The sequence below is a fragment of the Sparus aurata genome, chromosome 6 (genome assembly GCF_900880675.1).
Source record: "Sparus aurata chromosome 6, fSpaAur1.1, whole genome shotgun sequence".
NCBI classification, from domain to species: domain Eukaryota; kingdom Metazoa; phylum Chordata; class Actinopteri; order Spariformes; family Sparidae; genus Sparus; species Sparus aurata.
The window spans coordinates 12989521-13061609 of NC_044192.1; the positions used below are offsets into that span (position 1 = coordinate 12989521).

At 41.9% G+C, this 72089-nt stretch overlaps 2 protein-coding genes across 4 annotated transcripts; one reads left to right on the top strand and one right to left on the bottom strand.

Annotated features, from left to right (window-relative positions):
* Positions 1–1254: 1254 nt before the first annotated feature.
* Positions 1255–7475, top strand: tgm5l (transglutaminase 5, like). 2 transcript variants are annotated; one of them, XM_030421375.1, is made up of 14 exons: positions 1255–1276; positions 1464–1646; positions 1743–1976; positions 2394–2512; positions 3258–3386; positions 3724–3901; positions 4514–4649; positions 4826–4929; positions 5024–5263; positions 5364–5426; positions 5518–5730; positions 5820–5977; positions 6176–6312; positions 7090–7475. In XM_030421375.1, exons 1-14 carry the CDS (start codon positions 1270–1272, stop codon positions 7241–7243), a joined length of 2055 nt encoding a protein of 684 aa, XP_030277235.1. In that variant the 5' UTR covers positions 1255–1269; the 3' UTR covers positions 7244–7475. The 2 variants fall into 2 exon arrangements, with proteins under 2 accessions (XP_030277235.1, XP_030277236.1); XM_030421376.1 differs by having other exon boundaries at positions 5521–5730.
* Positions 7476–7765: 290 nt separating this feature from the next.
* On the bottom strand, positions 7766–38831 carry eya2 (EYA transcriptional coactivator and phosphatase 2). 2 transcript variants are annotated; one of them, XM_030421378.1, is made up of 16 exons: positions 38438–38831; positions 28336–28415; positions 27804–27846; positions 27049–27211; positions 25818–25934; positions 20621–20697; positions 20248–20431; positions 19217–19353; positions 19006–19089; positions 14831–14920; positions 12799–12857; positions 11835–11995; positions 10417–10531; positions 10164–10285; positions 9474–9574; positions 7766–9132 (listed from the first exon to the last, which is right to left on the bottom strand). In XM_030421378.1, the coding sequence occupies exons 4-16, from the start codon at positions 27149–27151 to the stop codon at positions 9052–9054; spliced, it is 1431 nt and encodes a 476-aa protein (XP_030277238.1). In that variant the 5' UTR covers positions 27152–27211; positions 27804–27846; positions 28336–28415; positions 38438–38831; the 3' UTR covers positions 7766–9051. The 2 variants fall into 2 exon arrangements, with proteins under 2 accessions (XP_030277238.1, XP_030277239.1); XM_030421379.1 differs by lacking the exons at positions 25818–25934; positions 27049–27211; positions 27804–27846; positions 28336–28415; positions 38438–38831 and adding an exon at positions 25340–25599 and having other exon boundaries at positions 9052–9132.
* Between the last annotated feature and the right edge of the window lie 33258 nt (positions 38832–72089).

Sequence of the window (72089 nt, forward strand, 5' to 3'; positions counted from 1 at the left end):
TCTAAACTCCAATGGGGTGCAATGTAAAGCTCTTATTTTGAAGACAAATTCGTTGTCATTGTTCACTGCCCAACTTCGAGCTTCACGTCACATGTTTACGACTACCCCCACATATATGGACGTATTTTAAATATAATCCATAAGTATTGGAGAGTGCTGTTGGAGAGAAACCTTTTATCTCCATATTTCAACTTTTTTTCCAACATATTTCAACTGTTTTTTTCATTAATCGATGCGCTACTTTATCATACAAGAGTGTCGCACATAAGTTGTGAAAATAGCAGATCTACAAGTTCAACACATTGCAACACATTGTGAGCATGTAGATCTTATGTACTTATTGACCTAAATTAATGTGTTAAAAGACTATACTTCTTCTTTTGTTTGTTTTTTTTAACTAAAACTGACTAAAACTAGACTAAAACCTGTTTGAGTTTTTCGTCGACTAGAACTGGACTAAAACTATCACATATAGAAATAATTAGAATTTGACAAAAAACTAAAAAGCATTCAAGTCCAAAAGACTAAGACTAAGACTAAATCTAAAATGGCTGCCAAAAACAACACTGGTTCAACAACATATAAGTGAAAGGTTACTGCAGTGGTCGTTCTAAGTACAGCTTTGGTTTGTTGGGGATCTGTTGAACTGCTAAGTTTGCAAAGACCATGAGTGAAATAAACTCATTGATCAGATGCCCTCACTATGCCCTCATCCATACCTTATCGGGCCCAAATGTTAACACAGGGTATGTACGACATCCTACCTTGTGAGGCCGGAGTTGTTCTGGACCTTAGATTTCTCTCCCACAACAAAACCAAAAATCATCCTGGCTAAATAATAGTATAACAGCACACGGTGTGAAATAATACTGCAATAAGAGCTGTCTGAATAGATATTATATCATATTAAAGAGCTTTATTGCTCCTGCTACAGATCTCACATCTGTGTTGCAATATGTCGCAGTGTGCAGGTATTCACACCCACCATCATTCATCCTCTCTGGCTCTGTGAAAGTGGGCGAGTCCGATTACTCACGCAAGGCTTAATTTACGCATGAACCCGTACACCGTGCAGCATCAACAAGGAGGGGCGTACTTTGTGTCCTATGTTTGGCCACATGACTTGAGGGCCTTGGCAACTATTGAGAAAAACCAGTTCACTTTCTCACTAAAATGCTTGCAGAGGGTTGGGCAAAGGCTTTATAAAGTTGCAGCACTTGACTGTAGGGTCATTAGCATCAGAGCGAAAAAAAAGAGCCACACTAGCAAATGGAAGGTGAGACTTCGGATGTGCACGCTTGTTCTCTTTTTCTTTGCTCGTTTTGTTGTTTTATCAAATATCAGTCACCTCAACCTGGCCTTTATGTTCTCGATCATTTTCTTTTCTTGGATTTTTTACTGCCGTGTCGACTACCTTTTTTCCCTGTGGCAATTTCTAATTTTTCTTTTTCACTCATTTGCAGGCTTGAGTTTTAAAAATGTCAACCTGGAAAAATCCGAGAACCTGGAGAAGCACAGGACGGAGGACTTCAGCACCTCCAAATCCCTGGTGGTGCGAAGAGGGGCCCCGTTCAGAGTCAGCCTGCAGCTGGAGGGCCGAGCCTTCAACCCCAAGACCGACTCTCTGAGGATCAAAGTTATGCTAGGTAGTCTAGATCTAGATTAAGTCTAGATTTGTGCTGCATGGGTGTCTTTTAAAAATCCCCTTTGGCTGATTGTCTCTCTCCGTTTTTTCCCCTCAGGCCGCCTGTATGTGGCAATGCCCGTCACTTTCGTTAAGCATGCTTCTTCCACTCACTGGACTGCCTACATTGAACCAAAGGGCCTGAACCTCCAGAGCCCCTCCATATACATCTCCCCCCCTGCCACCGCCTCAGTGGGCAGCTACAGATTTCAGGTGTCTGCGTTCACCCAGAACAACCAGAAGACTCGCGCCTCTGGAAGATTCATCCTGCTTTGCAATCCCTGGTGTCCTGGTGAGCGCAAGAGAATTACTCACAAGCTTTTCTTTTTTAATGAAGTCTAAACAAAACTTTTGCAGACTCAAAGGGTTTTGGCTTGTAAGATAACCCAACCAGATATTTACTTCTAGATGTGATTTGATGAGCTCAAGATGATGCATCTCATTCACTCATCACCTTTAATCCTCATTAGTTCCCTTTTTATGTGAGTCTGATCGCTACAGTACAGTGGTGATATGCTGTGTGACTGGCTTTGTGATCATACAGAGGTAAGGAACGATCCTCCGAGCAAATGTCCGGCAACAGCTTCACAAACTAGATTCAAAATGAATAAATAAAATGAATTATATGCTGCAGTCTTGAACTATTTGCGGTGGGTTTTTTTTTTTTTAAATGTAGGATGTACTAAACACAAGTTTTTATTTCTCACAGAGGACACAGTGCACATTCCCTTCGAGGACCAGAGAGAGGAGTATGTCCAGAAGGACTCTGGGCTGCTGTTCATGGGGACGGCTAAGAACATGGTGTCAAGACCGTGGTCCTTTGATCAGGTATGAAAATGAAAATCTGTTGATCAGGATTTTTTTTCTGCAATTGTTCAGCTAGAGAAGAAATCATGAGGTCACTAACAGAAAAGGTGACGACTCGATTCTGGGAGTCAGTTTTACTTTTAGCCCCGTAAATGCAGATTGTATTGTGGTGCCTTTTCTTTCTTTTTTTTATTGGACTGCTTATGTCAATTTGCAGTGAGTCGGATTAAATCCTTCCGTCCGTAACAAAATCAAGGGAAATGAAGGGGGAATAAAGGAGGGTAAAAGTTTGATGAAAGATGATTTAGTATAGAAGTAAAACAGTCAAATGTGACTGTCATCACAACCTCAATCCCGAAATGGGCTTGAAATATCACATATTGGTCAAAAAAACAAAACATGAGGAAGACTGAAAGGTGAAATGGAGTAATCAGATCCAGGCGCTCAGGGTGGTTTGAAGAACATAAAAGCCGTTTTTTCCATCAGGCTAGAAACATTAAAAACACACCAACGTGTATCAGCTTGCGCCTTCTTCAAGGTTGCACCCTGAAACCTTTAGTGCCTGCACCTGGATCGTTTATGCCATTTTTTTTTTTTTTGGTCGTACGTCTTCCTTTCTTTTTTTGTTATTTCCTTGGTACAGTAGCACTCCCACTACTTTTTTCTATCACATATTAGTCATTTGAAAGAATGTTACTCATGTAATTCATCGAAAATTGCCTCAAAAGTTGTGACGCTTGAATCTAATCCTCTCGTTTCTTTAAAGTATGAGCCTGGTGTTCTGGAGACGTGCCTGAACCTTCTCCAGGTGAGCCCTCAGCACCAGCAGAACAGGAGGATGGACTACCTGAACCGACGAAACCCCGTCTACATCAGCAGGGTCGTGTCTGCCATGGTGAGTGCGAATGGATTCAGAGTTACAAAAAAATAAAAATGCAACTTCAAGTTTGCTCAGGTCTGTTTCAGGTGTTAATTTTTTTGTATTGTTAACTTTATGCGACAACAACAGTGTGACAGCTGCTTATTAAAAACAGGCTGTGGCCTGATCTGTGTCACTGTGTTCTGCACACATTGTACAGATAAACACACCCCTCCTGCAATGTTCTGTTCAATAAAGTGTTGCATGCAGGAACACTATAATTATAGGGGTCGATTGAAAGTTGTTATTAAAACGAGCGTGTGACTGCTTGATTTATGTTCTTTGGGAGCTCACATTTATCTTTTATGTTCAGATAAACAGCGAGGACGACCGGGGAGTCCTGAAAGGGAACTGGTCCGGTGACTACAAACAAGGAGTTCATCCCTCCTTGTGGACTGGGAGCAGTGACATCTTGAGACAGTGGACCCAGTCTGGTTTCAGCCCGGTCAAGTACGGACAGTGTTGGGTGTTCGCAGCGGTCATGTGCACAGGTGATTATATCACAATGACAGAAAAATGAATTACATATCGGTTATTCCCCCTTACCTCACTATGCTTCTTGTTTCCACATGTAGACATTTGAATTCCAAATTTTATTTTACATATCTTACATTGAAATCTTCATTCATATTGGAAAAAAAAGACACCTACCTGGGAAAATGTCCACTTTTATCATTTTCAAATGTTAATAATCAGTAGCAAAGGGGAATTCACATGTGAAGAAGCAAATATCTTGGGATATTGTGTGCCATGTTTTGTCTCCTTCTTGTTCACAGGTGACAAAAACCCATGTTCATATGAATAATATTTTGTTTTTTTAAATGTTCACGTTAATTGTCACTCTCATTTAGAATTATATATTTCAAATGGGTAATTTTAATTCATACGTCGAGCAAAGTCAGTCACTTGTGAAATTGTCCGGTTCACACGACAACTTTCATACATGACATTTTCATAAATGCAGTACTTAACACACCAATGATATCTGATGCCATCGCTGATGTCTTATCAATGATGGCAGCTGATAAATTTTTCCGTGACGCAGCCTTCGTGTGTCATCATCATGTAAACGTCTTCGCCTGTGCTCTGATTACATCTTTCAGTCATGAGAGTTCTTGGCATTCCTTGTCGCGTCGTCACCAACTTCAACTCTGCTCACGACACCAACGGCAACCTGCTGATCGAGGAGTTCTACAGCGAGACAGGGAAGAAGCTCAACCGCAGCAAAGACAGCATTTGGTGAGCGGTTATTTCACTTGTTTTTTTTCAGATATGATCAACAGCTTTGGGCAATTTCCAATGCAACCCTGGTTTATAAAGTCACTTTTGGAATAGATTTAAAGCAACTTATAAAATTTATAGAGTTTTGTGAACAAGCCTCCTCATGCTTTGTGATTTCTTCTTCTTCTAAACAGGAATTTCCACGTCTGGGTGGAGTGCTGGATGACCCGCCGGGATCTGGGAAAGGAAATGGATGGCTGGCAGGTTCTGGACCCGACCCCTCAGGAGAGGAGCGGAGGTGTGTGAGACATTCCTTGTTGTGAGAAAATCCTCACGTCTTTACTCAACTCTGAACGTTTTCCTGAATAAACGCGACTTTCTTCCCCTCCTAGGAGTGTTCTGCTGTGGCCCTGCCCCAGTCAAAGCCATCAAGGATCGGCGTATCGACCTGTTTTACGATGTCCCCTTTGTCTACGCCGAGGTGAATGCCGACGTCCACTCGATCGTGCTGAGCGAGGGTAGGGTGCTCAGCTACAGCAAAGACACAGAGCGAGTGGGTTCCCTCATCTGCACCAAAGCTGTCGGCTACCCCAGACACCAGAGCCTCACAGGAGACTACAAACACGTGAAAAGTACGAGCCCAAAACAGGAAATACACATAATAAGTGCCATGATGTTATCTTCAAGACGTGAAAAGTCACTCAAAACTTTCTTTCAATCTTTGCATTACAGGCCCCACTTCAACAATTTCATCAAGAAGCTCCACAATGTCAGACGGCTCAACTTTAAGAAGAGGTAACTGTGCATTTTCAATTCAGTAATCGGGCTCTTTCTCTGCCGAAAACAAACGTCAGCTCATGCACCGGCTGTCTTCATGTTTATTCAGCAGGCTCGTCCAAGGGGGTCGCCGTCCTCCTGAGCCTGGACAAAGCTCCCGTCGCCGGGGAGCCCGTCCGCTTCACGGTGAAGGTCATCAACAAGCAGAACGTTGCCAAGATGATGAAGGTGCATGTCAACGCCCAGGCTAAAGAGTACAACCACAGCCCCTCAGACACCTTCTGGGAAACGCACGGCGTCATACAGCTTGCCCCCATGGAAGGTAAAACTCACTTTTCTCTCATCTTCACACTCAAATGTCCCCATTTCTGAAGTGTCGTGTGGTTAAAAATCTGCCTCTTCCTCCCTCAGCCAAAGTTATTCCACAGCAGATCCTCCCGGCTCAGTATGAGGATGTGGTGGGAGACGACCTGATCAACCTCGCCGTAGTCCTGCAGGACATGGCCAGTCAGGAGCGGGTCCTGGCCACAGAGGAGTTCAATATCGCCAGCCCAGAGCTCGTCATAGAGGTACGAGAGACAGTCTGAATGTTACCCAGCAGTAGTTTAGATGGCAGAGTCACTTCTATTGAGGGATCAGAAGCCTTAAAATGTGTGGTAATAAATTGTAATTCATCACCTTATCTGATGTGATTGAAAAAAATAACATTCTGGTTTCACAATGAGTCGGTTTCGAGGGTTCACTAATGTAAATGTTGTATTCTTCAGGTTGCAAAGGAAAGCTCCATCATGCCTGGAAAAGAGCACACAGCCACAGTGAGCTTCACCAACCCATTCTCACACCAGGTGAGCGGAGTACTGACTGTAGCCGGCGCCGGGCTGCTCCAGGGCAAGGTTCACTTCAGGTGAGAAGTCTTTGCTGTTTATCTATGTATGTGTTGATAGTCTGATGTCGCCAAAGTGACTGATGCACATGTCTGAATGTTCAGACGAAGGAGTGTCACTGTACGGTACACAATGGAACAGTGTGTGATTTTGGAAGGAATGCAGGCTTGTTACACTTCTTTTGTTCTGCCAAGTGTGTTCAGTGTTTATTCAGGTGTGGTTACTGATCAATCAAATGTTCCATCGCTGTCAAGAATTTTCGAGCACTGAAGGGTCATCTAATAGTTTGACTACGCTGCACATATCTAAATCTCACCAAATGTATTTATCATATTTTAAGTCGAGGCACACTCACCCAGATGAGTCAGAAACCCCTTCTATTCATTTTAAACTTATTTTAAAGGTGGCATTTTTTTCCCAGCGTACAAGAGGCACGTACAGCCTCACACTTTGTGTTAACACCACAAAAAAGGAAAGCTAAAACTCAAGAAATTTACTCTGAATCTGAAGAGAAGATCACTAACTTCGAGTGAAGATAATCCATCGATGGAGATAATATATCTATAATAGAGTGAATTAAGGCATGGAAGTTATACAGAGAGAGCATCCATGATCAATGTGAGAACTTACCGTGTTTTTTTTCGACCTCATATTCTAAATCTTGGCAAGCACAGCATTTAAAAAAAATTTTTTTTACAGTAAAGTTTTATATCCAGTCCCAGAGTGTCAGCCATGTGTGATCTCTGCAGCGCTTGTACTACTTTAATAACTCTTTAATATCTTGTGTCTTCCTGCAGGATGTCTCAGCTGCGTCCAGGAGGAACAGTGCAGCAGGGAATCACCTTCACCCCGAGCATGGTGGGAACCAAGATGCTGCAGGCCAGCCTGCTGCTCACGAACATGAACTCCACCATCAGAGGCTTCAAAATGGTCTTTGTCAACAGGGCTTAGGTCCTCTTTATCGTGTTTATTTTGCCTTTTCATTCGTAGACTTAACATTTGATTGCAGCATTTTGTTGTTTTCTTTGCCTCAGTATGGCAATTTTCATTTATGTTGTAAAATAACAAACCGAAGCCAGAACGTGGCGGGGATGGGGCAGCATCAGTCGCGGGGGAAAACATTTACATTGTTGCTGTATGTTTTTTCTATCGCTGCGTGTGATATAAATGTGAATGTACATGATATTTATTTATTAATCGCTATTTATTTTGCTATTTATGTGATCGAGCCATGAGAGTTAACACTGCTATGTGAAAATCCTGCCTTTTACTTGAATTTTTTAAAACAGCCGAATCAAATGATTTCCATTGATTACTGCGCTTTTTGCTATGTGTGCAAAAATGAAATAAACAAATGGGTTTGAAGCTAAAAGAAATGGAGGTGTCGTTCTTTTTCTCTCCTGTAGAGGGAGACATGTCCTCAAAAAAGCTCTAATTTAGCTCAGTCAGCATGACATGACAGAGGATCATCAATCATTTTTTAATTTTTTATTTGTCATTTAATCCAACTGTCAGATTGCTTTTCATTTGCCTCCGGGCTGAGAAAAATCTGGAAAAATGATACGAAACCCGACTCGTCTTTCCCCACAATGCAATTAATTTATCTTTATTCATCTATTTTTAACTGTCTGTCAAAACAAAATCGACAATAAAGCATTATATACAAATCATAGCTAAGCTGACAGGCAGTGTAATCGGCACATGCACAACCATACCAGATCATCTATATTACAAACAGGTTATTTTTGGGAAAGGACAGAATAAGGAGGAGAGTTAAAACATGACGACACATACAACCCAGAATCAAAAGTAAAGGATTCGAGCAGTAGCCTGTAATACAGCCTCTGCAAGACAACTTCCTGTCAAAACATCTTTTTACAAGAGCACATTTTTGATCCTTGAAGGGGAAGATTTATTTATTTTTTTTAACGCCGAGCTCCCAAACTGTTTATACCTCACCGTGTTGTGAATTTAACTAATAATAAATAGCTCACATTTTAATGGTACAATACAGTCAGACTATTTTCAATAGCCCCTACCTACGAGGAGAGAGTCGTCTGATCGAGCCGACACGTGGATCAAACGTTTCAAAAAATAACAGTGAAGACGAATCTATCCCACGTAAGATAACAACTTTAAGTGGCAGTGTGTAATTTTGTGTAAAGTCAAGTGTAATTTTATCTTTAGAAGAGACTTGATCATTTGAAAATGGGTTAAGTTTCACAACAAATAAAAAAAAAAAGAAAGAAAAAAAAGACACAGCAGAACAAAACAATCCCACAGCAATCTGACCTTCTCATCCATGCATTCAGTGCATCGCTTTTTTTATGTACGAAAGTGGGACACCTGTCATAAAGTTGAGATGAGCTGAATAAAAGAAAAAGGGAAAAAGGCTTTTAAAAAAGTATTTGCAGTATTAACCACAGTTCTCCCTGGGGTAAGTTCTGAGGCTTTGGTTCCCATTTTGTACTTTGGTCTTTTGTTTTTTTTGTTTTTTTTGGTCCGGCACTTTTGGCTTCATGTGTCATCAATATACTGCAGCCTCGTTTCGAAATCCTCACTGCTCCTTTGGCTTTGGTGTGAAATTGTCCGCCTGGGTGCTCTTTAGGGATCAAGTGTCTTGTCGCCAATCCTTGAAACAGCAATACTGACTCTGAATCAGTCTCTAGGGTGCACCTTCACCGACGAGCTGCACTCAGGAGTTCAGGAGCTTCTCATGATTTGGGATGGAAGAGCAGAAGCGTGTCAGCTGGCGCCCTCTAGAGGTAGTCCAGCTCCAGTGCATGGCTCAGGGCCTCCAGATCGGCCCGACAGGAAACCCTCCAGAACGGCATGTTCTTCTGAGAACAACAACGAGAATAACAGTGTTAATGAAGATTCAAAATTAGGGTTAATGTGTCGTGCAAACCTACGCAGTGCAGAAAGACAGAGTTTGTTTACAGTATGTGGCATAACATGTTAGTCTATAATGTACAAAAGCATGAGGCAAAGAGGGATTTGCCGGAATGTCAAATCCAGGAGAAAAAAAAATCTGACATATCAATTGAAAGATTATGAAAAAAAACAAGGTATATGGACACGGAAGCTGAAGAGACCATGAATGTCTGAAGGTTAACTGATTAGTTGAGGTCCATTTTTCAGCAGTCAGAAACATAAAAAAACATAACAGATTGAGTTATACCTTCTTGGCCACGGCCTCTTCTTCCGCTCCGTCTCCGATCACCACGTACACTGCTCTCCGACCGAACCTCTGAGAGACACGCTCGAAGCAGCTCTCTTTGCCTGTGAAAAGAAGTAAAATCAGAATTTATATCCAAGACAATGTAAGATATATTTTATTAGGTAATAAATTAAAGGTTCCCCACACAGGTTCATTGATGTTATTTTTGCAGAAAGAGAGGATTATAACACAGAAACACTTCTTAAAAAGGCACCTACTCATCATAAAATATTTATCATTGCACAGGTTTAAATGTTTGACACAAGATGTCTCCTTTGTCACCGTTAAGTCGATTGTCAGTGTCATGTTTCTGCATCAGACTAGTGTCTGCTGAATATTAAACCGGGACTGGCTTCAACACTACTTGTGGTGTCACAAGTAACGGTTGTAGGTTCGCCTCTTAAAATCAGATCTTCAATAGGTGCAAAAAAAGTTTGACCCTCTCCAGATTAATGTGCACATAGATCACTCTCTGCAGTGAAGCTCAAACATTTAACTATAGGAACAAGAAGAAAAACAAAGTTTTGTCTCGACTTTAAATTAGTAAATTTGAAGAAAGGGGAAAGGAGGAGGAGATTGATGCTTGATTGTATTTTTTTAATCATGATCGTCATTTTCTCCCCGAACCCTTCTTCCCTACATTTCCCTCACCTGTTTTGGTGGCACTGTATATGTTCTCTATGGGGAACGCCGAGCCCAGACCGTACAGTAACACCTTGGAGAGGGCGGGGATGAGCTGGGTGGTGGTCACCAACACATTCACACAGTTCGGCCTGAGGGAGGAAAGGACAGAAACATTCATACTGTGGTTAGGTCATGGCACCTTAACACACACAACACATAAATACAGCTAATGTTATTTGACCCGCTGCTGTAAATCAAGCCACAGGACCACGAAACCAACCTGGAGTTAATGAGGGCCAAGGCTTTGAGTGCCTGAGTCAGCCACAGGTCAGTCAGGACCTCCATCTCTCTCCTCAGCTGTAACCACTCCTCTCGCTTGGGGCTGCCCAGCAGACCTGCCCAACAGAGAGACGCTTGACGGTCAGTTATTGTGCCAAAACGCGGAGCGCGTGAAACCCCACTTGTTCCCATGCATAGAGGATCTCATTAACTGATACACGCTGCAAAACCATATTTTTACAGCAGCATTTGGTTGGTTGGACAGTTCTTCCACGACAACCTCGAGCCAAAACCTCACACACACGGTTTCCAGCAGACTTAAAGCAGCCAGCTGTAATTGACAGAGCGCACGGGTCCATACAGAACAACAGGTTGTAAGTCATTATCCCCGTAGACAAACAAAGCGGCCTCCTTCCTGTCAGCTTTCCTTACCACGTCAGGGTTCAGTAAATTTAATGGGTAATACGTCTATAATGAGGCATACTTTCTGCCAACGATTCTTCCTCAAAAGAGCAGGTGTTTATCGTTTAGGTCACAACGTTTTCATCCGTAATAGAAGTTTGGTGATTTCTAAACTGGAGCTTGTATGACTTGACATGGCCTCTCTCGATGACAAAACAATGAACAGAAAAGACTGGGACATCTTTCCTGTGACGCAGCGCGGGATCACGGCCGTCTTCAACCGCCATTTACCAGGAAAATCTATCTGACATGAATCCTCGAGTGAAATTACAGCACATTTGGGATAACGTAAGTAAACAACTCAACCAAAACTAAGGTCTCATCATTTTCAGACATTTTAATGCGGGAATGTTACATCTTAAACCTTTGACTACATCTACAAGCTTGTTGTCCACACTGTCAATTATGAAAGTTGATTTTACTTTTAAAAAATCCTGGAAACCGATTACCTCAGATAACCACGTGGCGTAGACTATAAAATGTACGAGCTAAAATGTTTTACAATCTAAAATTATTAGTCCACTTGGTAATTTTGAGGTAATTGGTTTCCTTGATTTTTAGTAAGTAAGATCACAATGTTTTTACAGTGTAGTGTCAGGTAAACATGTGTGTGTCCATCATGCTATTAATCACATAATATAATTAATCACATTAATTAATCACAATTATTATATTTTCTGCCATTATTAGCTCTAATTTCATTGTGTGTGAACCACTTACAACCCTTATTAAGCCTCAGAGAAAAGAGGCTTATTTTAATATCCACACTGTAAAACAACAAAGTGATCTGACCTAAAAAAGTCAAGGAAACCAATAACCTCAAAATTACTGGAGGAACTAACAAGTTTTGAGCTCATACAACTTAAATTTTTCAGTCTACTTAATATTGAGGTAATCTGTTTCCTTTTCATATTTGCAGTACACAGCAGAGTTTAATAAAAAGAGAGTGAAGCGTACCCCCGACATTATTCTTGTAGGTATTGTAGATCTCCTTGACTCTGCGGTATCGGAAAGCCAGCTTCCTCATCCAGTCCACCCCTCCGTGGACCCCTGACCCGAGGCACAGCGAGCTGGCCCCTGCTGGGCTCTGGAAGCCGTCCGTCCCGAAGTTGTAAGTGCTGCGGGATCACGATACAGGAAACAGTCAGGGTATAGATCATAAAGACGCGAGCTGCATTTTTCCAGAGCATCGTATAGTAGCGCTATCATGTGTGTGTCAGCGGGGATGCTCTAAGAATAAGGACGACTATATTCATGGATACATTTTCTAGTTCTTGGAGTCGATTCAGACTTTTAAGAACGAGAAGGCAGCGCTTGCACCATTCGTCAAAATTTCGGGGATGTGTGCCAGGGCAACCACAAAAAATTTCAGGGACAAGAAACGACCTCCGAAAGACACTGAGCTTTTAGCCGTGAATGACGCTTTGTCAGGAAGAAATCATGAAGCGTATACATTCAGCACGACCGGGATGAATATAAAAACATCTTTGAGGATGAGAAGGGCCAAGTTCAATAAAATAAATACTTAAAAAAAAAAAAAAAAAAGTAGTTTGGTACAGTCTGGCTCTTCCTCAAATCACTCCTAAAAGTATCCTAAAGTGCTTCAACAAGTTTATCCAATAAAACGTCTGGACCGAGGGAGACGGAGGGAATGATAAAGAGAGATTTTGACGAGGAATGAAAGCGTTGGATAATCCTGTGACATATTATATGCCTGTGGAAGTCGGGAAAATAAAAGACATGCACATGCTTGCATGCATGAACACACACAGACACACACTCGTCGTCTCATCTCCCTGCTTTTTTTCCCCCCTCCCGTGCAAAAAACCCAGAGGGCAAGTCTGGTTCATCAGCCACAGCAGAACTGTTGGATTTTCAAGCGAGTCGGTAAGCGAGTACAGTAACACAGTACAAGCCTCACCTCAGGTCCTGGCCGTTGTCATCTGATGCCACGTCATCAATATGAACCTGGTCACATTCCTGGGAAATGAAAAGGAGAGCGGATGTATCAAGAGATCCATTTCAGAGTGGAGCCCTGCACAGGCAGATCCCCTCTTCAGGGGGAGCCTGCGGGAGCGATAGGAGTTACAGAAATATAAAAAAGAGCTAAAATAAAAGACAAGGGAAGGAGGAAATAAGGTGTCAGGACACGGGACAGCGAGGCGCCGGAGCTACACGACATTCAACATGGCTGTGCGGCTTCTTGTGTAACCACGTAGTAACTTAATGCAAAGCATAGCGGCGCTTTTTACGATGCTCCCAACATTCTGGTTCAAAAAAATCAAAATAAAGAAAAGGCCCATTGTCCGGCAGCAGCACAGTGGTGAGCGTGTTGTTCCTCTCTATTGAACGTTAATGCTACCAACCAAACCACAGGGCTGAAAACTCCGCTGTTGCTCAAACATGTGGCTACAAAACACCGTCAGCAATACGCAGTTAAATGTGAAGCTTGAAAACAGTTATTTCGGATTGAATGAAGAATGTGAAACAAGGGGCATAAATCCGTCATCACAGGCGGGGAGGAAATACACAAGTGCTTCTAGCAATGACCGTCGGCTGACAAAACTAAGATCTGTTTTGTTTCTTGTCTTCATCCAGAGGCCAGCCTCAAACCTCCAAGTCTCACAGCCTTCTTTCTTTTGCACACATAAAAAAACCAGTATAACTTCCAGTTGTCACGCATTGACCCGGGACAGACAGGGGCTCCTATCACCTTTCAGCCATCTTGAGCCAGATGGAGACGCTACCTCATCTTCCCTCCAATCTCTCCACATAACTCAATTCCCCGCGGCTGCAACCGCCTCCCACTCAGGTGCCATCCGCCCCCGCAGCCCCGCTACTGACCGTGCGATATAAAATGACCCATTGGCTCATCGCATGTAGCGGAGAAAGCCTGCAGAGAATTCTCATTTTATTTCACATTTAGAGCTGGAAGTTGATTGGAACACGGCCGTAGCAACCTTATTATTTATACATATCGTTAAAAGGAACATTTCAACTGGAAAGTCTGACTTTGATTAATCAGGCAGCCGGGCACGCCAGTAACAATTATGTAATTTTCTAGCGGTATTAGTTATGACAGCGGCGATAACACTCAAAGCCACTGATGTAGCTACTGACATGGGAAGGACAGGATAATTGTACCTCAAGACCTAACAGCGGTTGTCAGGCCGCTGTGGCGTACTGCTTCAGAGATTTACCGAGCCCTGACAACAAAAGAGGGTATAAGAACCGGGTTTGCAAATGGCTTTGTTGGCTCCCTTCCCTCCCTCTCGACTGTTCCTCCTCCCATTTGACTAATTTTCCTCTCGGATACTCCGACACACACCTATAATTACAGCACAAAGTGTACTTGTTCCCTCTCTCCCCTCCGTCCCCCTCTAATCGTTTCTCTTTGTCGGAACAAGGCAGAGGAATGCGGGGACGACGAACACATGAACTCTTCAGTCACTCGCAGGTAGTAAAACTGCATTTTAATGACCACTTTTTTGTTTGGAGGAGTCATCCTTGTTAAGAGGCTTACATCGATGCCCACGTTCACTGTGCGTTGGATTTCTAGGCAGCAGTTTTGGGCCTAACTCAAGAGAGCGCTCATGCCAGCAGTTAACAACCCCTCCTTTTAATATTCCCGCTCAGCTGAGGAGGGCAGATTGTTTGGAAAATGCTGTACTAAGAATTAAAACTGGGATAGATGTCGTACGAGGGGATTATTTTTTCATTTGATTTTTTTTTACAATGACTGCCACTGTGCTTTACGCCAGGTAAGAAAACAGCACCGCAAATGTCAAACCTCTCACTAGGCTACCAGGGAGGGTAGTTTCCGTTTTTACTGGAAAATAATTCACACTTTCGTTACTGCAAGGTGAATATAAAATAAGTATAAGCATTTCTCTCAACATACTCCCCTTGTTGTCTTCTGTCGTGGCTCAGATGTTAAAAAAAAAGCAACTCACCTCCAGGTCGTTGAAGAAGAGTCTCGAGTCGGCCAGGTTGAAGATCATCTCTTCCATCCACAGACCAAGAGACACGGCCTTCGAGGAGTCCTGGTACACACAAAGAGAGACACACACGAACTCTGGATTAACACTTGTGCTTCGAAACCACACTGCACACTCCTGCTACAGGGTTAAAAGTCCCTGTGAACACTTTCTGCATCTATTATTTGGGACGTATCTCGAATTATTATTATTCTTTTAAATTTCTCTTTGGCTTCTCGAACCGAAACTACAACCAATTAACGCCCCGACAGATTTCCCATCAATCAAATGTGTGTCACAGCGAGGATGTGCTGTGTCTCGAGGCATGTGCAGCGTACATACAGCATAATGTGGCAACTGAATTCCCCCTCGAGCGCAGTGAAAGGCTCTTATCTCAGTATCAACCAGACATCACATGCGTTTCAACACATTTGAATGAAAGAAAACTGGCCTGTAAAGCTTGTGGTCTGACCTAGTTAAAAACAAATGATGCCAGGACGACAGCTCCCCGTAGCTTCAGGAGCTGCATCCCTCTCTAACAAATAACACAATCACGAGCTCGGGCTGAGATTGATGGCCTAAGTGGTTCGGTATTCAGAGAATAATCAGTTAAATCGGATTATTGAACATTACTCTTGTCTTGTCAGCGCAGCCGCCTGCTTGTCTCTCCGAACAACTTCTTCTTCCCTTCCTCTACAAATTCATCAACCGGATTGACATCAACAGGTTTTTTTTTTTTTTTGCAGGGAGAGGCAAGAGTGAATATTCATCTGTCAATCAAACTCTGCAGTATCTTATCTCCCACTATTTCTCTTCTGGTTTGTTTTGGCTCTCGGCCCGCCGGTTTCCCGAATCTCTCCGCTGAATTTTTTGCCTGATTTATTACGGTAAATTATGTGCAGCCTCATTTAATCTAATCATTTAAAATCACAGATGACTCAGTTATTAAACTTTGTGGAAAAAAAAAACAATAGGGAATGATTTGCAAATGCTTCATGATCTTCCTTCAATTGGATACACAACAAAGACAAGATATTAATGTCTAACCTGCTGAACATTATTGTTTTGTGTAAATGCACACTCATAGATTTGATGCCTGCAGCGCACAAAATGAGAAGAACCACAGCGTCACAACCTCTTTGGAACACTGATTGTACAATATTTGCTGACAATGTTTGGTTTATTTGGTTTACCTTGCAAATATACTACTAACTGCTGCTATGGTCATAAGTCAGTTAGCCATGCAGCTAGCACTCCCATTACCCGAGTCTTTCAGGAGCTAGGTAGCTAGCATGTTTACTCCATAAGAAATCTCTGCAACACAGTACATAGAAGTATTCTTCTTATTCTGTTGTTTAATTTCAGATACTTTGTCAATGTTTCACACTAAAACTCTTACATATTTCACCTTCAGACATCTTGGATTAGCTTGTTAGCATGCTAACATTTGTGAACTAGCATTAAACACCAGATGCAGCAGAGGCTGATGGGAATGTAATGAGTTCTGCAGGTATCTGGACAAGAACCACAGTACCGGACAAATTACAATTTTGACCACATGGAAAGTGAAGCGTTTTTCCAAAAATGATTACAGTTCCTCCATGAACGTGCGCGCCAGATTTCATGGCCATCCGTCCAAAAGTTGTTGCACCGCTTCACTTCAAACTGAAAGTGTCAACTCAAGGGTGAGGGAAAAAAGTCAGGCAAGATTCATCCTCTGGGGGGCCATGAATGCCTGTACAAATTTCCATGTCAATCCATCCAATATTTGTTGAGCTATTTCAGTCTGGATCAAAGTTGCTGGACCAGGAGAGCAGCATTTCCATCCGGCACGGCACAAAATGACACCGATGACACAGTTTTAGCAAGTTTTAAGAATCTCCTGTTTGATTTCCATATAGATTGTTGTACAAATGAACGAAAAACCAATGATCTAATGGAAATTATTGTAAAAAAAATACATCCAAAGTTCTACAACACGACAACAAGTCAATGCACTTTGTTGCATGCGATATCTTATAAACAATAAGGCCTCGCAGATTTCACCCAGATTCACTGGCTCAGTTATAGCAGTAAAAAAAGAGGACAGCCATCTTTGATCTGTCTCACTCTTTGTTTGTGTTCGTCTTCCTCTTTCTTTCATTAACATCACTCAGGCTTTTCTTCCCCCCCTTTTCTTTTACATGGGAAAACACCAGACAAACATGCAGGTGTTGTGTTACATACATTTCATTTGTATTTTTCTTCATAATAAGCAAATAAGGACTCATCAGACACAGAACGCAGATATACAAAATCTGCGGGCAGACAGGCTGACAAGCGGTGTGGGCGTGTTGTCGGTGACGACTACAAAAGCAGGTGTGTGTGTACGTCTGTGTGCTGCATTGTTTTGATGGCGTGATGGCCCGTCTTTGGCAGCGAGACAAGAGAAACAGCGGGGTGTCAGCCAAGGGTGAACGTTAGATTTATGCACCTGAAATGGAAGGCCTGAAGAAAAATGGCAAAAAGCGGGCTTGATGACACATGCGCGGTAAATGATGACAATTACAATGCACCAACCCCCCCAACGAAAAAAAAGGGTGTAAAGAGAAAAAAGGTAAGTGAGGACAAAGGGCGGAGAGAGTTCAGCGGGAGGATGGCGAGGAGAAAACGATGAGGGGGAGGATTCAAGAAACACTGGCGTGAAGAGGAAGAGATGAATGGAAAAGATGAAGAGGGTGGTGTTAAAGGCTTAAGAGAGGATTGTGCTTGTCTAAATAATTGAAATAATTATCTCTAATCACAGTCCTCCGAGAGCGAGGGCTGCTCTGCACACTGGCACAAATAAAAGCCTCTTTCTGATAATCCCAGAGAAGGAGAGAAAGACAAAAAAAAGGAGTTGGGAAAAGCCAAAAAAAGTACCCGAAGCATTAAGTTCCCACCTCCTATTTAAGTTCGATATGAAAGACAGAGCTAGGAGGAAAAGAAATTCTCACACTAGAGGACAAAAAGTGGTGCTGTGTGATAGATGAGATAATGGAAGAGCTGTTAGAGGGGAGGGAATCAGCTCCTCATGTGGATGTCCATTCACCTCTGGCTCCCCAAGCTGGTGAAAACAACTGTCTCTCAACACACCCATTAGTCTTTCTCTGCGCGCCGGGGCCCAGACTTGCCTTTACGTATAGGTCCAAACATTTGTTTATGATAAGGGTTTAATCCGCTGACTCTAATGGGAAGAGCCCGGGTTGTTAAAAAGCAGACATGCAGCGGGACGCAGGGCAGCGAAGTGGAGATGATTCATGCCAGAGAAACAAGAAAGCAGCATTACGGCTGTCAGAGGAGGATGAGTTAGCTGCGTTGCGAGGTTCCTAAGCTGTCTTGACGCTTTGCAACGTTAATCTGTTTTTCTGCTGTCACTCATTTGATTCCTCCGCTGCATGTCTGAGTTTTGATGTCAGAGTCTGTCCAACTGAGCTTCCCTGGATCCAGCAGCGGGGCGTTCGGGTTGGTGGGAGGAATCAGGAATTTTTGGCACATGAGTCACATTTCAACACATCCACTCTCTCCACGCTCTATCTCTCGTTGTCTTCTTCCTCCTTGTTTCTTTTCACCCCCCCTCCCCGTGGCAGAAAAGAAAGAAAAAGAAACAACTGCATGCATGGCCTGCCGAGGGGCTGAACCGATCAGAAACACTGCTCTCAAACTCCCATCAGCCTTGTGTCAACCCGCAGGGGGACCGTGAGAATTCAAAACACAGATTCCCGGCCAAAACCAAGAAACGCACCGCTGTCCGCCCCTTGTCAGCTGCCTGTCTGTTATGCAAAGGTCCCACTGGTTGTCAATCACGCCGCAGCATGCCGGGGTAGCTAAACAACCCCGGTGCATTAAGAAAAGAAACAAGAGGGCAGAGAGGCAAAACAGTCAGCGTGTGAAAATGCTCCGGGATGAGACCCAAAAGGTTGTGGACTCGGCTCGGTCTGCCAACCCTTTGACCGCGTCTCTGACTGACAGAGACGAACCCAAGTAAAGAAAGATGACACCGGTTTACTGTCGTGAGGGTCCGGTGCCAAACTGTGCCCAAGTATCTTGTAATCACCTCTTGTCAAAGTGTGGTGATCTACAGCACATACCTCTAGCTGTAAGTGACAGAGGGAGGGGTCATATCGCCGTACCTTGCCAAATCGCGAGGAGAAGGTTCCCGTGAGGAGCGAATGGAAAATGATGATGGTTTCATCCAGGTCCCAGATAAACACCCGCTGCAATGAAATAACAGAGATGTAATGTTAACCTCATGAGGTTATGTGTGTGTGTGTGTTTGTGTGAGGCAGAGGGAGAAAGATAAATACTGTCAATGTTCAACACTGTGTACGTGTGTGTGTTTACCTCTATATCAGAGTCCAGAGGTGGAGCGGGGTCACTGACTCTTTTCCTCCCCCTCAGCTTCCCATCTGACCCCCTTCGTGCCGGGACCCCCTCTTCTTTACCTGGCGTGGGGGGGCTGGGCGGCGGGTGGTACTCTCCTAGATAAACAAACACCCATCGAACAAAGTTATTAACCAGGTTGCTATTAAATATGCTTCATCCATATCCAGACTCTTGACTTTTAAATCAACCCTTACAAAAAATGATGGCAATTTCCACATGTGAAAATCACAATTTCACATATGAGTTGAATATTTTTCACTCAAAAAGTGAGAACAAACACGTGTGAATGAGGCTTCTGGCTTCATTTTCACATATGAATTCAATCTGTACTGTGAAATTATCATTATGAAATGATGTGGAAACAAAACATTGCAAGTGAAAACAAGTGAAATCTGCTTTTTTCACAAGTGAACCAGACTTTCTCTCAAGCGAGTGGCTTTTTTCATATGAATGAAAATGTCCACATGTGAAATTTCCACATTTACATGGAGATGTGATTTTTCTTAGATGCAAATTTTGAATTTCCACAAGTAGAATGTGTGAATTACATGAAATTTGCTCCACATTTTCAAAAATGAATTAAGAATTTTCACATATGAACGACAAACTTCTGTGATTGGTTGTATCTTTATCTCACATGTGATTGCCTTTTTAACATATGTAAATTACATATGCTCATATGCTTTTTTCACACATGTATCACAATTCCCACATCTGGGAAGGGCATATTGAAGGGTAACTCCCAGACAGATTTTACTCGTCTACAGTCGACTAGTCGTGGAGAACTCAAACGATGCCATTGAGTTTCATTATGTGAAACGTTGGATCCAGGGTTTTTAGAGTCATACGGTTTGACAAGGCTTGAAAGTAGAAAGAACAAACTTAATATCTATTACTTTATTATTTTGTCTATATATATAAAAAAAAAAAACGAACAAACCAAAAAATGTAACAACGTAAACATGTTCATCAGGTTCATCACTTCTTACCTGTGTGTGACTCTGGGCTGTGATTGGGCAGCATGACGGGGTGTTCTGGATGCTGATAGGCTAACGGAGCTGTGATGGCAGCAGGGCTGATGTTGCTGCCGGTTAGGTACGGGCTGTTGTAGTGATGTGAGTTGTAATACGGAGCGTACTGACTCGGACTGTAGCTTGAGTACGTTGAAAACTCCTGTCAGATAATAAACATGGACTTTAATTAGTCAGTGCTGTCATTTTAACAATATGATTAATATGTGACAGCCATGACAGCAGCTCCATTTTGTACGTTATTCATTAAGTTGCTAGGATTTGCTTTATAGTTTTTTCCTTTTATTGTGGAAACTCTTCAGACGTCTCGGAGGTAAAGCTTCTGACTCACTTGTTGTGTAGGGTTGAACGGGGTCGAACTGGAGATCGCATGGGTGCCTTGGAAAATTCCAGATGAAATACCACCACCTGAGAAGGGATGTGAAGACAAAGGTCAAACATTAAATCAAAGCAATAAATCATCGCACAGGATAGAGAACAATCGAAAACCCCGTGAACTGGTAGGAGATCTGACTGCGTTAACATCTTCTATTTGATGAATATAATTTCAAAAACATCCGATCCGATCCGTGTTGGAGGAAGTAATGAGCCGTAAACTTTGACTCCTTCTCCCACAGTGACAGCTCGGTGCTGCAGGGGCTGAGGGTGAGATTTATGTTTGACATAACAATACAGGTGGGAGGGTCTGCAGCTCTTCTCCCGGTGCTGCTTCTCCTTTCAAGACTCTTCTCAGTCTGATCAAGCCAAGGCAGGAATGTCTTACTCCGAGCAGTCCCCCCCAAACACACACAGGGACGACGCCTCACCCTGCATCTTTCTGTCAAGTCTGTTGTTTGTTGGTCTGATTAATCATTTCTCTTGTAATCGTATTACTTTCGCCTAAAGCACTGCAAAACTTTATTCCATCCCTTTTGTTTGTCAGATACTTGGATATCTCAGAGGGTGAACTTTTGACATGAACTAACGGTGAATTATGGACTAACGGTCCATATCGGACATCTAACTTATCGATGGGTTCATTTAAGTATAGCATCAAACAATCTTACATCATAGGGCCAATGGAGATCTCCCCCTAAATGATTTTTCAAGTAGCAGTGTTCAGACGTCAGTGACCGGAACAGTGCTTACTGACCATGTGGTGAAGTTTAAACAAGACTGCTGACCGAGTGCTAATAGCCTGTACTCAACATGCCTGCTACTGATGACTGTAACACACAGATGGTTAGCAGGTGTGTTTTCCACATTTAGCGACTTTAGCTCAGAGCTACAGTAACATTTGACGATTAGCCTGAAACACAAAGTACAGCTAAGGCTTACGGGAACACAATTTTAACAGGGGTATTTTGTCTTTAATTCAAGTATTGATGGCACGATCAAGTTATTTGGTTCATCTTAAGATGAACATAGATGTCTGTGCCAAATCTCATGGCAATCCATCTAACTGTTTTCACATGTTTAAGACTCATTGTGTCACTAGACGTAATATTGGGAGACCCCCAAAGATCAGTCCTTTGGGAACTATGAATGTCTGTGAGAAATTTAAATCCAATCCATCAAGCAGATCTTGAGATACTTCACCAGATAAGTGAAAACTTTGACTTGCTGGTGGCACTCGAGATCAATCCTCTGGGAACCATGAATGTATGTGTAGAATTCTTTGCCAATCCATGAAGTGGACGTTGACATATTTCACAAGATAACTCAAAACTTTGACATACTGGAGGCATTTGAAGTAAAGTCAGGGGACCATAAAAATTCACTTTGATCCATCCTCTGGGAACTATGAATGAAGAGAAATTAATGGCAGTCAATCTTATTGTTACTGAAATAGTTCAGTGAAAAGCAAACTGGAGGACCGACCAAGCTAGCTGGCACTGCTAAAAAAAGCTGAAAGGACCAGTGTTTGTAGGAGTGAAGTGAGGTAGAACATCCCCTCACTCTCCCCTTCCAATCCTGTCTGAAAACGTAAGGTTCTGGCCGCTAAAAATGCGGAAGGCACTTTCTAAAGCCGGTGTTTGGTTTGTCTGTTCCGGACTACTGTAGAATAGAATAAAAGGCTACCGCGAGCCGCAACCTGACACAGAGTAAACTCTAGATATGCAGGAGAATGTTTGTATGCACTGCAATGAAAGCAACGTAATACAAAACAGGTCAAATACCATTTACAAATAATTGCTTGCAACTATTTATTGAATGGGTGTTTTTTGTTATTGAAGGGAGGAAAGTACAATTAACACCATGTAACAGAAGAACTCACCTTAGGTCTGCCATTGGAAACAATACTAAATCAACTTCACACCATCTGTTTGTTCTGACTGTTTGCTGTGCAACAGGTTACCAAATATATTCAATAAAAATGAACTCTCCTCTGCCCTGACATGGCCTGAAGCCTCCCGATCTGTTTTTATACATGTACTTCCTCATGGCTGCCTTCCATCATTTCATCAGTCCACACCGCTCGCTCTTCCTCCTCATTTTCTTCTCCTCCTCCTCCACTCCACAGTGCATGACAAATGGGAGAATAATGACTCAGTGGAAGAACCACGCTCGAAACCTCCCCGCACAACACAACAAATCTTCAAAGCGGCTGAAGGAAAAATACAGGAGGTCTCTCGAGTAAACACAAGAAGGCTCCCAAAGTCCCCATTTGGTTTGAGTTGTACGCACAGTGTACAGTAACGCGTTTCGGTGGCTTCTTGCGGTATGTGTCCGTGTGTGCGTGCTCATGTATTGTGTACAGTATAATGGATGACATGGAAACATCCCGAAACCCTACAAAACATTTGGTTGTTGTGGCCGTTTATTACCGTTTGAAGTTTGCAGTTAATGATTTATGCATAAAAATATTCAAACAAAATGATTCTGTTTGGGAACAGTGTCCCTCAAACTCAAACTACGCTACAAAAAAACCCCCAAAAAAACAAAAAAACTTTTTTGTCGTGCTCCAACAGAGCCTGGTCACTGAAAGCTTTGCAGTTTGTTAGAGGTTTCATCAAAAGTGTGTTTACATGAATATTTACATTCCTGTGTAATGTCTGACATCTGAATGTTCTCTTAAAGAGGAAGTGATACAGAAAACTAGACATTCACTTCGAACACCGAAGACCATGAGAGGATACAGACAGGGGCTACGACCCCCCCACCCCCCCCACCCCCCTCACCCCCATGTACTTCAACATGTTCTCACGTGACTTAAGTTTCTCTACATTATGATAACAGCTCAATTATCTCCATGGTAACCAAGCAATCTTCGTTGGAATGAAAGCGCTGGAAAGTGGACGTTGAGTTGATGTTGCCAAACTGCAACGCCAAGGTATAAAAAAAATAACTGTCCGGCTCAAGTGATGCACTAATTCACAAACTTCTTCGCATAACCGTTTTAAGTCTGGGCCTGAATCAGCTGACTATGTGGTGAAGAAAGCGAGGTGTCATTTTAAGATCAACGAGCGGTCAGACAATGAAAAATCCAATTCTGGAAATAACGGATACAATCAGACAAAAACGACATTTTACAACTGTGGATTAAATTCGGACCACAAAACCATTCTGTAAGCTGTGCTGAATAATTACAACTCACAGATTGGTTAATAACTGTACTGTTTATCAGGGCTAAATAGAGAAATATATAGAAAAATAGCATCCCCAAACTACATAATACTCCCATGAACATTTATTACCTCCACTATTTTTCTATTTCTAACCTCTGATTCTGCCCAGCAACTACTGTTTGGATGCTCGCGCTTTCATAAAACCTCTTGTACTGTTCATCAGGGCTTACAGTGGATCTTCTAAATTTGAATATGCAATAACTTTGTGGGGAAACCAATAGGTCTAACCGGTTTGAAACAGGTTGTTGAATAACATATCCTTATGAATCCACAGAGAGAGTTCTTTGATCTTCAATTAAAGTTTGATGACATTAAAATCACTTGTTTAGACACACAGATCTTGTAATGACATGTTTATGTTGAGAAACACTGCAAAAGACACTAGTGGTAAAGGTTTTGCCCTCCTACTGTCTGAACATAAAAAAACAAGATAGGTTCTCAGATGGTTCCACTCTTCCAATGTGTTTATCTATGAGGAATAATCAAATGTCATTTGTGCTGTTCATCTTTGTTTCCTCCTTAAAATAAGTTTAGCTGAGCTGAAGAGCCGTTGAAAAGCTGTCATACGTTTGACTGCTACTAGTTAACCCGTCTGATTTCTTGTTCAGCTTGGACCCAACAACACTTGCTCCATTCCTGGACACTGCTCCTGAGAAATGAGGGATTTTATTACCGACTTCCAGTGCGCCCACTTCTGATTTGACCTCCAAATAAGGTGGTTCAAATTGTTGGCTTGTTAAAAAACCCGCTTGACTCTCCAAACGCTCCGTTTCTTGGCCTGTCTTTGTTCGAGCGTTGTCGCTGTGCTCCCTGATCTCAGCAACTGACTCTCAGCAAAACTAATACCGTATCTACAAAAATAAGATTAGAGATAAAGTAAAAAAACAAAACAAAACTGGAATGATCCTTTACCAAACTCTAAATAATCTCCAATGTACACTTGTTGGAATCACATTACTTTTTGCGAATGTCATGAGTGGGTTTCCTTAGAACAAAGTCATCCCGATGTGCCACTAAAAAAGAAAACTCTGGAAAGGGTAAACAGATTGTATGTGCATGCATTGGCCGGTTGAAATATAGAGAGCTCGTATTCCAATTAGCAGAGTTCTGAGCATTTTAAAAAAAAGCTGACAGATTCAGTATTTAGTGACGTGGGGGGAAAAACCAAGCTCATCTGTTTACTGTTAACCCTGTTTGTTTCTCCCTTTGTCTCATCCATACAGTGGAATCAGGGTCATCCCCCAGTCTGCAACTTTAAACCTGCTCGCCCCTCCGTATAATGCACCTTAACCTCTCCCCTCTCACACGCAAGGTCAATTTCACGCTGCTTTCAAAAGCCATAAAGTCGCAGCGAGCGAGTCATGCTTTCGGCGCCGGACGACTGAGGAATGTGTACAGCACAGATACACACAATCGCAGAAAAAAAAAAAAAAAACACTCACACACTCGCGCGGCCATGCGTGGGCAGAGGGCTGCACACACTCCCGAAGCATACCGTGTCTTCATTTTGAGTTTTATGTTTTTCCGGCGGAGACCCTCTTCCTATCTCTTCCTCCCTTGGTTATTCTTGTTTTTTTTTTCTTTTTCTTTCCTCCATCCTCTCTATTTCTCTTCCCCCCGTCCTATGTGTTTTCTTACTCTCTCCTTCTCTCAAGCAGACACAAGCGCTCGCATGCTGTGTTGTTGGTCTGAGCGGAGAAAGGGGGCCTGACCTCGAGAAAAGAGGAGGGGTGGGGAGACTTTTGACGCCAGGAGTCCAGACCGCAGCTAATGGAGAACAGGTGTGGCGGAGAGAAGGAGAGGAAAAAGAGAGAAAGAGGAGAGAGGAGAGGAGAGGAGAGGAGAGGAAAATAAAAGATGCATGCCCCTTCCAGCACGGTTAAAATCGCAGTTTTGTATCACACTGTGTTTGAGACTGACCGTGTGTGTGAGAGTAGCCGTAGAGACTCTGGCTGGGAGGAGTGCCGCTGAAGTTCGAGTAGCCGAGGAGTCCCGTCTGTCCCGGAGAGTGACTCAGGCCGTCTTCTGTTTTAATGTCTGAGTGTGGAGACAGGTAACAGGGAATGAATGTGCTGGAGCTGGCAGAGCAATGTTATGTTTGAAGTCGCAAGTAAATTGGAATATCTTTATCGTCGATGTGTAGCTACGACAAAGTTAAGCATGCATCTTCTTTCCTCTATGCTAAAACAATAAATCGTTACTGATTGCAAAAAAGTGTGATCTTAGCTCAGAGCCTCTTCATCAGACACTGATCGCAACTTGTCCATGTCCATGTTTGTTGCCATAATTCCAACATAAAATAGCCACAAACTGGACTTCCAAAAAAAGGAGTTCTGGAGTTTTTAAAGGGAGGATATGATCATACCTCAGTAGAAATCTGTATGAAGTCAATCTGTGTAAATTAAATTTGCAGATGTTTATACCAGGGGGAGTCCTGAGGTGGTGAGACACTAATTGGCGATATGATGACATATGATATATCAGTGTTTTAATATTTTACTCCACCCCCAATAAATAAGCCAAATAGGAGGAAAAATGCATCAAAACAGCAATGAAGTAACAGAGAATATAAGAAGGGTTGAGCTGCAGTAAAAAGTGTCACAGCTTAAATGCATACAGTGTGAGTATAGATGTAAACACAACCTGAATGAAGCTGCGGAGCAGCCTACGACTCAACATACGTGTCTGCTTTGGCAATAATGTTCATCAGGGTTTTATTCTGCATGTAGGTATAAATGTTTTATTTACGTATCTATTGTGCAGCCTTGCCTTAAAGTGTGCCCTTTTCCCGGACCACAAGCTTAGAACTCAACATAAATGCGTACAACACTTTCAAATCCATCTCTGTAACACAACCAGCTTGTTTCTTGTGTACAGTACATCTCCCCCTCTCGCCCCCCTCGCGTCTCCTTTTGTGTTTTGTAATGTCATTGTGGTGCAACACAACGGAGTTCATTTTCAGTTCAACACTGATGTTGTCCAATGTGCTGTACACTCAGTGTGTCTTGTTGCTTTCATAATAATAAAAAAAGAGCACTGAGCTCTTTGGAGAAAAAACCTGAGCCACAATAAGCAGCAGAATGTGGCGTTAATAGTGTGAGATTTTTTTTTTTTTGCTTTTGGAGATGATTAAGAAAATGACTGTACTCACTGTAGGACGGCATGCTGTAGCCCTGCGTATGGTGAGTGTAAGGTGTGTACGGCCCTGCAGCCTGGAGCGCTGGGCTGTACTGAGTCTGTCCATACGCAGCCATGACACTTCTCCAGGTCAGCTGAGCTCGAGGAGAAGGAAGAAGCGATGAGGAAACTTTTATCTGCAACGACAGAACACCACAAGCGGCACGGTTAGGAATGAGAGTGAGGACGAACATACCCTGTCGCTCATCAGAGACAGGCCCCTAGTTTTACAGACAGAGGAGTTAACGTTACAAACAGAAGAAACAGAACTGGTTTGTTGTGCCTCCAGCGCAAAGCAAAAGTGATTATAATCTAAGTGAAGCAACAAAATGGGACTTCCTGGAAAAATAAAGTTGATTCCTGAGTCTCATTCCAAGGATGGCAAATACTAACGTTGGTCCAACCTGAGCTGTCAACCCAAAGCGCCGGAATGATACTCAATAATTGATATTTTTCTCCAGGAAGCTCCATTTTGTCGCTTTAGTTAAAAAAAACCCTTACAGCTCTCGGTCAGATGAACGTAACATCAGACAGCTTTAGGGCTAATTCACGATGATTTTAAAGGATCTAGGGGTCCCCTTCGTGAGTTCAATCAACAGACATTAATAGTGCCCAATGTTGGCTTCAACTCTTTTAAGTATGAACACAAAGACATAACTTTCCAATGCATGACAAGAGAAGTTCCACTTTCACTGTAATTTCAGTGACAAGAGTCGGGGAAAAACTCACCTGCAGCAGGTAGGACGAAATTGAAACAGATGATCAAAAAGCCCTGTGAATGAAACGAGACGGAATTTAACAGTGAAACAAACAAAAAAAAACATTTTAAATAAGATGAAACTTTATTTTGTCGGACATTATCATGGTTATAATCATGGTTGTAAAAATTCCAGAGAAGGTTCACAGTAGAGAAGCAGACTCTTTAACTCCAACGAACATTTAACATTTCACAAAAAAGGGATGAAAAAAAGATGAATGATAAAGTTCATTTAAATTTGGAGTACTTTCAAAAGCTGCAAATACTTCACTTTAATAACAACCTTCAAAGGGAGCATTCTTTACCATCATCTCATCATCTTACTCTCACAAACACAAAACAATAAAGGTGTGAAATCCTGATGAGCAGTTTATGTAAAAGTTTACGTCAGGCGTCTTTATTCTGTCTGTCGACAGTCAGACTGGATGGACTGCAGTTAAAACAGCCCTCTTTCATCTACAGCACTTCACTCCTGTCTTTGTAGTTCCCCCCCCCATCTCTCACCTGGATCTGTGGAGGGAGCTTTATCCTCTTTATCCCTTCACGCTGCTGTTAGTCAGGTTCCTCTCGAGCCGTCAACTGTCCTGTGGAAACAATAGCAAACACACACCATCAGGACACAGGTATGCAGGTAACTGACACATGGCGACGTGCCCCGGGCCCTGCTGCGGTCGGGATGAGGAGGGGTGTGCGACGGTGGATATTTTCCCCCGTGCACACAGTTGAAGAGGTGAAGGACGGCGTGTATGAGAAAGAACAGTGGGTTATCGGTGAGTGACAGCCGAATGATGAGTAAAAAGGAACCTGACAGGTGACATTGTTTCGAGGGAAAATGGTACAAATGCACTGCAAAATGATTCCCCCGCTGCCGTGCACATTGTGGGCAGTGACTCAGCAAGAAATAACCAAGAAAACGAGGCGAGGCACTGATCCAAATTCAAACTAACGTGGGTGATTCTTGACAGAACTTCTCATGTATTCTGGGTGATACGGTGACACAATAGAGCTTTGTTTGGCGAGAAGACAAGATAAGACAAGAAGACAACAGGTTGGCGCAGGAGAGATTTTGCAATTGATTTCTGCTGTGGTTTTATGACCCGTATTTCATTTGAAGCTACAGAAAAATCTAAATTTATCATGACGTGCACAAGATTACATAAAGTTTTTTGGTCTAATGTTTGCTACCAGCTCCATCAAGAAGTAGTGATGGAAGGAATAAAGGAGGCTGGAAAGATGAGAGGGAAGGGGAGGTCCCGGCTCAGAGAGCAGGAGGTCGAGAGGTCAGTGCCAATTAGTCTGAGCAGGAAGCTGAATGAGGTCAGTCCCCTCGCCAGCAGATCCTAAACCTACACACAAGTCTAAAGCAAGACGCACTGTGGATGACTTTAGGTAAAAACTCAATTGACTCTAACACTGAGACGTTGTACGTCAAATCAAGATCAAATCCTTCTCAAAATGGAAATCGTGACAACCTCCGTGTGTTGACCGGTTGTCAGCTGGACGTCTATGCTGGATGTCACAGCAACCTTGAAATATGACATTCCCACTGACAGGTTTATTCAGCTATGCTACTAAAGTTTATATACACAGTGTGCAGCTTTATACATCCTCAAAACCCCCAAATAATGAGTCTAAAATTACTTAAAAACTAAGAAAGGAACACGGCCTCCCGGACTTGAACCCAAGTGTACTGCATGATAGGGTTTAAAAAAACTGGAGGCCGTCTTTGTACGCCTTCACTTACTTTTTAAAAATGTTTTAGAGTAAAATGATCAATTATCCCTGGTTTTTAAAAGAGAGGGTCTGACTGTGGCCATTATGGACGTGGAAACAATGTCACCATCTGGCTGTCTGCCTCATCACCACGTTTAAGCACTGGCCTCAGACAAGAACACAATGTCACCGACCAGCCGACGTTTGCTCCCGTGGTCAACAATATTCTCAAACTAGAGTGGAAACACCTTCAATTGTGTGGCTATGTTTGAAAAAAAGGCCCTCTCCTCTATCAACTTGATAATTCCCAGAGCACTAAAACGATCAGAGATGGTTTTCTGAGTTTGGTGTAAAAGAACTCAACTCCCACCTGACACTTTTCCAAATAATCACATGGAAAGCCATCCCAGAAGAGTGGAGAGTCTGGTAGAGCGACATGTTAGTACCCGCGGGTTTGAATGAGCTGTTCAACCGTCACGCGTGTCCTCGCGCTTTTGGTCGCGTTGTCTTTCAAAAAACATAAAACAGTAGGAAAACGACAAAAAGGTTAAAATACTCATACTCCTTGTTTATTTGTGCTGCAAATCAACGCACAGCAAGCTGAACTCCTTTTATCATTTTCATCCCTCTATTTTTCTCTCTCCCTCTGCCTCCCTCTGCCTCTCACTTTGCCTCTGGGCCATTCCAATCTGGCAAAAGCTGCAGCTAACTGCCCCGACCCCTGACCTCGCTGACAACACAACGACAGAGACAGATGACAGTCATGAATTATAGGGGCAGCAGGGTTTTACAGCGAGATGAAGGTGAGGGAGGGCGGGGGGGGAGTAAAAGCTGTCCGAGAGAAAGAGACCGGAGAGACGGACACCGTGACCGTGTTGATCAACAGAAGCCTCGCCGGGCGTCACAAAACCTGAGACGACCCGCGGAGTACTTTCTGCTGTTCTCGTGTCATTAAGAACAACATTTATTGGACAGAATCGAAGAGAGAACAAATGTTATGTTGTGTCAGCCCCGGCCGATGGAGCCACCCTCCCGGCTTGAAAAAAAAAGAACAAACACTCGAGACAGCCCACTGTGTTTTTTGAGTAAATAAAGATGTTTCTCAAAAAGCCACAAAGAATTTGCAGCCAAGAATCCACCTGCACGTCTGTGTTATTGGCCGTAAAATAGACATTAATAAAAACAACCTGTAAAAGTGACACTTAGGAGATGGTTTAAGTTTATCACATCGCTAATAGCCATAGCCAAAGAATACAAATGTGAAGATAGATTTCAAGATGTTTCTGATTGAACTTACCAAACATATTAACCAACAAAATGTTGTTTTTTTTTACTTCAACTCACTCTGAAATCTGTCCTTTTTAATCCAAACCGTGTGTTGATGTATATCATTGGCTTTTCTGTGATCTCCCACTTCAGAAATAACCCACAAGACCTTGTAGCCGCCAGAGACCCTGACGTGACCTTCATCACAGGCAGACTGTGAAGCTCGAGAGAGTATCGCTGATCCCACAGCACAGAGGACAAACAAGGAAAGTGCTGTTGAGCTTTGCATTTCCTAGTAGGGATCATAATGTGAAGGCAACGGCTGTTCAGAGTCCTTTTGACTTCAGCTGCATCCCCTGCAACAGTCCTGTCTGCGCACACACGCTCGCACACACAAACACAAAAACTGTGTGTGATAGCGAAAGGCACTTCCTGGTTCAGGGCGAGGCCTGGGAGGAGGGCGCACAAGGCCATGGGAACTGCAGGACACCGGAGGGAAGATGAGCGGAGCTCAGCAGAGATGTGGAGGGCCGAGGGCTGAAACTAAAGCTAAAACAAACCCAGCGGGGCCACGGGGGGCCACAGGGCCACAAGGCCAGTCCCGCCAGCTTCACCTGGGTCCCAGGGTTCTGCTAGACCACTGCTTCTTTCACGGATATCAAATTCTACCCTTCGAGCTGATGGATTACATCACAGGATGGTGTATTGTGTTTTAAGTTAAAATGTTATTTGATACAGTCAAAGGGATACACTGAGTTTATACAGATTTACCTGTTGTTCAGCAAAACTGTTGAGCGAAGACCGAAATGAAACCGATATGCGGCGACTAGTTGGTTAATCAAGAGGACGCCACGACCAAAACAAGGCAGCTCGTACGCAGAATCTGTTGACATAGCAATCGATAAATTGTGAGCTGGCTACACGATAAAATCCACCTCCATCTTAAAAGGTCAGCTGTCGTGTCAAATGGTGGTTTCATGAGTCAGTCAGGGTTAATTGAATTTCGCATGAAGGATGTGAGCCGTTGATCTTATTTACATTCTTCAAAAATAATTTGAATATCATGTCTGGTTTCTGTGTGTGCGTGTGTGTGTGTGTGTGTGTTTGTGTGTGTGTGTGTTTGTGTGTGTGTGTTTGCGGTTGGACGTTTAGAGCGTCAGTATGTGCTATATCAGTGTCTGTCTGAGTCCTTGTCATGTCTGCAGCGACCCTGCGAATGAATTGACCTCTTATTAAAACATTTCTCGACCAACTGCTCTGCGAGGTGACTTGCTGGCCTGTAATGGTGCCATATGGGACCTCCACCTGGAGCCCTCGATTTGGACAGTCGATTTGCCGAAGCGCCCGGGGCAACGGTTGGGGGCTGATTCATTGCCTTGCACACAAACCCTCTCTCTCTGTCACTGATGAAAGACACAGAACAAGGGCCCAGTATCTGTGTGACACTATCGTGCCATCTGCCAACTGCTGATCTGTTCGACTATCTTTGGCACACGGTCAGACAGACTGCAGTTAAAAAACAAAAGTGTGCTTTTATTTCAGGATATCATTTTAAGAATTACCGTTTTCATTTGCATCCAGATCGAGATTGACAAAGAAAGCCAGCACCTTGTTAGAAGCTTGTGATGTCCCTGCTATTGAAAGGTGCCGTATAAAAAGGTTTCTTACTTAAAGACAACATATTAGCCCTTTCCTGCAAATATAATAATCCCTCAATAAACTCACTGTATACAGCCTTCAGAGAGATGTCCCATGCATGCACAAAACTCATTATATACCTATAAATAAGTATGTAGATACAGTGCAGCACTCCAGCTGAGGATGATTAATGTATCATTCAGTAGATTAATTTCTTTGATCAATCGCTCCATAATTTGTCAATAAAATCTTACAAAAACAGTACACCGTCCAGAATTTCATCAATACCAAAGTGAAGACATAAAACGAAGAAAAAGTGTTAAACTCTCACAACTGAGGAGCTGGAGCCAGGTTTTGTTTGTTTTTTTTTTTGTCTGAAAATTACTTAAATCAAATACCATTTATCAAAAGTGCTGCTGATTCAGTTTCGACTAATCACTTTAGCTCCACAAATCATCATCAAACAATATCTAAAAGCGCCGCCGTCAAGTTGGGCACAATGTTTGTCATCAGTCCAAGATAGATGGCTGAACTTGTCTTTAATCAAAGAAGGATAAAAGCAATAAATGTGTGAAAGAGAATAAAAATGCTGAAAATCAAAGTTTTCTTTGGCAAATTGAAAGTGGTTCATTGAACCGAGGCTCAGACGTGCTGGTGGTCTGCCAACAGATGTTCAGGATTGATAAATCTCAACCCGGCACGACCTCAGCAACCAGAGAATTCATTAAGAGGCAAACACAATCCAAGAGCACATATTTTAGCATCAAGTACATTAACAAAGTTTGTTATCACAACCCATATTCTGGTTAATGTCCCATTTGTGCTAATGTGTGTACACTTGATACACTATAATTCATTGTTGTTGACACGCCAAAATCAATTAACGGGATATCTCTGTTGACACGCAGACAAAGCCGTCCATCAGCAGAAAAATAAATGAGAAACAGTGGGTTACTCTTGATGTCTGGAATACGCTTAACTCGCCAGTAACCTGTCAGGTTTCTGTTGACACCACACCACCTTTTCGCTGACGCCATCAAAAGCGAAATTACAAGAGTAAGATGTTTCCATGTTTCAGTCACCTGTTTATCAGGCCGACCCATCTCGGTGAGGTTTCACACAGCTGGCACGGAAAAAAAGAAAAAAAAATGCTTTGAGAGCCGTAAGTGTTTAAATCATCAACCGAGAATTAGGGGAACTCGAGCAACCAGTTTAAAAACCTGCGTGAGCGCTTCATCCCGATTAATCCCCTTTATTGACATGTACAACTCTCACAGGAGTCACACACACACACACACACACACACCTGGCCCGTGCTTCAGTTCTTTAAATGAAAAGTGAATGAACGGGCTCCTTTGAACGAAACAGAAGTCATTCGACAAGAGGCTCCAATTAATCTCTGGCAGCAGTGAACCTGTTGCCGACTCTGTCTGCACTCTGTAACTTTAGCCGTAGACTTGGTGGCCCTTTTCTTTCCACTTGACTAACTCCCTGCTACAAGACTGCCTAAATGCCAGCAGCTACCCCCCTTCTGTCCCCTCAGTAATCAAAACCTCTTTATCCGACAATGCCAGTGTCTTTATCTCCAGCACACACTCCTTTTACCCCTTCCTAAATAACTTCTCAATAAAATTCTGCGTTCTTGTTATACTTCCTAATTCTTTCTTTTGTTCCTCCTCGCTCGCCCTCATCTCCCGACACACACTCTAATAATATCCCTGATAATTTTCCCCCTGTATTAATGCCAAATCCAAGAGAGGGACCACCTACCCCAAGGCCCAGACTCTGACTCCCCCAGAACCAGTGCCCCGGGACGGGGGGTCAGAGTGGGGGACAGCTGGCAGACCTCCCAGCAGCCTGGAGGAGCGGGTGTGGGGTTGGAGGACTGGGCTGACCCCAGTCAGATGGTGGTCTGGCTCCCAGGTAAAAAAACATCTGGTCCAGTGATGGGAGGGCGGTCGCACATGCGCTCGCACACTCAAAAACTGACACACGCCTGACTGCATGAGTGCTCCTGCCTTCTCTAATGAACGCGCACACACAAACACACACACACACACACACACACACACACACACACACACACTCAGACTGGCTGCTTTATTAGTCATTAGGACAAAAAGGTTTGCCCTCGATTGGTCTCCTCAGCAGATAGAAGCAAGTGGCCGCCCTAGTTGCCAACAGCTGGCCAGACAAACTTGCTGGTAGCTGAAGGTCCAATTACTTCTTTACTGATAGTTTTACTGTGTGAGCGTGTGTGTGATTGTGTGTGTGTGTGTGTGTGTGTGTGATTGTATGTGTGTGTGTGTTTGAGAGAGAGAGAGAAAAGAGGAAGCGAGAGAGATTTATGCCTTTATGTACAGATAAGAATGCAGGACAAATGAGATGAGATATGAGTTATGAGCAGGTATTAAAAGATGGAAAAATTCAGAAGCCCAAAGAAAAAAGTCCCTGAACCGCAGAGAATGATTAAAGTTCTCTTTTTCAGTGGAAAACACCCCAAACCGTTGTTATGAAGCACGAAAAAAAAAAAAAAGAAGAGAAATACGGTCACTGCGGGCTACACGCTGCGATGTGTGTGGCTTCACCAGTCTCCAGATGAGATAAGAGGGGAAGAGGAGATGGCCAAAGAGACAGCTGTTGTCTGCTGACAGCACCAGCACGCATGGACCTACACACACACACATCGCAACGAGGCCTCCCCGGGCGCTCTCTGGGGGCTTAAGGGAATTAAAAAAAGGCAGGGAGGAAGGGTGAGGAGAAAAGCGTGATAACCTCTGAGCCTCAAACCGTTCCCGAGAGCCAACAGATCAACATGCGGCGTCACCAGCATCTCTCTTTTTTTAATCCCCGGCCTCTGGTTTCACATATTAACATGTACGTGCAGATTCACACGCACGTACATGTCCACGAGGTCTCACACCGTAACAACAGACTCACTGCTTAAGAATAAATTCTCACATACACACAAATTAAAGTCAACTAAGATCACACTGAGAGAAAACGAGGAGGATTAGAGGGCGAGAAAGTCAGTTCGTAATCATGTCTTTGTTTAGCAGCATCGCCTTCTGCTGTTGCTTTAATGCTTCGCCATGATTTTTTTTTTTTTTTTTTTTTTTTTTTACAAAGAACAGTCTTGATGTAGTCAGACAGCTGCACATATCAGGCTACACTCACGATTACTTCTTGTGAAGTTGTATGAAGTTCAGAAGCCGAAACCTGAAACTCACCCAGGAAACACGAAATTAATGATTTTATTAACCCAAAGTCTGACTTGAAAACTTGCTGTACTTCTTTGTTTGTGTACTTTCTTCTGTTTTTAAATTTGACTCGCCTTTTTTTTAAGAGTTAAGAGACATTTGGACCGAGACACAAAAAACTTGAGATGCCAAAATAAAGGAGGTTGAGTCTCGACGGGCGAATGCAAAACGCTAAAGAAGAAAAACGACAGATGAGTGAGGTTAACAAAGTGCACTTCTAGCTTCATCTTTAAAAAGCGAGGTTTTCAAATTCTTGTGTGTTCAGATTTACCGTTTACCTAATCTGTTGCTCTCATTATGTAAAAAAAAAAACAAGGACAACCTGAGGTAATGACACATAATCACCTGTCAAACATAAAGTACACAGTGTTGGAACCTGCTCCACAAAAAACTGTCAGATGATGATGACCTTGTGCAAATTTGGATGAGCACAAAGGCGAGTGTGTGAGCGAACACAATGGTGTCACAGAACGAGAAAAACAGCCTCTAACTGAGCAGGACGACGACTTGCACAACGCACCGAACATTCAGCAAGCTCAAATGAAAGCTGTGAGAATATCTTGACTATATTCTCAGACCGTGACAGCCCTGGTTTAACCCCCGAGTTCAAGTCAGCAAGGCTAGTTTGACTCCCAGGGAAAGAGAGAGAGGAGGAGGAGGAGGAGGAGGAGGAGGAAGAGGCACACAGAAGCTAAAAGACATCTAGAGCCGTGCGGCTGTGAAGAAATATAATGAAATTGGTGCAGATAAAGTCAGAAAGAGCAGAGCTTCCTATGAAAATATTTATCATTCCACAAACGTTTGGCTACAGAGGGCTTTGGAATTAATTTGTGTTTTCTTAAGAAGGGGGTGCCTCGCGCTACAGGATGGGGAATTCTCCACAGCCCGGGACTTTTTTTGGGGCTGCTGCGCTTATTCACAATTTATTAGAGCCAGTAATAGGAACCATGAAGGGAGAGAGAGAGAGAGCGAGGGGGGGGGGAGAGGAGGGGAGAGAGAGAGAGAGAGAGAGAAGGTCCCGGCCCGGCCGTGCATGGAGAGGAGGGAGTCCAGAAAATGGGGCCTAATGTTATTAAGAGAAGAACCGCAGTGTTAAATCAAACACGCCCGAGCACACACACCTTTGGTATGTGGTCTGAGCACCCCTCCTCCTCCACCTCCACCTCCACCTCCATCAAGACCCCTGGATGTTATTTGTGTGGGGTTGCAATGCAGGTATATAAAGGAGATTTACTGAGATTTACAATCCGTCACAGAACTGAATCTGATACAGCGACTGTCGAAAAATGAAACCCCCACTTTGGCTGGCAGGAGACAAGGAGAGACATACATTCAGTTATAAAAGTCGAGATGTGAGATGTGAGATGTCGAGCTGGTAGAAAAGAAAATTATTCTACTTTTAAACTGTGTTACCCCTGCATTTACAATGATAATATCAACACACACATATTTTTGCATCTAGAAAGATGCAAAAACTAAATTGTACAAATGAAAAAAATGCAAATTTAGCTGTTATCTTAAATAGAAATTACGTTACGAGCGCTATTTCTTTCTTTAAAAAAAAAAAAAAATTCATATGTTTTAAAACTGGGGATAAAAAGTCCATTACAAGAATTACAAGAAAACACCACATTATATTTCTCTGCTTTAAATCTATTTATTTATTTAGGGCCCCATTGATCCGTGTCCCTCCCACTGTGCAGCTGATAGAAATGATTGAAGGTGATTTAAATGGTTGGCAAAACACAAGCGAGTGGGTTTTTTTCGAGTTTGGAGCCATGAAGGGGTCCTTGAAAAATATGAATACCTGCCTTTGAAAAATGCTTAGCGAGCCCCCCCCTCCCCTTAATTTACTTAATGAGGGTCCCTGCGTGGCTGCTGAGGGGGGTGTCAGTGATTTGGGTGTAATCTTCTGTACTTAAAGCAAAAAAAGAAAAAAAAAAAGAAGTGTTGCAGCGACTCAGGCAGCACCAAGAAAAACAAAAGGAGCTCAGGGTGCCTCACACACTCCTCGGCCCACCACCACACACATCTTTTTTAAAGGGGCTCAGCGAGAGAACACAAGCAGGTTTGTTGTTTTTTTAAAAGTTTGCTGTTCTTATTGATGACTTTTACAATAAATACAAGCAACAGAAACTGAAGAAGTAAGAGTGAAAATGATGTGAAAGTATCTCCAGCTGACAGGAACATTTACTTTTAACACTGGCTTTTACTTTTTCTCTGTTGCAATATAGTTTATAGTTTATAATTTCAAATATATCCTGCAAGCGTTTGGCTGTTCTATGAAACATTTGAGATCCTTTTTATGAAAGAATTGGAAAAATAATATTAATATCTGTCTGCTGTAATTATTCCCTAAATTACTCAGACACATAATTTTTTTCAAATATCGTCATCTGTATTATTTAATGATCTGATTAAAAAAGAGGAAATATTTTATAAATTAAAAATATTCACATGTTTATATTGTAAACGTATCACACGTGTGGCAGGGGGTTATTAGTGGCATTAAGGGGATATCATTCTGATATAAATCTAAAATGAAATGCCAGGAATAAAAGCAGATTCAAGACGCTGAATTATAATTATTTAAATATTTTTCGAGAGTGAAATATGAGCTCTAATAGTGTTACATTCAATGCGGTGTTTGGACCAGAATAAACACCTTAAAATCAAACACTGAAAATACAATAATAAAAAAAAAAAAGACTGAAGGATTTCACACTTACCATCATTCAAGAAAGACGAATATGCAGGGAAAAAAAAAAAAAAAAACAAAAAACAACCATTTAAAGAAAATCCGAGTGTCAGTCAGAGCGGTTGTCTCTCCATGCCCCGGAGGACTGCGCAGACTTTTCTTCACAAGTGTCCCGGCCAAAAAGAAAAAGACCAGCGACAAAGTGAGCGAACTCACAGATCCCGAGAAGAGGAAGGAAGGGAGAAGAAAAAGAAGCAGGAGTGTGTCGGTCGGGTCGACAGACGGCTGACAGCTTTCTGCAGACACTCACTCTCATCGATCTCACTTCTCCTCCTCTGCAGCTTCAGGAGCGTGTTTGCTTTCCCGGCGGTGGGGAAGTGATGTTAAGTAAATGAGCGAAGATCACTGGTTCCTCCTCCTCCTCCTCCTCCTCCAGAGAGGTGCGCGCAATGCACACAGCCTGAACGTGTGTGTGTGTGTGTGTGGCGCCCTCCCCATATCCCGACCATTTAGAGCTGCTTCACCTCTCAGCTTCTTCTTCTTCTTCTTCTTCTGCTTCTTCCTCCTCTTCCTTCTCTATCTGCTCTTTAAATCTTTTGTTTGGTCAAGGGGCTCCTCTTCTTCTTCTTCTTCTTCTTCGCTTTTGTTTACACAACGACTCACCCGAACCATTCAGTCCGATCCTTGTGAAGCTGCAGGACTCTCTGTATGCACTCCAGATAGGAGGACTTATCGGTCTGTGGTAAACACCTGCAGGGTTATTGACAGCTTTATCAAGATGGTGTGTTATCTCTTGCAGTTGTGTGTGTGTGTGTGTGTGTTTGTGTGTGTGTGTATTCATTATTCTCGTCCCCCTCTCACTTCATTCATACTATTTCTCTATAGTGTGTGATTTACCTGGCAGGCGCAACTCTCGAGCCGAAACAAAACACAGCACGCACAGGTACCTTTTGGCAAAAAAATGTGTTTTTATTTACTCATGTATTCATTTATTTATGTTTTTTATTGGTCTTTTGTCAAAGCTTAACCCCAAGACTAGATTGACAGCAATAACATGATTAAATTATTGGAAAAGTTACTTAAGTTATGTAAAAGAACACGAAAATCTTCAGCAAAACTACAAAGTAGCCTATTTAAAGTAAAATGTAGGTTAGTCATTATGTAGTAAAGTTAAGTTAGTGTATAAATATCAGTTGATTGTCATTAATTCTACTGATTTATCAAAGCATGCAGATGTCACTCTACTATCATTTTAAATTTTGACACACACAAAACTAAAAGACAGCACTCTAAACCTCAGTTGATACGGCAAGAATATAGAGTACTATTTTGTTGCTCACAAAATAGTACTCTTCCCCCCACTTGTCCATTTGTTGGTTGTTTTTCCAGCAGGATTACAACAAAGCTTCTGAATGGATTTCCACCAAACTCGGATGGGAGGATGGGTTTCGGCCCACAATACACCCCCATTAGCTTTTGTTGCAGATCCCAGGAATTTCCTTCTCACTCTCTGTAACATTATGACGTTTCACCATTTTCAAGAATTTCTCCAGGGGTGATGATTGTAATGTAAAACCTTAGGAGGCTGGCATCTAAGAGTGAGTATGATTTCACGCAGATCCTAAATCTGGTGAGATTAAAGGAGCACTATGTAGTTTTGGAGAAGAAATTCTGATATTTACAATCTTAATGAGGTAATAACACAAACACTGAATTTTTGTTTTTCCACTGAAAACTGAATAAACACACTGTTATCAGAGGATAATAAAGTCCCCACAAACACTGTTTGAAGCTAGAAAAGTGGCAGGGTCCGCCACATATAAACAAAGTAAGATAAGTTTGTTTATTCCGCCATGAATGTCCCCAAAGACAGTTTGTTTACTTAGTTTGTTTAGGCAAGAAAAATCAGTTAATGAAGATGTTTCTCTTTTGATTACAATTTCTACCCCAAAAACTACATGGAGCACCTTTAATTCATGGTTAATCAGTTTAGAATTGAGAGAGGTACAGGGGCTGTCAAGTTTGATATTAGATTGAGACTGTAGAGCCTTGGTGAAGGTGGGGAAGCACTATGTAGCTTTGGAAAAGAAATTCAAACTCAAACAGGTAACATTCCAAGTATTAATAAGGTAATAATACAAACTCAGAAATAATATCTCTATATATAGTACTTCTATAACTCAATAGACGAACTGTCCTCAGGGGAAAACAAGGTTTCACAGTTTGAAGCGGCGTGGCTTCTTAGGGTCCAGTATGAAATTATCTGGTCCTGTGATGACAGTTTGATGATGTTTATTCAGCTTCTTTAGTCGTGAAAATCAATGAATGAAGATCTATCAACATTCAGACAGCGCTGGTTACAGCACAAGTCACACAAACCAGCAGATCTATAATCATTTTAATATCTGTGCAGCCTTCGGTTGAAATTCTGACTGTAGAAATGCGTTTTTAAGAGCTTCAGTACCCTTAGCATGATCAAATGCAGACATCATATCGTTTTAAACATAAGTTTTAAAGTAATGATGCTTTGGACAACCTTATTAAAGCATAAGCATAAACTTCCTATTGAGTGAAGCTCACTGGAACATGTATTTTGCCGTCGGGTAGTTTGATCGATAAAAATGCATATTATATTATATTGTGAAGCCGATCACATGTTTTGTTTGTACAAATCAGTTTAATTTGTCTGGTAAATCTTATGGAATAAAAACCACAGCGTTTCCCCTCATCTATGTCTGAATATAAAGTCACATAACATGGAAATAATATAATCTTTTGACTGCTGATCATTCATTTTTACACCAAAACAGAGCTGCAAAAAGACATCTGGAAAAAAGCTGCGTACTGTAAATAAACTGTAAAATTGATCCCAGTCGCACAAAACTTCCATCGGGGCTGTTTTCATCGCTCCAAGAAATCAGTCAGTTACAGTTATTTCAGTAAAGTCATGTCTTGATGCTCTCAGTTTTGAAGACCAATGACTGACATCTGGATATCTTTGTTGTCCTTGTCCCCCACATTATCTAAAAACATGTTCCTTGTTCCAGTATAAACGATCAGGCGACAAACCCAATTTAAATTCAATTGTCATTTTAAACCCTCTCTCATATCACCTGCTCCTTGGTTGTGTACACGGTAAATGTCAAAGATCCTTCAAGGTTACCAAAACAGTTCATGTGGATGTCTTAACAACACCTGCTGAACTGAAGAAAAGTAATACGTGACAGTCTGCCCTGCCCCGTTTCCACACAAGTTCCCTTGAAACAGACAATGCAGGCGTCTCGTCCTCTGTTTGTTTCTTATAAGGGGAGTATGTGTGTATGTGTGTGTGTTTGTGCCAGCTTGATATGTGCCCAACGTGTGCGCCATTGTCTCTGTGTGTATTCTGTAACATGAGGAAGAGTGTGTCGGGGGCCGGGAGCTGTGACTCGGGAGGAAACAGGTTCTCCTGAGCGAGGACAACAGGATGCCCTCGCTGACACCCGCAGACATGGATACGTCAGGGCACCTGGGGGAGACTCATGCTACTCTACGTGGGCCAGTGTCGGCATCGCTGACCTTTTCCAAATAAAAGAAAAAGAACATCCTCGAGGGTACGGCTTTCAGAAAGAAAGGCTGGATAACAACACGTGTCCTGGGTGCAGAAAGGTGTTGTTTTTCAGGCACAGTGTAAAGTAAGGACAAAAAGAAGGAGAAAGATAGATGAGGAGCTGAATTCGTGGTCGCTACGATATCAACAAGAACAATCTTGACTATGCATCAAACATCAGTCAGAATTTTAAGGACAATTTCACCATATATAGTAGTGACTGTAGAAATTACAGTTGTTATTCTGTGCAGAAATGCCGTCAGGCACTTCTTTATTTCCTTGACCCGATAAATCAAGAGTGACATTTCGGTTTTAATTCTCCTGCTGCCAATATTCACTTTGTAAATCCCCCAGAGAATGCGCCACAACTTGTTGCATTTGGCACAGGTGAGCCGCCAGACCGACGACAGAGACCGCAATAAGGAAGAGAGGACACTTTCCTGTCGTGAAAATTATTTATGGCCTCCCCCCGAAATACTGCGTAACTTCAGCGCGGAGAACACCGTCACTGGAAAATTTGATGTCTCTCTCTGACTGATGAAGGGATAGGGATACAAAAACAAAATGTTGATATTTCAACCCTGTTTAAAGATAGTGTGTTGGTGGCCGATGCAGGAAGCAGCGAGGTGTTACAGTGCACCATATAATAGAGGATAGGTCAAACGTCAGGGAAGGATCATTTACTAGTAAGCATTGGCTGAGGAAAAACAGTTTTTAAATTCAATACCTCAACATTGCTCTTTTTGTTTGGTTTGTTTTATGCTGGGCAAACATTTTCCATCTTTGTGGGCGGACGGAACACACATGTGGGGTCATGAGAATACCTTGTTGCTGGTTAACAGATAGAAGAAGAACATTTTGCTGAAACACAAAGTAATTTACAGAATACTGAAATGGCCGACAAAATAAATAAGCATTTTGAACTGTATTTTGTGTATAACACGTGCTACACATTGATGCATTCGGCAAAGCATTAAAAGCTTTATTTCAGTTCCTCTTTGTTGCAATATTTATAAAAATGTCCTTAACCACATAGTTTATTATATCTTAAATTTCATGTGTTTACTTAAAATCCCTTTATTATGAGAAGGTATGTGTTCTGGTATGTTAGATCAGGTGCTGTGAAACATTTTGAGAAATCGTGACACACAAAAACACAAGCTTGACCTGAATTTGAACATCAAAATGATAAATAACAACAACATGTGCACAGAAATGCACCGTACATTTGAAAGTTTTTTTTATGTTTACAATTTGCATGAAGGAATATATCACAGTAAGGATAGATGCTGTTATTTTTATTGGTGCTTTAACTATATCAACAGCTGTGAACTTATGTACAACAGCTTCAGTGATGATCGCCACCGACTGCTTCGTCATTAATCAAAACTTGAACATTTCACAATTTGCCAGTAACGTACTTGACTCACAGCCGTTGATGAGGATGACATGAATGAAGGGAATTTTGTATCTCATGGTGTTGTTGAAGGAAAAATGTGCTACAAATGCACAGACACACTGGAAAAAAAAAAATCCCTTATTGTGTCATGACAGCGCTGAGGTACAAAATGACAATGGCTCTGGGAAGTACCGTGACCCAGACACGATGAACTAGTCTGCCTCAGGTTCAAACAGCAGGCGGGCAGGCCAGCTCCTTTTCTTCCACTGGAATGTGCGGTGGAGAAATAAAAGCTGCCATTGTCTCTCTCTTCCTCTGATGGCCTCGGTTGGTTTTCTGTCTGTCCTCTTGCCAGCTGGCAGTATCCGCTGAGACACACTGTCACAGTGTGTGTCATCGGGGTTCCTCCTGTCAGGATGCAGGAGAGTGCTGCTGAAGTTTGTTTTGTTACGGAGAAGAAGATGTCAGAGAGGAATCCGTCTTTAACTGTAACTCAGCTGATGAAGATGCTCACGTGACGTGATTCGGGGTTTGAAGTTTAAACGTTTTGCCGTGTGAAACTTTGATACGTTTATATGGACATAAATATTCCACTTAACTCTCCAGATGTGACAAGATTCTGAATTCGATACGGGTCGTTAAACGGCATGTTTCCGTTTGGATTATCTGAATGAGGCCTCATTAAGACACGTAGAATATGCCAATAATATTACGACTTTTAGAATCAATGCTTGGACGAAATTAAAGTCGCCTCTTTCGGTCGGGAGGAGAAACACTTTTAAATACTTTTAAACATTGTGAAACCTCAACATCGTCTTTTCAAAGACAATATTAGTGCAATATTAATTTCAGCCACGTAAACAGCTTCGCAAGACTATTTATGAAATAAGGGCAAACACACGGATATTTTGTGCATGCCAACGCCGTCATTGATGTGAATGTCTTGTAAGCATTATCCTTCCCGTGCTGAGGGATACTGAGAGAACTCGGAAAAAGGGAGGGAGCGAGAATATAAACATGAGGAGAGCATGGATGTAATAGTATACTTTGCAGGGCTTAACGCCATGTGAAAGGAAGCAAGAGCCCTATAATAACCACATCTGGGTTTAGATGCCCCCCTATTTATACCCCTCAAAAGCATAAACTTTAGCTCGCCAAGGCCTACGCACCCTCCATCTGCCCCATGCATTCACCTCCACCTTTAGAAACTCTCCCAGCTGAAAACCAGCTAAAGTTACATCTGTCTAAGTCTGAGACGAATCTGCTGGAGTCGACAACATCCGTCAGCTTATTCCCCACGATTCCCATTGTATTCTGTGCATTGTTTTACTGTTGTTGTTCACAAAAAAATAACTGGATCATCATTAATAAGTGATCAGCATGCATCAGCAAAGAAAGAAATCCACCTTGACACAACTATGTGCAAAGCACAGGATTGTGTTATTTAGTATTTGTTTATTTTCATTATGTATGAAAAAGACAAAACATTTGTGCTCTGGGCTGATGGGATAACAGTGACAGACCATGTATGAGTTTGTTAGCTTATTTGAAAGATGGCCGCGACTTTAACCTCAGTTATTGCTGGGTTGGTCGAAAGACATTGTGGAAAATGTGGTTTAAAGACAAACTGGCAGGGAGATACAGAAGTGTCTCCAAGGACCGGGTAGTGCGAGCAAAAGAACTAGTTTGGAAGATGTTTTGTCCGATTCCACCTGAGGGAATTTTCTGTTAGCTTAATAGCTTACAGTGAAAACATGGCGATAACCAGTGCTCATTTGCATATTCTCCTGGAAGGCATTAATTACTTAATTTGGTTGTGCAAACAGAAGAAACAGTTGGTAAACAAGTGGTGAAAAAGGGGAAGGGCTTTTCCAAGGCGGTTCCATCTGACAAAACGGCTCATGAGGGTCAAAACAGTTCAATGGTGTTTTGTTTAAGATAATAAAGTCTTGGCAACTTAAACTATACGCAAAACACAAAAAAGTGTCTCAGTGATATGTCGTGAGCCACCAGAAAGCGTCAGTGGTGGCATAAACGTATAACATTCTTCAGAGTCTGTCTAACAGGTCGGCCCAGACTCTCCCTCAGGTGATCAGCTGGGACGAGATCTGGTGACATGCCACCGCATGAATCACATCACTGTCATATCTCTTGAACCATTCAGTGACCTTTTTTGTTGCATCTGTATTTGTTATGTTTCTCGACACCTTTGCTCTGTTTTTATTTAGAGTCTGCTATAGGTTTGAATCCAGTATGCATTTTTTTTAGCGCGTCATATTTATCTAAATGAAAACCTAAATCCAAAAGCAGATTTTCGAAGTGCACTCCGAGTGCAGACGTTTCATTGAGAGAACAGAAGGTAAATCACCCCTCCACTCTTCTCAAAGCATTTTTCTCTCCCTCTGTCTCTAATAAACACACCCAGCATCCCTCCGTTCTTCCCCACTGGGACCAGTGATGGAGCAACCCTCCCTCCCAGTGAGACAGCTCTCACCCGAGCTGGTCATATGCTGTGCGTGTTATTTAACTGACCCTGGCCTCTAACCGTAAGGCAAGGAGGCCCATCAGGAACACACGCATGTGCAAGGTCGCAAGGGGTTGTTTTCCAACTGTAACATATTGCAGATTTCTATTTGTAAAAACAGTCCAGCATAGATGGAAAAAAAAGACCCAAATAATCAAAGTTTTGTGTTTTTTAACGCTTTGTTCCAACTTGCATATGGACACACGACTAGTATCGACACAAAGGTTTGACTCAACAAGTATATTTACTAAACAGGCTCTTTAGTTTTATTCAAATAGGCAATGTAAGAATCTATGTATATCTATCTATCAACTGTATTCTTGTTGCTGTTTTCTTATACATATTTTGTCTTATATAACCAAATTATTGCACAGCCATTACATGCAATCCATTCCCACTCTGCACAGGAATGTACCCATGAAGCGGTGCATGTACTGTATACATACGCACACAGACACCAAAGCCCACATGTATGCTCCCCCTCCATGGCTGCCCAGCACCGCTCTGCGCCCTCCTCAGTGCCCCCCATGTCTCAGGAATGTGGGAATGATTGCCTTAATTTTATAAAGCGCACGGCTTCCTTTGGTTCAATTTTCACCAACACCATAAAAAAGAAGCAGTTGTAAGGTCAGCAAGAACCCATCTGGTTTTGCCATTGCTGCAGCTTTAATGACCAGGTAATAAAAGTTCAATTTGACAGAAATTACAACAGATGTTTCGGGCTGTAAGCCGCAGACAGAGTTGGTTCCACAGCGGGATGAAACCCCAGCCTGCAGGAGCTGCCCCTCTGCTCTGATATACTGTATGAAATGACTAATGTTTGTACAGCATGAAAAACTGCATTAAAGATTCACATGTAATAAGTATGTGGAAGGTTCCCAGCTTCACATGCTTCTTCTTCTAAATAATCTGCTCGGTAAGGTTTTTTGTCTTTCAGTACAGGAAGTTTTTCCTCACTCTCATCGAGGGTCTAAGGAGCGAGGATGTTCTTCACTTTACAGATTGTAAAGCACACTGAGGCAACGTGATCGTGATTTTGGGCTCTATAAACGAAATAAATTTGTTCTGATTTGAAGTCCCACCCCTCCCGTTGAGCCACACAGGACCTTATTTCGGGAAAAGTCTGTGCAGTTGATGGCGAGAGACACATCATTTTCTGATCGCGTTTGAATTGTGCAATGAATTACACTTACGAAAGTCACAGTTTGTCATATAAGGTTGATAGTAAAGGTGAAAATCACAACATGTCTGACCATTTCGACAGCTGCCGTTATGCAAAAGGAGTGTAAGTCAGTTTTGGGGGCTAGCCATGGGACCGACTACGAGGTTTCAGTTATGGATGGTGAGTGTTGAACAAGACGACATCACTTAGGCCATTGTTGGGTGTGCAGAATTTCGTACTTTTACAGTTTTATACTTGATTAGTTTTATAACCAACTGTGACTTTCTCATGTTGAGGTTATCTTTTAAATCGACAAACATCATATGTGTAATTCAAATGGGATAAAAAAAATGGATCTACCATAAATATTTTTTCTTCAAGTCCGGAGTGAAGAAGGGTGATATAAAGGGACACATACAAGAATGAGTTTAAAAAAAGAAGATTTTTAAAGAATAAAATAGAAAGACAGATAGAGTTCAGTTACAGTGCAGTGCAAGATGTGAATAATTAGTCCTAAATTAAATGTAATAACAGCCAGTGGCAGTCAGAAAAGTCTGAGAGATCTGCTACAACATAGAGATCTCAAGTTTGATGGAAGTGCTTTCCAGATGTGTACTGCAAAAAAAAAACAAAAACTGGATGCTGCTTCTCCCTGTTTACTTCTTGTCTCAGGACGCAGACGGTTTATAATGGAGCAGGAAATCAAGCAAGATATCAGCGATGGTATACAGTGTCTATTTTAGGTAATGAAACATGAATGTAACATGAAACACTTACACGGATATACTTTACACACACAGCTATACCAGCATCATACAATGCAATTCGCGAAAACAACCCTCCACTAAATGCTGTCTTTGTGGCAAAGTAGATGATGATTCACCTCTGCGAGTTTGTGAGTCTGTAGTTTGCGGTGCTAACTGTGTTGGATTGTGTTTTAATGTTGTTGCCGTTTTGTTCCTGTCTGTACAAACACCACAGAATGTGACCTCAAAGTTGAATCATCGCGTCTTTGACACAAGCTCAGTAAACACTGTAGAGCTGTCGCTTGAGGACTGAAACTCTGCTTTCAGACATGATAATAGTTCTTTTCATTGACAGCAACTGCTTTGATTAAAGGATTAATGATCTATTGTTAAAGTCAAACATTAAGTTTAGTTCAAGCTTTTCATGGGGTTTGGGCTGACATATAAAAATATAATCTTTAATAAATTGTTCTGGATTTTTTTCTATTTTTTTAATCTATTTTTTTTTTTTTTTTTACATTTCTTGACATTCTATAAACAAAACAATTTAATTCAATCTAATTTACAAATTAATTTAGTTAGAAATGAAATAGCCGATACTTAAAATGATTAACCTTACTTGATATAGACGGTGAAAAATGTATTTAAAGTAATACTTTTCATTTTTATTTAGTTTTCCACTCTGTTGCCAACTGTTCTGCACCATTAAACATCTAACAGTCTTCAGATAAACACTGTCGTCCCATTAGCTGTTATTTGATCCCATTAATATTTTCTGTTTATTCACCAGGTTGGTACAACAGGACTGTCGGTCTCTTCTTCCTTGCCAGCCTCTGAGTGCACTTTTGAACCGTGAGAAGGTTTCTCATCTGCCCACACCTTTTCTCACCGAACTGTAACAGCATTAAACTTTAAAGGAATGTCTCAGCGGATATGTGAAATTGAACATCCTCGGGGCAGGTATTCACCTGACTCTTCTCTATGTTTTCCCATGCGTACAAACACAACAGTGGCTGTGTCAGCCCGTGTGAAAATTGCTTACATTTCTGCTTCATGTATTACACGGCATGTGAGTCAACACCAGATCAACAAGATGTCACTTTCATTGGTCTGATCTGCCATCAGTAACAGAAAAAAAAAACTCACTAGAGAAAAAAAAGCGATAAACTCCTGTCTGTCTTAAGAAAACTAAACTACAAAATGTTTCTGAAAAGCACAGCTGGTGTTCAAGCGACAGCTCAGACGATTGACACTTGTTCTCACTTCTGGTGATTTATAATTCCCTCATGAATGCAAATAAAGCAAAACCTCAGCCCGTCTCCTGCTCTCTATATGATGGATGATCTCCTGAGAGAATTCCACAACCTTTTTTGCTTTTTTGAAACCCTCCACCGGCACCCCGAACCTGCACACAAAAACGCACTTTCAACTCTTCCATTTCCTGCGCACAGGAGGTGAGACAGATACGTTCACACGTAGCTTTTACAAGTTCCCACGGCAGAGCAGAAAGCGCTGGACTTTAGGATCCATGCTTGATGGGGATATTTAAAACTCTCTCCCTGACAGAGACAAAGACGAGGTGTGTCGAGAGTATTGTATTTCCGTGGCGTCGACGTGATTCGAGGAATGGTGTGAAATAGTTTCACAACAACATAGCCTATTGTTTTTCTTTTAACAATGTAGGAGGTTTTCTTTCACATTTTTGGAGTTGGAGCGACATTACTGGACTACGATGATGATACTGCTGCGAATGGCTTTCCTTCGGGTAATAGTTTTACGAACAAGGAAAGAGAAGGAGCCTTGAGTCAACGATACCTTAACTGCAAAGTACAATGATAGCATTCGATGAGGTCAAAAGGTCGTTAGTTTAGAAAAGTGTGCTTGGATGATTTTCAGCATGTATCAGTCTTTTTTCTGCCGTTTCCTTCAGCAAAATGCTGACTTTGCTGGCCGTGTTTGACCACGATGTCAAAGGGAAGTATATCAAAAACTTCCTTGTTGAGACAGTTGAGAATCATGCCATCATTGTTGTTCCTTTTAGCCAAATATGACCCCAGTTTGGCTTTTGAATTACAATATTCAGGAGAAATATTGTGGTTTCAAATAATAAAATTCAGCAATGCTGTTCTGAATAATATAAATTGGTTTTGCTTGATATTGATGATTGTAATGTGTTTATATCTTAACAAGTAAAACAGACTTTGTCCGGTTTAATTTTAAGCAGTTTTAGTGCTATACCCTTTTTCAGTCTGACTCTTTGCTTATCTAACAAAAAACTACGCAACCACGCTAGCGTGTACACAAGCACAGTGGTGCTTTGAGCTAAATGCTAACAACAACATCATACACGCTAACACGCTCACAATGCTCAAATTTACCAAATTTTATACCTCAACATAAAACTGACAACAGAACCTAAAGAAACATAAAGTCTGAACATAAAGCAATAAAAAAAGATTCAACATATCTGTGATTACCAACACTTTTGGTGAAGACGGGAATGAAATTGCAGGTACGAGTTATTATAATTCATCCTGAAGGGGTACAAGAATGTGTCTGAACCATCTGCTGGTGGTATTTGAGGATATGTCTGTCTAACAGGCACTAAAACATTGAATATTACAAAAGCTGTGTAATGTAAAAAAAACATATATATATATATATATATATATATATATATATATATATATATATATATATATATATATATATATATCTTTACTGAAAATAAACTAAATTATAAACAGAAAGATAAGTCTTAACACATGCTTGCATTAACCTTATGCGGTTGTACATGATTCGTATGAGCTACACCGGTAGTTCAGTAGAGGACGGTTCCTGCATGTCAGCAAGGAAGTTCCTTCATGCTCTTGCTTCGGAAAATATAATGAAGGCGAGGATGCCACTCCTGCTCAGTTTACATCCTTGTGATTTATTTGAAACACGTATCTCACAAATACTCAGTGCCAATGTGACATCTTAATAATTGCACATTCTGCCCTCTGGCAGTTGCACTCGGCACGACAAGGTTATTATTTCTTTATTTGATCCCATCTTACTCATCACATCTACGTGCAAAGTATTGCCAATTGCAATTGGCAATATTCAATATCCTGCAGACAGTAACTCTTTAATGACAAACGTTACATGAACAGAACATCAGCCGTTCCATTTCAGCCAAAGACACAACTGACATTAAATGAAACATTTATTTATTTGTTGTCCTTTGTTATAAAGTATACTGCAATGCAAAAGTTCCTGTTCAATTACCCGCAGAGCTGAAAACAAAATGTTTGTTGTTGGTTTGTGTGAGTGTTATTATAATGATAAGGGACTCTGACCTGTGAGGGTTATTGCATGATGTCATCTCTGCCTATGTGGAGCTGGGTTCCCATGGCTGGAAGGCTGAAGGAAGCTAGAGTTCATTACATGACCTGTATGTGCATGTCTGAGTGTTCCTGCCTATCTATGAGAAGGAAAGCAAAAGTTTTAATCACTGTCAGCTAAAGGAAGTGAGTTGTAGCAGGTGAAGAGTAATGGGGTAATGGGGTTCACTCATGTTGCTTTCAGCTGCTTGTGGCAAGGCTGTCAAAGAACAAATGGAAGGGATGCAAACACATAAAATAGAGAGGAACAAATCCAAAATAACTGAGAGAGTGACAGAACACAAGAAGAAGGATGTTGGGTGTTGGTTTTATATGAAAGGGGACGATCTGAAATACTTTCTCGTAGCTTCTGAGGTACAGAAGCCCTGCCGCTCCACAATTCCAAACAGATTCGAGACAAGAAGAAAAACCCAGTGGAGGTGCTGTGGGGCAACTGCTCACTCTCTCCACTGGATCCTGCAGTACCAAGGTCAAAGGACAGGAAATTAATTAAAAAGCAAAAGGTCAAAAATAACACCAGAGCACAGACCTATATACTGTATGTGGTGAGACACGCCCTGAGATGAACCTCACACACTTGACACACGCTGAAGGTGTTGCTGTGCATGGCATACAGTATTTCCCTTCCACCATTTTTGAGGTTTGATGTAAAAATATTATTTTCCTTTCATGTTCTGTCAATAACAATCATTTTCTAGCTTGCGGCTGAGTTTCACCCACATGCAATTTTGAAACAAAAAAGTTACGGCTATTTTTCGCCTTACTGGAGCCGCGCATAATGAACTGTACTTTTACAGTGTGTCCGTCTGAGAAATATGAAAACAGGCTTTTCTAACAAGCGTAATAAAAAAAGACCCTGCGATGTCTGAGTCTGGAATGTTACAGTCTACATCTCAGATATACACGTTATTTTGTGGTTATCACGTCATTTCACTGTTTTATGTGTTTAAATCTGATGCTCTCGAAGCGCTGGAGGGACTCATATTTCTCCAATAAGCACTATTAGGAATGATGTCTTTTCAATTGATTATTGACTTGAAAACCAAATAGGACAAATTGCTGTCGCTGCTTTTATCCGTCTGCTGTGAGTGTGTAGTATTGATTTTGATCCCAAATGAAATGCGGGAGGGTGACCTACCTTTGGCCTGTGACCTTTCGTCCCTCCTGCCCGAAGCTTACAAAAAGCCACAGAAGTTTTTTTGCGAGAAAATCAATGATTTGAAAAGTGATAGCTGAACAGGAAGCTAATGGATGATGGTGGAGGTTTGTAGCACCAGTCTGTGTTAAAAAAAAATTTAAGATCTACCTCCCAAAATACAAAATACTTTATAAATCATCCGTCTATGTTTGAGCCTATGTTATCAGTGCAGACAGATAAGTCTTAATTAGGAGCATTTTTCAGTTATGTTCTGCCTCTTTTTAAAGATCTATTGTGGATGTTTACCAGTATATTATGGCTTTGTTTTGTGTTTTTACTCAATGTACTCAAGAATCATAAATGAAGTAGTGAAAAACCGCCGACAGCATGTAGAGGTTACTGCGTCAACGCTATCACAAAATTTTCACAATAGAATAAAGAAGAAATTGTAAAACGATCGTTAAACACAATATGTCAATTCAATTCATTTCTCAATCACGTTCACCAGCTTCCTTCCTCGCTCTCTGATTTACCATCTGATGCTTCCCTGGAAGTCACAGCGATACGGTCTAGGTTATACTTCATCCGCTGAATGATCCGCGTCACCTTTTCACCTCCACGACTGAAGAAAAGGATCTCACGGAACACGGAAGCGATGTGGGAGGAACATGCTCTGAGAAGAGGTGACCCTGGTGTCTCTGACTCCCAATTACCTGCCCTGGGTGATCAGGATTGAAACTCCCTCAGGCTTGTTTTTGTCTTTTCTTTTTTTTTCTTTTTTTTGTCTCTCATTGTAGAAGAGAAAAAGAAGGGAGGGGCGAGAGAAGGAGGCCACAGGTGACCTTTTGGATTATCAGTTCGATGCCTGGGGCGAATGAGTGGGAGAGAAAGAGGGAGGGAGGGAGGGGGGAGGGGGGAGGAGAGGAGAGGTGGGGACGTGTTGAGGTAAAAGGTAAAGGTGTGAAAGGAAAAACAGCAGCAACGTGTTCATTTCCTCTCCGGTCTGCTTGGTGGCTCCAGGCGCTGGATTTTCACCGAGGCCTCACCTTGCTGCACATCGTCTTGTCACTGCAAAGTGTGTGAAAACTCCGCCCACAGAGAGAAGACAGCTTGGAAAGGCTGAGCGTTAATACTTTACTACAAGAGACACAAAATCCTGAGTGAATGAGGATCAGGCACCGACTGCTAAATAATGAACAGCATCAGTTTACAAAAGGGGGCACAGGGAGTTCCTCATATGTACATAAAAAGAAAGAAGTGAGTGATTGTTGGTTCTGTAATCTAACTTAAGGCTAATGATCCAGTCTGTTTTGGGATTTTCCCAACAACCGGTGTATTGCAAGGGGCCCAAGGAAGCACAGTGTCATGTGTGAAGTAGTTTGGATTTCGGGTTCTTGTGTAAAAATCTGTAAGCAAGAGACTTTGCCCTGCAGAGGTGGATAGTTCTATATGCAGCAAGTCCTGGCACACAGTTCTAGATGTGAGCTGTCGGCGACTACTCGCAATAAAGTGCAATATTACTTTTTCACTGTTCAACAGCATTTATAATACTACGTTTTACAATATTAGGTGCAATATTGCTTTAATTACTTCTCAGTGTCATTGTACGTACTACCAATCAGCCCATTTGAAGGGGCTCCGCATTAGTCGAGTTTATTTGGAATGACTAATTAGGAAACAAATCAGTTGATCTAGGAACTCATCATCACTCACTTAATTTGACGCACTAATATTATATCCTTTCATTCAATATAAGTTTATGTGCTGTTTCCAAAATAAAAGAACCCTGGAACTTGGATCAAATGGTTGAGTACATCTGCTAATGAATGAAATGATTAAAAGAAGAAGAAGAAGAAGAAGAAAGAAGAAACAAATACATAAATTCAAATACAATTTTATGTTTTTTTCCTTTTTTTTTTTAAATGAAGAAGATCTTAAATCCAGTTCTGATTTGAACTCTAAATTGTTTGTGTTGGTTTGCTATATGTTTGTTCTTGTATGCATGTGAGTGGGTGTATTTGTTTGTCTTCTGTGGATCATTCACAGTCTCCTTTGTAATGATTTCCGTTTTTTTATAAAACAAAAGAAATGCAAGGCTTTTGGGGGTAATTAGAAAATGAGAGAGGGACATTTTTCTTCTTGATTAACACTTCTTTGTGTTTTATCATGTGTCACCCTAATGGCTATAAATACTGTTTGCCTCTGCATTAAAGATGTCTTTATTTTGTATGACTTTACGCATCCTGCAAGCACTTATATACGAGGACGTAGCAAAGGTTTTTATGGTTGTAAACCAAACATTGGCTGAGAGCAGTTTGTCATGGTGTCAGTTCAAAGCGTCAGTCCTGTGCGTCATTTTGTCATTTTGCCATTTTGCAGACCACATGAAAACCAAAACCACACGAGTCAGTACAGATTGTGCAGGGACACCAGTCAGTGGTCATAACTGAGCACCAGTTGCAAAAAATCACTGTAATTTCTTACATGCACTGTGCATCTATTATATAACCTACAGAGAGGAGAAATTAAAGTTTTTCTCCTCAAGCTTTTTGCAACAACTGTTTCTTCTGCATCTTCAAAAACTACAAATAAAGAGGAAGTTATCCCACAAACGCTCCATGAGGTTGACTTGCAATGAAAGACAAAGACTGTTTACTGTCTTTCTTTTTTTATTTTTGCACCAACATTCCCTTGTGATTGTTGTGTTCTCTTTCCTTCCTCTCAGAAAGAAAACACAAGAGGAAAAAACCCGATTGGATCCATCCCCGGCCTGAGGACTTTTCTGCGAATCCGCAGGGCGCAGGGGCCCAACGTGTTTATGGTCATGTCTGCGAGCAGTCGACAGGCACTGGAGCACCGCACACAACCACACCTAATTAGAACAAGACTGTTTGACTTACTGCATTACCCTGCTATTACTCAGACTGGGTAGTGAAGGACAGAAGACTTGGCTTAAATAACTCTGCACACAACTGAGGGAAAGTTTCTAGCAATCAAAGTCAGATGAGTATTCAAAGTCATGGTTGCTGCACACTGGCCTTTCCCCAGTTATGGCTACATAACCCAATCGCCAGAATAAATGTTGGCACTGTACATTTTTCCAAACCACTGATATGTTGAAACTTTAGATTGCTTAAAGTCAGGTTAGTTTTAGGTACCAAAAAACCACTTGGTAAGAATTAGGAAAAGATCATGTTTTAGCTTAAAATACCTGTTTTTGTTTCCATGACCATGGCTGGAAAATTGTGCCGACATTTCTCAAAAAAAGTTTGTTGGTTGAAATGTGGTCTCGTTTACCTGTCATGCCATCATCATCCCTTCCTCCTACTGCTAAGGAAGTCAACTCATGGACATGTAATTTGAACGTCGTAAGAAAACCCATCCTCATACCTAAACCATCTGATATTGCCGTGTCAGTGTTGTTAAGTAATGTTGTTCCGGGACCACTGAAACTGACCAATCACCTTTTTGTAATGTCATCTCTTAGCAACTCAAGGATAAAGACTGTAAAAATACACACATGGGAGAATCAGTCCTTTCAAACTTGTGTAACATTGTGAAAGGTTCTACTCTTACTCAACATTGTTGTCCTTAACCTAACCTAAGTATTTTTGATCTAACCAAAACAGCAACAGAAAACTAAAAAAGACTATATTTTTCCAAGACTATCCCCCATCTCCTGTTTGATAGTCCTACACGTCACCTACTCAACCCCAACAGCTTGCTTAAGATGCACTTTTGTTGCTATTTCCCTTAAGTTAAGTAGAAATGACCATCATGGAACAACAGTGATTAGGATGATCTAGAACAACACCAACGCGTTGATGTCAGATGGGCCTTCGTCATGTGGTCGCCGTTTGGTTGGATTTAACCAAGACAACTACTTGGCTGGGTTCAAGAAAACGTCTTGTCTTGGATTAAACTGTTTGTTTAACCAACCATCAACCCATCTTCTTCCCAATGCAGATTTTGTCCCTCTTTATAAAGCTACTATACTCCCCCATCTGACTTCTTCTTTGCCTATGTTATAATTGGCATGGCCAACAAGAAAGCTATAATGGGTCGCAATAAGTGGCTTGTACAGTTGTATATAGTTGAATACGTGGTTATCTTACTAATGATGATGGGCTGTATGATGCCTATTGTAGACACGTTGATATAATACATACGAAACATTGAAATTGAACATATCTGTGGTTTGCAGAAATGTACAATGACAACGTTTTAACCCGGCGGCTTGGCACGGTGGCTTCATGGGTGAATCAATGACTGATGGACAAATTAAAACACACACTTTGATGTTAATCAATTATTAATAACGCTGCAAAGATTCCATTGGCTCATCAATTATTCACATATCTGATCAGGAACAGATTCTCCATTGGCTGATTTAATTATCTGACAAGTAAAGAGGCTTTTAAAAGGCACTATTCTTTCTATTTAGTTAATCACTTTATTGATAATCCACCAGGATGGAAAGTAAACCAATTGTCTTGGGACCATCAATGATGGATGCTGAGTGGTTTGTGACTGACCATCCCCCCCCCCCCCTTTTTTAACAAGTCTAGTCTTACCACCACTGAGCAGTAGTAAAGGAGAAGTAAAACATGATTCAATGGTTAATCTATGATTTGGACAAAAGACATTCCTGGCACACAATGGCGTGCATTAGAAGCTAAACTGCATGGTGGCCTAACAAAAGTTCACGTATTTTTGATCACCTAATTCTCAACAAGATATCAAAATACAACATTTACAGGAGGTTTAGACAGCCGAGCCTCCGTAGCTGAGATTTGCCATTGGCGCGCAACACTTTCCCAACAGATCATTTGCTCAAACTGTCGCTGAGCTGTGCTGCTCCAATCCATCTTTCCTTATCTCCCGTCCATCTCGTTTATCCAGAAATGGTTTTCATCCTGTGTTTTCACTCTTGTGCTTTAGCCCTGGCCACAGTGACTACTGATCCAGTCCCCCCTAGACTGAGCTGATGGTGAAATCGCACAATGATTTTGACAAGTTCAAACAGTGATGTAGGCAGAGTGGAATAGGCAGCATTAACCCTGACTCACTGGGCCCAGTGACAAAGCTTCAGAGAATGAGCGCCTGTTTTCAGGCTGGAGGGTTGTGATAATGGGACTTTTGGGATTCATAAAAACTGACGGCTGCAGGGGTGTCTGCATGTCTCAATGTGTGAATCATGTTTTCTGCTTCTGAACGCAGCATGAGCTCCACTGTACGGCTTGAATTTGTGAGAAATGTCTCTGGCTGTCTCCGTCTTTATTGTAGTCTTCGGATGGTGTCAGGAGCTCATGAACACGGGATCATAGCTCTTACGCTGTATGGTCTGAATTATTGAAAAATGGCACGTTTTGCAGAAACTGAAACATATGAGCGGTATTTTATGCTTTGAGTAAAACAGTACTATCTTGGCCCGCTCATCTGAACTTAAGAAACACAATTTAGATAATAAAAAATTGACTTAGGACATCAGCTCAACCGCTTGAAAATCATAAACAGCCCCAGATGTTTATTACAATTACCTGTTTTTGTACATTACAAGAGAGTAAACTTCATAATAGAAGCCTCAAATATTACTTCAGGCTACATCTGCTCTGTAAAATAAATGACTTTTGGTTTATGTAAAAAGAAAAGACAACTCCTTTGTCTAAAAGGACTCCTTAAAGGATAATTCAAGTGAAATTCAGACTTCCATGAAAAGAATCAACCCAGTCAGGAGATTGTTGTTGTAATTGTTGAATGTCTGCATTACTGCAAACCACCGAGATGTCGAAACTTTTAATTTCTTTATGTTACAACAATGCTGCGCTAACAGTTTGGTTAGGTTTAGGCACAAAAACACTTCAATCAGGGTTATTGTTTAAGAAATGTCGATATGTAACATATGAAATGTGCAAATCTAATGTACCATGGTTTGCAAAATATACAATGCCAATGATTTATTCTTGTGACTCACGATAAGCAACAATTAATTGATCTGACTAACAAGTATTGCTTGTAATGTTTAATATAGCATATATATTTATATTGCACCTGCCTGTGCCATAAACCATGACCTTTTTCTAAAAAGTCATGTTTGTGCCTTAACCGTAGTGTTGTTACATCATGAAACTGATTTATTCTTCCACAGTGGTTTTTATTGTTTTTGTATGGCACGGACGTCTATCTTTATAGGTGTTGTTTTCAGTCGCACAGATGAACAATCACCGTATTTTGTCATTTAAATTTAAGGATTTGGTGGAAAGAAGGCACTCACAAATATGTTATTTAATCCACTTTGAATGATCTTTGCTGAAAATATTCACTGAAAATAAGCACAGTTGCCCTTTGAGCCTTCACCATCACATCAACAGAGCGTCCATATGTTAAGCCTCACCGAGAAATGCCTCTCTGCTCTTTTTAAGCTTTGTAGTTCATATCAAGATTGACGCTCTAAACAGCTGCTGCTACACTTTCTCTTCGTGATGTAGCTTGGAAACCTGAGCTGCGCTATTGATCGGACTTCCACTACTGGGTTATTAGCTGGCAGCCTGATGTCTCCACGTCCACTTCATGACCCTCTCTTAAAAGACAGCGGGGGTTGTGATGAATGATAGACAGATATATACCACATTAATCTTCCCCAAAGATTTTTAGACTATGAGGAACTGTGTCTATTTTAAACGCTCTTTTTTTACTCACCAGTAATGTCTTGACCCTCTTGCTGGTTGTGACATTTATTTCTTTTTCACCATGTATATTTAATCATCATGGCATAACTGATTACTGCAAATTCTACAAAGAATTCACACCAAAGGGTTCAACTAATATACTATTGATAGAGGTATGCTTTCTCACTGTCACTTTGAATGTTATAACACACTGATGTGCTGTGTTTGAGACAAACCAGGCAAACTCTGATTTATTATTTCATACTTTAATGATTATCTGGCTCGCTTTATTCGACTTAATTTTATGAGCCCGTCGCTCTAGCCTGGAGACACTGCTGTTAAACTTGGCCTAATCCTGCCTAAGAAAGAGGAAAAAAAAGAGAGAGAAAGGCAGACCAGGGAAAAGATAGGCATGGAGCGGGGGGGATGCAGAAGAAAAATATCTGAACGGCATTTTGCAAAAGAACCTCTTAAGTTAAGAAAACACAGCAGTTGAGGAGAAACAGCTGTGTGCGCTGATGCCTGGCATCCTGACGATGAAAACACAGGCCGTTAATAATAAAAATAATAAGCCTGCTGAGTTCCTAATAAAAGGACCCTGATGAGATAATTCAGTCATGTGAGGGGCCCTCAGTGCATTGCTGTCACTACACCACATCAGCTCCACCACCACAGAAGAAGAAGAGACACGGGAAGGAGTTGGCAGGGACCAGTGGGATGCTGCTGGCCTCCTTGTCTGGTGCCACACACCAGCTTCACCACAGAAGAAGAAAGTCTTACTCAATGATGCCACACGTGGGTATGGACTGCATGTTAGCGTTGGTCCCGAGCCAGCAGCTGGATTCCGAATCTGGACTGAATATTTCAGCATTTATGTGTGGGTTTATTTGTGTGTGTGTGTGTGTGTGGTTTGTGTGCATGTTTGTTGATGCGAATGCCAGGGGAACCCCAAACCACCCAGTTTTTCATCCTGTCCTTTTCCTACCGTACTCTTTTCTGACGTTTCTGTCATCTGTCTCTCTCTCTTTCGGCCATCTGGCTTCAGTGAACAGACCCTCTGACAGAAGCGCTCAGACGGCTCAGTCTTACTGGCCTGTGTGGCTTTAAAGGGCCTTGAATCTCCACAAATCTCACTGCAAAAATGTCAGTGACAGCTTCGCCAATAAACAGATAGAGGCAGGCAGTAAATAGTTCCTATTCTTTTTGTTTTATGGGTGAAGAGAAGAATACAAAGGGCCTTAGATCATCTGTAATTGTCATTGAATTTAATGTAAAAATGACTGGATGTTGATAACATTCAGGTACCGTTTGATTTGTGTTTCATGCCCCCCGTGTGTTTTCCAGCCTTCGCATGTCCCTCAAGTTTTTGCTGTGGCATAAGTGGCACGTAGCCAAGCCTGCCTCCATATCTGCACTGATTTATGGGAACCCCGGGAGCAGGAATAAATGAGAGGGAAGCGTATTAGGGCATAAATCATCATCATCACAATTACTACGCTGTCATAAAAATGGCAGCCCAACCTTTGTCGGAGGCAAAAAGGGAAATCTGTAAAAAAGAAAAATGAGAACTGTGAGAAAACGAGAGACCAAAGAGCAGATACAGCCAGTAAACTAATACTGCATTGATTAGTCATGGCCTTTTTAATGACCCTGCATATGCGACACACCATCTATATACCGGAGTTGTGAGGTTCTTTTGAATTCAATTCAATCAAAATTAAGCTACCAAGATTTCTAATCGCTTTATTACTGTGTAAAAAGGACTTATGAATTAAATCTTTGAAGCTGCAATATTGCCAGTGCGTAATAAAAATGGGTCAAATGACTATGTGTACAAGCAATCAAAGCATATCCATGCTAACGTTGCGCTCTATATGCTGGATGTGCAAGCAAACAATGGTTTTGCTAACAAGCTGACAAAAAAATGTTGCTGCAGTTACAGCCAGACTCATCAGTGATGAAAGTACATTCGAACTGAAGTTGGGTACATTTGGAAATTTAATGGGGATTGAAGGCTTTGCATACTGAATGAGATAATCGGCAGCCACAGTGAGCACAAAAGTTAGGCTTTAATGATTCTTACTCCAACCCAAACGATGTTGAGTTAAGTTGACTGTCAGTACTTTGGGGCCCACCAGCTTTTAAATTTATGGTTCCGTAAGGTGTCCGTTGCTGTATAGGTGAATGGTTATCAGCATTGAAGCCTCATCAGCCACCTGAGAAGCAAAGTGGCTCTAAACATGAAGCTGAAAGCTCTCATTTTGATGCACATTTGAAAAACAATGGAAAAGAAAAGAAAAGAAAGGAAGAAAAAAGCATGCTGCAAAAATATTTACTTGTCCTCTTCCTGATGTAGAGCTGGAACTGATATGTCAACAGCGGAGATGAATGGCCTGTTGGGGCTCTGTCCTTGGGCTGTGATGGTGTTGTTGTTGTGAGGACAGTGCAGGGAGTTGGCCGAGGAGGAAGTGAAAACAACATCCATCCCCACGCAAACTGTAGGCTGCATACTGGATAAACCCACACAACCAACACACACACACACGTTGTTCTCGGGTATCTGTTTCATGATGTAGTGGCCACTTCCCAGCTGGTTTGTAACCACTCAGAGGGAGGGGAAGGCTGTTAGTTAGTTAACACTGTTTACGCTTCCTCCTGACTGAGAAAGAACCAAGTTTTGCACGAGGAGACTCTTTGTCTGCACTTCACAGGTCATTTAGGAAGAGTTTCTAGAGGTTATTGTTTACTGAGCACCACCTCCTTAGTAACAGCCGCAAATCTGCTCTCATACCACATAAGATGATAACGAGGAGAAGATTTAACAGTTAACATTGTTGTAGAAAATGCTGTGTTATTGTACCATATTGTTGAGACTTACAAATCATCTAGTATATGTAAGTACATCAAGCCTATCACACAGCAGCTAAAATGAAAACCGTTGCTAGGGGAGCTTATCAACTGTAGCTAGCTAGCTAATTAAGCTAAGCTAATGTTAGCTCCGTGAGTTTGTATATGTTTCTAACTCACTTCAATTAAAAGCAAAACCCTGCAAATTGGATCTTTAATAAGCACTTCATAACTACATGTTGTGCTAAACGGCTGAGGGTAAATCTGCATGAGCAAGACAAAAAGTTAGCATGCATCACCAGTTGCTCCATGTAAAATAATTTGAAGGAGCACCATTGTTCTTGTTGTCAGTTTTTCAAAAAATTTAATGTTTTCACGAAAGCAAAAACTCAACTAAGAAGCTCATGATAGCATCCGTGACTAGCTCCAACAAAGTGAGGCAATGCAATAAATGTGCTGGGCTTGACGTAACCTGCTACCCTGCAACCTGATGTAGTGAGTTAATGATTTGCTAACCTGTTCATTGAAAGTAGTGTTTGGGCACTACTGTAAGCAGTAAGCTAGTAAGCTGAACATTGCTAACGATTGCGGCTTTTAGAGTGGACCAACACACTGTTTAATCCATTTCTCACGATTTTGCTCTTGTGTTTGTGGTTTTGGACAGGCCCCTCCAAACTCTTTAAAAGCTGATTATCGCTTACACCACTGTGGCATGTGGACAAATCCAAGGACCTGTCAGACACGCCGGGCCTGTCAACATTGCTACATGTTCGGTTTTATGATTGACGCTTGTTTGAATGGTCAATTTTGCATAATTCATCAAAATCCTAACTGCGTGAAATATAACAATCCCTTCCAAAGTTTATTGTTTATCAAACTTGTTAACCTGCAGCCTAAATGTTATTTTCACATGAAGGAGCAGCTATCAGTCCACATTAGTGCGAGACATTTCTCCAGGCACAAAACATTATGATCATGCGGTGTTGTTCCAGGGTATAAAAACATATCCTCGAGCTCGGTGTGTTTGGTCTGATAGCCTGACCACAATGTGTGATGTCAGTGTTTGGAGAGCTTAGACTGGAAACCTGCTTTTCCGTCCTCCCCCTCTTTGCTCCTTCATCCCCCTTTCCCCTTCCTCATATACGGTTCATGTGTTGCTGATTACCCCAAAGTCCAGGTCTGGACCCAGAACTTCCACCTTTCTTCGCTCATGTGGTTTAATGCAGCCGGCTCCTTCGCTGGAAATCCCCCCCGACTGGCTCCCACCTTAAAGCACCCTGCACCCGCATGCGTGTACGCAGGTATGTGATGTCTGCCGTTTGTGAACATATTCAATCCAAAACCTATACGCGCAGGTACTGCAAACATACACACACATCCCCACACACACACACACACACACACACACACACACACACACATCTTCCCCTCTTTTCTTCCCTGGGGTCCTTTTGATTGACAGTGGGCGCTCCTGCAAGGGATTATGGTGGAAAACGGGGGGTGGAGGTCCCGCGGAAGGGTGAAGGGGTTTGAGGCCGGGGCGAGGGAGAGTGAGAAAGAGGGCTGGGGATTAGGCCCACTGAGCTTCATTAACCTGAATGTTTACACAAGCTGATCTCTCGCAATGAGACCTTTTTCCTTCCCACAAGTGTCCCCTTCAAGAATCCGCTGCCCCCTTCCTCCATCCCACTCAATCCCAGTGAAGCAGTGAAGCACCTTCCACAGCCAACAATTCAAGCATACAGCCCAGCCAGATAAGAGCCAGGATTAGGAATAATGTAGTCATGGAGCAATGCTTATGAGTAGACACCGATTTTGAGTTTGTATCTGCACATTTATTAATTTAGATGAAGGGTTTATTATGTTTTTGCACAACTTTAAAATTGGCAACAGACAACTTTTTCTGAATTGAATGCTGATTGCCAGCTTTAAAAAAATGACATCATCTCCATTTGTCTATGCCTGCCACTGGGCTGGATTATTCCCGCAAACAACAACGGATTAATTACGGCACAAAGGAAGGGCGTCTGCCAGTACACAACCAAAACTGGAAGATGCAATGTTTTACCTGGTCGTCACCCCGACTGGAACAACTGGAATAACCAAGGAAGACACTGTGTGGGTTAAACACTCAAAATAATTCAAACTGACATTGTAGAGGTAGTCGGTTAGTTAGTTTCCGATTTTCTTAAAATGTTACGGTTGGTACGCCATGCAGAGAAAAACAAAGTCTGGAAATGATAGAGAACTAGGCTGGAGGAAGCCAATCTGCTTGTATTTTAAATGGACCCCATCAGCCCGTTTCCTTTCCAAGGCCAACACGGCTAATACAATGTATTCAACGTTCATTTTAATGGTAAGTGAAAATAACTGAGGGGCGCATGTGGCCCTGTGGAGATCTGCTACTTAACAGCGTTAAGTGAGTGTTAAATTGAGCTACTAATACCGTGAAGCTTGTGGCGCAAAACTAAACTGAGGTAACAAATGTGCTGAGCTTGACAAAAAATAGAGTTTCGACAATCTGTATATATTCTTGCACGTTTCTTAGTTTAAGGCCCTTCAAGCCATTGTTGTGATTTGCTACTGTAAAGACAAGAAGGGAGAAGATGTTTAAATTTCACATTTTGTTGGTTCCTTTTTGTGGTTTCCATAATGATCGACTCTTAGGAGTTCAGCTAAGAGCAGAACATTTGACACTTTTGATTAAGATGCTCCTGTTTTTCCAGCGCCAGAATAAAAGCTGTTTCCCACCAATGCAATGCACAGAAACTCAAAGCATGACTTTCCGTAACCATCATATCATGTTAAGAAGTCAATATCAGCCATAATTGCTGGGCGATCTCAAGCCACGTATTGTCCCTGACTTGATTGTTGAGGTAGTTGTTGTGGTGTTTGTGAATTTGATGCTGTGAGACCAAAATGATATGTTTTTCTCCCATTTCAACTTGGACATAAGCTAAAACAAAGGACTGCTTCGGTCAAAAGCCAATTTCCTTAGGCGGAAATCCGCTGACATTGAGGCATTGACATTTCCCCCAAACGAATGTTCCTCAGCATACGTTGGCGAGAACCCATAAAATCAGTTTTTATACATTTCCGTGCAAAACCCTGGTTGATGTGAAAAGGATTTAAATTGCAACTAATTCTATCATGCTTTACACAGTGAAGTGCAAAGGGAGCAAAGAGCTGGTAAATTAGTGCCAATCACATGGCAGACTTCAAACACACTGACTTATTTGCTTATGTTGCTACTCTCCAAGGACCCATTGAGCCGTCCAGAGTTGTGCCTGAGCTCTAAGGACAACACTGGGGGCTATTTGCTTCTCAGATTAAAGAGGTTGAGCACGAAAGCCGGCTGAAAGCAGCAGCAGCAGCAGGAAGACGAGCTCCAGAGGTTTCCCCCCTGAAGAGCAGTTAGCAGAAAAGGGACTGCCCGTATTGTTTAGCATCTCCGGGAAAGGGTGTTTTCTCTCGGCACTGAGGTGGAAAAGTAAATTTGCGTTTACTCTGTGCCTGGCTGCGGCTCCGACAAACTGAGAATGGTGTGTCGACAGCCCCAAGACTGCTCCCTTCACAGAGCCGAAGAGCTAAAGGGACATGGCTCATGCTAAAGTAAACAAAAAGAGGTGTAGAGCTCTTACTTAGACAGGCAGGCTGTGGCATGTGTTTCAAAGTTGCCATCACATCAAATGGCCAGGGCGGATCAACTGGAAGTTATTCTGCGAGAGGCACTTCTTTGCCGGCATGTGCCATGTGGGTCTAATTTTTCACCCTGAATGATTGTGAACGCCGCCGAGGGTCAAAGCGGGTCCACGCCTGCTCTGACAAGATGCTGATTCTGAAGACAGCAAAGAACGAAAGGGAGAGAAAAGCTCACGAGGGAGAGTAAAAAGACAGACAGAGAGCCGACAAGGGTGCCAAATCACGACTGCTGAGGAACCAGCCGTCTACACAATCTCAGACAGGAAAGGGAATGTGGTGGTGGGGGGGAAGAGAAGGGGAGAATGAGCGATTGGAGAAAGGGGTGCAGTGAGGAAAAGAGAGAAATAGTTTTTGAGGAGACATCTGGCTTTGATTAAGAGGGGCAGTGTGGACAAGCCAGCCTTTGCCGCTTGTTTTGACTGGGCTTTTTAGGGGGAAGTTGATGTTGTTTGTTTTTTGAATAGCAAGTGGCTTGTTAATTGATGAGCACGAGCCGCGGACACCGGACTGAGCGGGGATCAGGCCGTTCGGTAGGGGTCGCGCTTATCGATTTGTGTGTTTACGCACACGCAGAAAGTACACCACGTATTTGTGGGAATGGGTGATGACTGCGGGGGAGGCTGGAACATATACAAAGCATAAATTTTTCCTCGAAATGCCAAACCTTTTTTCTCAGTGTTGGCTCCGCAACGCTCTTTGATGGAAGGACATGAGCTATATTTGTTAACAATTCTTTTTCCACTAAAGCTCAAAAAAACCACTGGAATTCAGGGAGTTGACGCTGATGAAGAATAGAAATGGAAGTCGAGGCTGAAAGGGAAGCAAAGAATGCAACTGCAGAGAATAAAGCGAGGGAAACTTAAAAAAAAAAGGAACGGATAAAAATCGACTGAGTAAAACACAGCAGAATTATAGTTAAAAAAAAAAGTCCTTGTTTGACGGCTATAAAACATCTGTCTGCATGGGGAGAGAGAATAAGAGAAAATCTGTGGTCGTCTTTGAAAACGATCGTAGTTCCAAATCTCACGACGAGGGCAAAACATTTCGAGCGCCCGTGCAGCATAAAAAACTGGGGCTCAGACCTCCTTTCTGTTACTTCTTCGCAGACATATTGAGTGTGAGAGGAACCTCATGGCACAGCGTCCTGCACCGCTGAATATGAATAAACCATCAAGTGCAGAGACTCAAGCCAAGCCAAACTCAGCACGCAGGCATCACAGCAGAACAGGCCAGGAGGCCCTGGAGCTCTTACTGGCAAGCACAGACGAACTCCACCAACCCCCCCCTCCCCTCGCTGTGAAACCCCGGTTCCCAAAGTCAATTGCCCATCAAAAAAAGATAATGGCTTTAAAAAAAAATAAAAAATCCTGCAGCGATTTTTTTCTGCTCTCTGATTTTCAATTATCGTTAGGGTGAGAAGACATGCGTTCAAGATACCGTCGGGCGGAGGGAATCGGAGGGGATACTGGCGAGTTTGGAAGGTGAAACCGGAGAACCTGGAGTCAGGCTGCTCGTTCTCTGAGGGCTCTGAGGTTGTGACGCTGATTGGGAGTGAAGTCTGTTTGGTAGCCGCTGCTTCTGCTTCAAGGGCAGCTGCAGAAATGTCAGAGGGGTATGAACCTTGGTCCCTGGCACAGTCAGCCAAATTTAAACCTAAATGTGTGTGAAGGATCGAAGAATGATTAAGAGTGGCGTTTATTAGCCAGTGATGTCTTAAGGGCAACCAGGTAAGACAGCCACTTTAACAGTGCATTGCATCAAGGTCGATCGGCTGGGATAGGATGGAACCTTCCCTTTAAATTATGACCAAGTATTGGACTCAACTACTTTAGAGTATTATCCCAAGATGCTTTATCTGTTTAAAGAAAAGCCCTCCACAATTAAACACTCTATATTTCAAGTAGTAGTGTCATGGCAGTTCATGAAATTGTTACAAAATATAATCTACAGGATTCATGTACAGAAGAAATGTAAATGTAATGTAAATTGTTTTCGTGAATCTTACCATGACCATCTTCTGTGGTCACGAAACACTACATGTATTAACCCCGCTAGAGCCGCATGGAGTGGTAAGCGGGTGGGTGGTGGGCGTAGTTTGTGAAATTGTCATGAAATGGATTCAACACGGTTAGGGTCCAATAAAAATAAAACGTTTTTATGGAATGCTGATGAAAATAAATTGTTTTGTGCACAAGGTCACACATTTTCTCTGTTGTCAAAATTTAATGCTGAGCGACAGAAAATTGACAACTGTCACTATTTCACAGACTTATTGGGGATTTTTATTGTAATACATTATCTAAATCATACAAAATAGCGGATTTCTAACACGCCAGAGATTTTAAAATAATGTGTTAATTCAGAGGCATATTTAGTTGTAAAACAATACTTAGTCTGGTGGTTTATTAAAAGATGTCTTTATCATTTTAAATAAACCAAATGTTATTTTAAAACGCTACTTTAAGGTAACTTAAAGGTAACTAAGGTTACTTTGCCAAATATTTTGCAGCATTTGGCTGGAAGGTTGAATTAGTTTCCCGCCCAAAATAATGCAACATAACTCCTTCTACATCTCAGCACCCATTACATCATGCAGCAGGACACACTTAACGATAAATGCCTGATTTTTTATTTTTTTTTGTCTCTCTTGAAGAGAGAAATCTCATAGCCATGGTGGCTTCCACAACCTCTGACTACTTCACTTTCAACAGCTTGTGCTGATCCTTTTGGCTCTCGAGTGAATCCCATGAGGTAGGAATCAAGACATTACAACAAAACACATGAAGTGCAAAGCATGCCTGGGATAAAACAACTGAGCAAATTTGTCTCAGTGTCAATCACACTGTTTAAACTTACAGAAATTCAAAGGCATACTTGAAGCAACACAAACATCTTCCTACATAAATTACAACCAATAACACATCTGACTTTACAGGCTTACAAGCAAACAAGTGACCGTTGAACCTGCGCTCTAGGAATGGCCAATTATTTTACATTTTTAATGATTTTTTAAGTTTAATTGACAGAAGGATGAATAAATGTCATTTATTTACATATCATTATGTACCACCTCTAAAATCCACTCTCTCCACTTGACATGCTTTAACGCCTCATGCAGTGGACAAACTTGTTGTCTGTGCTGTGTTTAATTGGCTCAGAGGTCTTGAACCTCTGGGCCACCACACCTCGGCAGCAGCAGTGCCGTGCGTCAGGGGATCAGTGAAACATTATCCGCAGGACGGGAAACCAGCTGGGGAGCAGAGAACGGGAGCGACTCGAGGATGTTCTCTCTGCTTACCAAACAGAAACTCAAGAGGATCTGTTCCGAAAAAGGGTGAGGAGGAAGGTGTTAAAGAAAGTATCGATATCCTGGAACTTCTCCCATATCTTCAGGGCCCTCTGTTGTGTTTGAGTGTGTGTGTGTGTGTGGGTGTGTGTGTGTGTGTGTGTGTTTGCAAGAAAGAGATTTCCTGCTCTTGGAAAAATATTCTACACCGCCCTTCACGGCTAGCACAAAACAGAGCTAGTTTTTTAGTTTTTTTAAGGTTTGACCACAAGCGGTGATCTTTTGCCAAGTGTGGGAATTAAAGGGAATTAAATCCATGTTTTTTTATTGTTATGTCTGAAGACTGGGAGGTCTAAAAAATTAAATTTCCTACACTTATTATTAACAAGAGAAATATGTGGCAATAGGCCTCACGCTCAGTGCAGTTATTGTTTAATTTTCCACCAAGATGTATTACTTCACCCCATCCAAGTTACGCACCACCTTTTTAACGTAATGTTTGGTCTCAAATTTGAATCCAACTGTTTTGCAAATCCAGCAGTCTGAGTGAATGTGAGGACAAGTTGACATAGAGGCGTGTTAGAGCTGTCAAGATTATTGACACAATAATTATAATGACAATGTGCATGAAAAAGTAACAATGTCAGCAAGAACAGAAGTCTCTTCGCTGCAAATTGAGATGACAGCGTTTTCCTCATAACTGCGTCCGTCTTCACTGTAATCTCGCTGTCAGGCAGACCTTTTCTTTTACAGGTTTCCTTCTAATTACCTGCCGTCCCGGGATAATTCGCCAATCAGCGTCGGAGGACAAAAAAAAACAGGTGACCGCGGGTGAGACCTGTGGCTCTCTGTCATTATCTCATCAACCCGTCAATCACAGGGAAGCGCCGCCCCGAGGGGAGAATTCGCCAATAGGCACGCAGGTGAACCCTTAAATCAGCTTTAATTGGGCTGCTGAGTAACAAGCGCGGTTGAAAGGTGTGGGAAAGTGAGACCGGTGTCGGCGAACTTTATGGGGCTCTGACAGACTCCCCGCCATGCAGAGGCAGAAAGAGTGATAATAGTCGCTCTATCATCGCTCGTTAACTTGCCTAAAGAAATAAACCAAACGGTGGTTATAACATGAGAGGACAGTGTCAATCTCCACACTGTTTTCTCTATATTTTTAAAAACGATTTTCTCTTTTCCTAAAGAATTGCCACAGGCTTTATGAACAGTATTTTTGATGCTCGCCTGGTGCAGAATTACACAAGAAAAGTCTAAAGACGGCAGCATATGATCTTAATTTTACTCATACATCATTCATTTTGCTCTGATGACTGATTTTTATTGGATCCTGTCGTGGATCACTCGTCAAACAAGATAGTATTGATTCTGGTTTGGATTTTGCACATTTTTGCACTCAGTTTTCTCTCAAACAATATTTGGCACTCTGCCCACGGGCGATTAACCAATAGCTTTCACAGACAAGCACCCACCCAACCAAGCTCCTCGACTCTGGCCGTGAATACTTCTCTCAACTCAACACTACAAATTTATTGACAGCTTTTAAAAAATATTTACTACCCCACTTCCTCTCCCAGCGGGCACCCAGCCTGTAATCTCCCGACCCGTTTATTAGATCATTTGTCAAAGCCTCAAGCTTTTCTTCTCCCTCTTTTCTTTTTGTCGTCATCCCCTCCTTTCACTTTCTGGAAGGAGGGGTGTGTGTGTGTAATGTACTGTATGTGCATGTGTGTGTGAAAGAGATAGAGAGAGGGTGAGAGAGAGAGAGAGAGAGAGAGAATAAAGGGTGAGACAGGGAGTGCAACGGGCCTCGGAGATTAACTCCTTCCATGCCTTCCTTTTCCTTTTTAAAACAGAATTTACAGCTGATTAGCCTCCACTGTAAAGACAGGCCCCAGTTCCCAGAAGGAACGCTGCTAAACATTTATGCAAGGCCAGACGTAAAGACCCTTATTAAAAACATGTGTTCTTCCAAAAGACCCCTCAGAGAGACATCTAGGAGGGGACTGAAGAAAAAAATGCTGCAGACTGAGGGCCCATTTTCAGCACATCATTGAAGAAATGTGTGTTGTCCTAAACCAGACACTTTAGGATGCCAAAAGCTACAACAGCATTTAATAGTTGCTCAGAAAAAAAAAGCCAGAGCAAATTACTAGTTCAGGACACTAAATCATCAAATATATAAAGGAATAGTTCAGCATTTTGGGTATCCACTTATTTGCTTGCTTGCTGAAAGTTCTCACATCTTCCTGTTCAATGGCTTCCTTTAGTGTCCGAAGGACACAAAAATCCACGAACAACCACCTCTAAAGCTCACTAATAAATGTATCACATCTTGTTTGTTTATTCCATTCGAAAAAACTAGAAATATAAATGACGAATTGCGGTTTTATGGGGAGTAATGTACCGGACTACTTCTTGGCTGGAAGCCATACATTGCTGCATTCATCCTTCAGGAAGTTTATCTGGGCCAAAAAAGTCTCCAACACATAACACTGTAACATTGTAAACCCACAATGTGTCATTTATAGACTTATAGTTGGCAGTTTTTTGTCCTGATTAAACAAACGAGCTATGACCTGTCCTTTAGCGAGCTTCAGAGGTGCAGGTAGATGGATTTTGGTAGCTCCAGGCTGAGCCAGGGTAGCTGTTTCCCCATTGCCAGTCTTTATGCTAAGCTAACTGGCTTATGGTTGCTTGCTATTTTGCTTGCTAATGCTATATACTTTCCTGTTTAGGTAAACAAACAAGATATAATAGGTCATATAGTGAACTTTAGCAATGCAGGTAGTTTGTTTTTGTTACCTTCGGACAGAGCCAGGCTAGCTGTTTTCCATTGCCAGTCTTTATGCTAGGCTAACTGGCTCATGGTTGTAGCGGTATACTTAACGGCTAGGGAAGTAGGCTAGGGAGGTAAACAAACAAGATATAACAGGTAATTTTAACAAAATTTAGAGGTCCAAGTATGATTTTTGTTACCTTCATACAAACCAGGCTAGCTGTTAAACTTCGCCTTGCTCGTGGTTTTAGCTGTATACTTACTGGTAGGATGTCAGAGTTGTTAAAGCTCTTAGCAAGAAAGCTAAGACTGTCGATCTGTTCCTATGAAGACTAAGCACTGAAGTTAATAAACTCAAAATAACAACTCCACTCCAAATGGGTTTTTGGTTAGCATTCAAAGTTAGCACTGAGCTCATCGCTGCGCAGCGGCACACAGAATCACCCACTGT

Coding starts and splice junctions, on each gene's coding strand:
- tgm5l (XM_030421375.1), top strand. Junction 1,647..1,742: donor GAGGATCAAAGTTATGCTAG/GTAGTCTAGATC, acceptor TTTTCCCCTCAG/GCCGCCTGTATGTGGCAATG. Junction 5,978..6,175: donor GCCCAGAGCTCGTCATAGAG/GTACGAGAGACA, acceptor TGTATTCTTCAG/GTTGCAAAGGAAAGCTCCAT.
- eya2 (XM_030421378.1), bottom strand. CDS start 27,151: ATGGCTGCGTATGGACAGACTCAGTACAGCCCAGCGCTCCAGGCTGCA. Junction 20,432..20,620: donor CGTTCAACCCTACACAACAA/GTGAGTCAGAAG, acceptor ATTATCTGACAG/GAGTTTTCAACGTACTCAAG. Junction 9,575..10,163: donor ATACAGTGCCACCAAAACAG/GTGAGGGAAATG, acceptor TTCTTTTCACAG/GCAAAGAGAGCTGCTTCGAG.